At 35.2% G+C, this 72,089-nt stretch overlaps 4 protein-coding genes across 4 annotated transcripts; all 4 read right to left on the reverse strand.

The window, feature by feature from the left end:
* Positions 1–22,127: 22,127 nt before the first annotated feature.
* Positions 22,128–22,757, reverse strand: LOC141665207 (putative mitochondrial protein AtMg00860). Its single transcript, XM_074471187.1, has one exon. The coding sequence runs from the start codon at positions 22,755–22,757 to the stop codon at positions 22,128–22,130; it is 630 nt and encodes a 209-aa protein (XP_074327288.1).
* A 7,202-nt stretch (positions 22,758–29,959) lies between these two features.
* Positions 29,960–32,726, reverse strand: LOC141668749 (uncharacterized). Its single transcript, XM_074475747.1, has 3 exons — positions 32,356–32,726; positions 30,792–30,891; positions 29,960–30,350 (listed from the first exon to the last, which is right to left on the reverse strand). The coding sequence occupies exons 1-3, from the start codon at positions 32,648–32,650 to the stop codon at positions 30,278–30,280; spliced, it is 468 nt and encodes a 155-aa protein (XP_074331848.1). The 5' UTR covers positions 32,651–32,726; the 3' UTR covers positions 29,960–30,277.
* A 15,776-nt stretch (positions 32,727–48,502) lies between these two features.
* LOC141668172 (uncharacterized) lies at positions 48,503–53,823 on the reverse strand. The gene is made up of 10 exons (XM_074474898.1): positions 53,218–53,823; positions 52,803–52,897; positions 52,586–52,653; positions 52,448–52,491; positions 52,217–52,294; positions 51,970–52,123; positions 49,994–50,146; positions 49,800–49,907; positions 49,320–49,385; positions 48,503–48,842 (listed from the first exon to the last, which is right to left on the reverse strand). Exons 1-10 carry the CDS (start codon positions 53,457–53,459, stop codon positions 48,744–48,746), a joined length of 1,107 nt encoding a protein of 368 aa, XP_074330999.1. The 5' UTR covers positions 53,460–53,823; the 3' UTR covers positions 48,503–48,743.
* A 1,912-nt stretch (positions 53,824–55,735) lies between these two features.
* Positions 55,736–59,820, reverse strand: LOC141667325 (glyoxylate/succinic semialdehyde reductase 2, chloroplastic). Its single transcript, XM_074473767.1, has 12 exons — positions 59,559–59,820; positions 58,962–59,040; positions 58,534–58,599; positions 57,825–57,900; positions 57,695–57,750; positions 57,309–57,393; positions 57,100–57,160; positions 56,802–56,854; positions 56,649–56,719; positions 56,477–56,549; positions 56,197–56,301; positions 55,736–56,125 (listed from the first exon to the last, which is right to left on the reverse strand). The coding sequence occupies exons 1-12, from the start codon at positions 59,752–59,754 to the stop codon at positions 55,961–55,963; spliced, it is 1,086 nt and encodes a 361-aa protein (XP_074329868.1). The 5' UTR covers positions 59,755–59,820; the 3' UTR covers positions 55,736–55,960.
* Between the last annotated feature and the right edge of the window lie 12,269 nt (positions 59,821–72,089).

Below are 72,089 nucleotides of genomic sequence, written 5' to 3' on the forward strand. Positions count from 1 at the left end.
ACAACCCCAACCAATTCAATTTTAACATTCATACTAATGCCTAAGCTTAACTTTAACCATTCTTAAGTTCTTTTAATCAAAACAACAACATTTACCTTTCCATTTCACTACCATTTCAAATCCCAAACTCTAATCACAACAACAAGCTACAATATCACCCTACTAATCAAAATCATCTTATAATACATAGGAATCTAGGGTTTGGAGATGATATACCTTCCTTGAAGTGGTGGGAGGAGCTAGGAAGCCTTAAGAAACTTTGAGAAGTCTTAGGAATGCTTGGATCTTCAAGGAAAACAAGAAAAATTTCAAGTTAAAAACTTGAAAACACTATTCATAGTCTTCTTCTTCGATTAAATGAAGAAGATGGAGAAGGAATTGATGGCTTAAACTCATGATATAGCCCTAACTAAGCATGAAGATGATTAGGGAATTAACTCACCAATTTAGGAAGCTTGGATCTTTGATTTTTGAATTTCCTTGCCTTTTGAATAGTAAAAAGCCGAGAGCTCTCAAGAACAAAGCCTTGGTTCTTTTTGATTTTGATGAAAAATGATTTTGCTTGGCTTGGTTGACTTGTTTTTGTGTTTGATTTAGTTAATTACCTTGTTGCCCTTGAATTTGTGTGGTTCTCATTCAACCACACCTCCTTCCTTCCCATGTCATGCCTATGTCATGTTGTGATGTCATCTTTCCCTCCTTGTCCTCCTCTCATTGGTTGGGTGACATCACTCCCTCTAATCCCTTTGCTTAACTTCCTAATCGTTTGCCTAATGGTCGCTGATATGTTATACGGTTCGCTTAACTTTCGTTCTCGTTTATCGTTTGAAGGATCATACCCGGGATCTTATTACTTAGGTTCCCTTAACCTTTCTCAATACATTATATTCCTTTTTATGATCCTCTATTATAATCCTTTAATTTAAATCCTTTTTATCCTGTTACCTTATACTCAATCCTTTCCGTTTCTAGTGGATTTCCGGGAAAAATCCAAGTGTTCGGAAATTGGATTCTGACGATCTTTACATACACTTATATACCACATAGGGTACTAATAATATCCCAGAAGATCAATAACAGAACCCCTACATAGTGTGGCATGAAAAGTTTTCTCATTCAGCAAAAACACTATTCACAAGGGTTACAAAAAGTTGAAAATTTTGGGGGTTATTACAGTCTCCCCTCCTTAAAAGGATTCCGTCCCGGAATCAAACAGAAAACAAATGGGGGTACTTTTCTAGCATTGCGCTCTCTAGTTCCCAAGTTGATTCTTCCACATTATGATTCTGCCATAGTACTCTGACTAGCTTGATCACTTTGTTCCGAAGCACCTGCTCCTTCTTATCTATAATCCTTACTGGCTTCTCCACGTAAGTTAGATCTGGCTGCATATCCACCTGCTCGTACTCCACTATATGTCTGGCATCCCGATGATACTTCCTTAGCATTGACACATGGAACACATTATGAACTTGTTGCAAATTAGTGGGTAAGGCTAGCTCGTAAGCTAACTTTCCAATCCGTCTTAATATCTCAAAAGGTCTAATGTATCTTGGGCTTAGTTTTCCTTTCCTTCCGAACCTCATTAATCCCTTCCAAGGGGATACCTTTAGCAGTACTAAGTCCCCTACTTCATATTCCTTGTCCTTTCGGGCTAGGTCTGCATATTTCTTCTGTCTGTCTTGGGCTGCTACAAGTCGCCCTCTGATAAGATCCACTATATCTTTGGTCCTTTGGACCATTTCGGGTCTGAGCATCTTCCGCTCTCCTACTTCATCCCAGTATAAGGGAGATCGACACCTTCCGTACAGGGCCTCATAAGGCGGCATTCCGATGCTAGCATGAAAGCTATTGTTATAAGAAAACTCGATCAACGGCAAGTGATCATCCCAACTCCCTTTAAAGTCTATTGCACAGACTCTCAACATATCCTCTAGTGTCTGGATGGTCCTTTCACTCTGCCCATCCATCTGGGGATGATACGCGGTACTCATATTTAACTTGGTCCCCGCACATTCCTGAAAGCTCCTCCAAAATCTGGAGTTGAACCTGGGGTCTCGGTCTGAGACAATGGACGCTGGGACTCCATGTCGCGTCACTATTTCCTTAAGGTAAATGTCCACCAGTCTATCGACTGTGTATCTCTCATTGATAGGAATGAAATGAGCTGACTTTGTCAGTCGGTCTATAATTACCCATATGGCGTCGTGATTGGCTTTCGTCCTTGGCAAGCCTACAACAAAATCCATCGCTATCTGTTCCCATTTCCATTCGGGAATCTCCAGGGGTCGTAAGAGTCCACTGGGTCTCTGGTGCTCTGCTTTTACCCTTTGGCAAGTCAAACATTTGTTTACCCATTCTGCTACGTCCCTCTTCATATTGGGCCACCAGTAATACTCCTTCAAATCCCTATACATCTTGGTACTTCCCGGGTGAATGGAATACCTTGAACTATGGCTTTCATCCAATATCTCATCTTTAAGCTCTTGAACATTCGGAACCCAAATCCGGTAGGAGTACCTCATTATCCCTTTATCATCTTTCTCAGTATGGATCTCCTCTCCAGTCACTGACTCTCTGCCTTCATTCATTATTTTCTCCTGGCACAATCTGATCTTTTCCAATAACTCTGGCTGCATTGAGATCTCAAAAAGCTTTTCAGTTCCGGTTCCGGTTACCTTTACTTCTATTTCCATTTTCTCAAAATCCCTTATCAATTCTTCCGAAGTCGTTATCATTTTGAGTCTTTCCTTTCTACTAAGGGCATCAGCCACCACATTGGCTTTCCCTGGATGATAGAGAATCTCACAATCATAGTCCTTGATTAGTTCTAACCATCTCCTCTGGCGCATGTTGAGCTCTTTCTGCGTAAATATGTACTTGAGGCTCTTATGGTCTGTGAAAATCTCGCACTTCTCTCCATACAAGTAGTTCCTCCAAATTTTTAAGGCAAATACTATTGCCGTGAGCTCAAGGTCATGAGTAGGATATCTAACCTCGTATTCCTTCAGTTGTCTCGACGCATACGCAATCACTTTACCGTGCTGCATAAGCACACACCCTAGTCCTTTGTGCGACGCGTCACTATATATCACAAAATCTCCTTTTCCGTCCGGCAATGCCAATACCGGAGCCATTATCAACCTTTTCTTTAATTCCTGAAAACTGTTCTCGCATTTCTCCGTCCATTCAAACTTCTCTGTCTTACGAGTAAGTCGTGTCAAAGGGGCTGCGATCTTCGCAAAGTCCTGTACAAATCTACGATAGTAGCCGGCCAATCCTATGAAACTCCTTACCTCTGTGGGTGTGGTTGGCCTTTCCCAATTTGAGACCGCCTCTATCTTGGAGGGGTCGACCAATACTCCTTCTTTATTGATCACATGTCCTAAAAACTGTACTTTATTCCGCCAGAATTCACACTTCGAGAATTTGGCATATAACTGTTCCTCTCTGAGTATTCCTAGAGCTATCCTCAAATGCTCTGCATGTTCTGTCTCAGTCCTTGAGTAGATCAAAATATCATCGATAAAAACTATCACACATTTGTCCAAGTACTTCTTAAATACTCTATTCATTAAATCCATGAAAGCCGCTGGGGCGTTGGTTAATCCAAAGGACATTACCAAGAACTCATAATGCCCATACCTAGTACGGAACGCTGTCTTGGAAATATCTTCGGGTTTAATCTTTAGTTGGTGATATCCAGTTCTCAGGTCGATCTTGGAAAAATAAACAGCATCCTTTAGCTGGTCGAACAGATCGTCTATTCTAAGTAATGGGTACCTGTTCTTTATGGTTAGCTTGTTCAACTCTCGATAGTCTATGCACAGCCTCATGCTCCCATCTTTCTTCTTAACAAATAAAACTGGTGCTCCCCATGGAGACACACTGGGTCTTATCATACCCTTATCCAAGAGTTCCTCCAATTGGATAGCTAATTCCTTCATTTCTAACGGGGCTAACCGGTAAGGTGCTTTTGAAACTGGCGCCGTCCCTGGGGCCAACTCAATAGCAAATTCAATCACTCTATCGGGTGGTAATCCCGGAAGGTCTTGTGGGAATACATCTTCAAATTCGTTGACTACTGGAATATCTTGTAAGTTGGGCACCTCCTTCTGCGTGTCCACCACATAGGCTAGGTAGGCCTCATTTCCTTTTCGTAGCATCCTTTTAGCCTGGGCCATGGTCAAAAATTTCTGCGTCTGCCTCTTTCCTCTAAATATAACTTCTTTCTTCCCTGGGACATTTAGCTTAACTTTCTTCCCTTTACAGTCTATCTGAGCATCATTGCTAGATAGCCAGTTCATTCCCAAAATTACATCAAACTCCCCTAATTTAAAAGGAATCAGATTAACACTAAAGGATTGCTCCCCTATGCCTATCTCACAGGCGGGGTGAATCTGGTTAACAGGAATAATTTCATGATTGGCTATTTCTACTTGCAAGGGTTCTATCAAGGGTTCAGCCTTAAGTCTTAACTTACGCGCAAAGTCCTTTGATATAAAAGATTTAGTTGCTCCCGAATCAAATAAAACATTTGCACTGACTGAATTTAGAGAAAGGGTACCTGCTATCACATCTGAATTTTTCATAGCATCCTGGACTGTCATGTTGAAAGTCCTCGCAGTAGGTGGCTTATTAGAAGCAGCCCTGCTTGCTCCCGAAGCTGCTGGTTTGTTCATTGGGCATTCCCTCTTCCAATGACCCGGGCGTCCACACTGATGACAAGTGGTGGTTGGAATGACGGCAGGGGTTGATGATGGGCACTTAGTTGAATAGTGGGCTTCCCGACCGCACTTAAAGCAGGTTACTGGCTTTCTTTTACACTCTCCAGTGTGATTCCTTCCACATATGTTACAGGCTGGCAATGGGGGTCGAGACTGGTTGGAATAGGACATTCTTGATTTCTGGCCGCCCTGGCTCACACTCACACTCATTGGCCGCTTAAACCCAGTGTTCCTTCCTGGTAGGGACATTGCTCCTCGATTAAATCTAGTTGGGAAGCTCCTTCCTGTGGAACCTCCACCCATGCTCATACTTTTCCTCTTTATTCCTTTCTTCTCTCTTTCCTTCTGCATCTGTTCACTTCCGACTTCTACAATCGTTGCCTTTTGCACCAGAGTGGCATAGTCCGTAAGCTCAAGGATTGCCACCCTATTCTGAATCCACGGTTTCAGTCCCTGCTGAAACCTCCTAGCTTTCTTTTCCTCGGTGCTCATAAACTCCGGCATAAACCTTGATAACTCAGTAAATTCTCTTCGTACTCTGCTACAGACAAGTTATTCTGCTTTAGCTCCAAGAACTTGAGCTCCATCTGGTTTTCCATAAACCTCGGGAAATACTTTCCCAGAAACAACTGACTAAATCTCTCCCAGGTTATAATAGCATCTGTCTCCATGTTTTTCTTGGCCTCCCACCAGTAGTTAGCTTCTCCTTTCAGAAGGTAGGTAGCAAATACAGTAATCTGTGCCTCATCGGTACTCAAAATCTCAAAGGATTTCTCCATTTCCTTTAACCATGCCCTTGCCTCAACTGGGTCGGCTGATCCGTGGAACTCAGGGGGCTTAAGGGACTTAAAAGCCCTGAAAGAGTTTGCCACAGTATTGTTATTTCCTTGAGGGGGTGGGTTGGGTTGACGTTCCAAATTCTGCCTTAGGAGTTGCATGAACTGGCCCATGGGATCCATGCCTGGGTTTGGTACTGGTTGCTCAACCTCGATTTCTCCTTCTTCAGCCTCTATCTCAAATCCCTCAACATCATATGTTTCCTCTTCCTCTTCATACAGGGAGTCATCCTGTTCCACATAATCCTCATCTTCATCTTCACTGTGTTCCTGGTTCCTATCATCCTGGTTATGGCTTCCCTGGTCCTCAGATCCAGGGTTCTCCCTAGTTCCAATCTTTCTTGGCGGCATGATTCTGATAATAATAAAAAAATTATTGGGAAAATTCAACGTTAGGTCACAATCATATACAACATTGTGCCTTGCACAGCTCTTATAATGGGGAGAACGTATATCGCAATTCTATTATTTTAAGAAAGTTCTAATATGAAGTGCAGTAATAATAATGATAAAAACAGTGATCCCGTCACTAATGAACTGAACCAAAGGAAACAAATATATACATAATGCGAGAAATACATAGTTTGATCTGGTCAAAAGTACAACAGTGCTATAGTCATCTGTCCCAAAAGTGATACCCAAGAGTCTATCTGTCTAGTCAGAAAAAGGGATGCTATATACAAGTCAACTATCCCGGAAAATTGGCTCTTACTAAGGCCTCGGCTAACTAGACAACTAGACTATTCCATCATCAATCCTGAATCACAAACCGGAGCGGGTCAGCTCCCATACCCTTTCCATCGCACGACGGAAGATATAGTCGGCCTGCCGCCTGGAGATCCTACCATGCCTGTCCCCCTGGAGCGATCTGAGCCTCGCTCGGGATGTGAGCTCTATCCCCGTAAGCTCCCTCCTCAAGGATCGGGGTATAGAAGCCCTAGTCTCATAAGCTCGGGTACGCCTACACGCCCTCTCTGCATCCAACTCCCTCCTGGCCTCATCCAGTCGGCCCTCGGCAACAGCCACTCGGGTCCTCAGAACATCCTGAACATATCCATGAGCTAACGAAGACTGCCTGTGGGCAGGGTCAAGAGGTGGTGAATCCGGAGCCGCTGAGGGTGCCTCCTCGGTCTGCCTAGGCTCGGAAGTATGGGTCTCTGAGCTGTCATCATCGGGAATCCAAGATAGTGGTGGAGGGGTAGGGGCTCTGACCACCGGAAGTGTGGGTAATGGGGTACCAGCATACACTACCATAGGTCCAACATGCTCCTCAGCTACTGGGACCTCATCCGGGTCCTCCTCATCTGGAATAGCAATAACCTCTATCTCTAACTCCTCTGAGGGGTCCTCCTCATCTGAAATAGCAATGACCTCCGTCTCTGACTCCTCTGAGGGGTCCTCCTCATCCTCCTCCATCTCAGGCTCCTCCTGATCCTCAACATCTAGCAATGCCTCATCATGCTCACGCTCGAACATCTCAGGGTCCTCTATCTCAGGCGCCTACACATTAAACGAGCTAAGTTACTATCATGATACTTATAAGGGTTCCCGTAAGGGTTTTAACTGTCAGCACTACTTTAAGTAGTCCGACCATGAACTTGGCAAGAGTTCTTATTATCTTTGTGGGTTTATTATTATATCGTCGCATCATCTCTGAGGTTTATAACGCTTGGCTCTGATACCATTTCTGTAACACCCCCAGATCCGGGGTCGGGGATCCGGGTCGTCACGGTCTTTCTTTCCACAATATCACTTCACTTAATTAATAATAATAACCTTATGCTGTGACCCCACACTAACACACACCACAACCCGTTATAGTCTCAGAGATGAAATAGAAATAAGTACAAGTCTTTGAATCCACAATTTAAAAGTTATTACAACCCAAAATGATTACTTGATAAATTTACAGTTAATTTCCATTATCTGCCACAAGTTATAATTATACATAATTTGATTCTCAAAATAGAATGCCTGATCTACCAATAGATCTACCTCTGCAGCTATAGCAGCTACAACATCATCGGGAAGACGCGGGACGTTTCCCACGCGCTTGCGCTGGGTCTGCTGGAGTCTGGCCATCTTTCCTAACTGTTGTTGTGTGATGAAGAAATAAAGCAAGAGTGAGCCTTACAGCTCGCAAGATAATATATAGTGATAACAATAATATAAGTATCTAAATGGATACTTACTAGAATCTTTTACCAAGTGTAAGATAATTACTTACTAGATATAAGTAAAAACAAGGGATGAAGTTACCAAATACTTCACTATACTTATATCATTTATAAAGCTACTTGAACTACCACTGTTCAAAGTATAAAGAGTTTTCAACAGTTCATCACATAGATGAGACTACAAGACAAGATTTGAATAGATTAAATCTTTGAAATTTTATTAAAGGAAATGAAGTCATGATATACTTCATTAAGTTCTAATATATATATATATCCACATATACATCTTCTTTATACAATTTCCTGAAAACCTCTGTCATGTAAAGTATGAACAGAATTGCAATATCCAATAAATTTGGAAAGGAAAAGAATTTGGCATAAACCAGATATCTTGCTGATCAGGCGAAGATACCCATAAGTAACCTTTTCTACTAGTAGATGGACGAATTCCCCACTGGTCATCACCCTGGTCGTAATAGGACCTTATGCTGGACTGCCACTCAGCCACTTATGCATTTGATGGACTCCCACTGAGCCACTTACACTATCATGGATGCCCACTGAGCCCATGTTGCTTATGCCGACTCAATAGATGGACTTACTTCCCGAACGTTGGGTAAGTAATCAATTCATTTACCAAAACTGCAACCGTGTTGCGAATATAAAATACACCACAGAGCCGGATCCCTCAGGTTTTGAGCGAGTATTTAAATCCCCTTAAAAAGGAAGATCTTAAATATAAAAATGAGTTTTGGGATCCGCTCTAACTTTTAAAAATCATTTTGAAGACTCGAAAACACTTTATAGAGTGTTTGGAGTAAAACTGATTTAATGAAGTAAATCAGTCCCCAGAATATTTAGAAAATGACTGAATATTATTATTTAAATAATATTCCCATAAAGAATAATCTTTATAAAAATAATTGAAGTAGAAGTATTAAAACTTATACTTGAAACGAGTATTAAATAACCAAAGATATACTTATATGAAAGTACTATCTTTATTTGAATAATCGAAAATAAGTTTGATTATTGACACCTTATTCTTTAATAAAATAAAGAATATATCTCAGCAAATAATTGGAGTCATAGATCCTCAAATGAATATTCAAATAATATTCATTAAATAATATAAACTGAGTCATAAGCCCTCGAATGAATATTCAAATAATATTCAGATAATAAAATAAAAGGAGTCATAAGTCCTCGGAGGAATATTCAAGTAATATTCATTAAATAAAATAAAGTGAGTCATACATCCTCAATTGAATATTCAAATAATATTCATTTAATATAAAGGAGTCATACGCCTTCGAATAATATTCGAAATAATATTCAATAATAAAATAAAGTTAAAGTTATCGAATAAACCTTATTCGATACTATTACTCATAACCTCTACATGAAGTTATGAATATTTCTAACCCGAACAGCATCCTATATGCATACTCTAGTCCACCTGAGCAAAGTTGTAATTAGTTTGTGGGCAATCTACGTATTCTCCACGCAATTGCCTTCTCTCCAGCATACTGGCTATCTGTTGTGATATAACATATAAAAGCAAGAGTGAGCACTATGGCTCAGCAAGGTACATATATATTTATATGTATACATATATATATATAACAATAAATGTACTTCATATTTTTCAAAGATTTCTGAAAACATATATGTTTGTCAAGCTTGTAATATTCTCAAAATCAACTGTAACATTATATCCACTTTATACTTGTATCCGTCTCTTTTTCAAACTTCAAGATTTTACTTGAACCAGAATTATAAACTGGATTTGATATTCACATCATGTATCTCATGATTTAAAACAAAGCCTTATCGGCCTTCTGTTATAGATTGCACAACAATTTTCCAAAATGGAAGAAAGGGACTATACTAGAATAAACCACGTACCGGTGATCAGCCGAATACGAAATTTTCTCTACTAGTAGAAGGAATACAAACCTAGCCGCCTTTGGGCTTATCAAGACATTACACGATGGTTGCCCATTTCCGTGCAAGTCCGAAAGTCAATGGTCACAGAGACCATATAACTGTATACTGCGCCACTCCGCGCTAGGTCACTACCCGATACCTCTCCGTGCCGGGCAGGCCACATTCCAGTCCCAAAACAATTATATTATTTATACAAAATCCTTTATCGAAGGAATATATCGTTCTGAGTTGATCTTTAAATAAGATGATTTATTCATCACTTTTAATTCAATTGATCCTTGGGAGTTGTCGGAGTTTTGAATTTAAAATCATTTTCAAACCCTTAACTGTAGTAAAGTTTTACATATATTGTTCACTTGTTTTTCATTGAGCGAGGAAGCAAAACCCTTATGCTCCTAGACTAAGTTTCCTAAGGTTTTGATAAGTTTCAGATGATTGATCTCTTCCGAGAAATTTTGAATAATTTAGAAAGTATCCTTGGGAACTATGTCTATTTTTAAATAATTTTTAGAGGTACGGAATATTAAATATTTACGGTCTCATAATATTTTTAAGAAGGGTTCAATGAATTGATAAAACCTTAAGCACAAAATGTTTTTCAATTAGGTTCAATGAATTGATAAAAATCTTAATTAAATACTTAAGACAGGATTTGACATCTTATAATTATCCTTTGAATGGTTACATACATTTTAGATAGAGTGAATTGATTTAAAAACTTTTCAATATCTCTTTAAATATTTCCCGGATATTTTAGTAACTCTTTAGATATTACTTATATATAAATAATCAAATAGGATATCCCTTGAGTGAATATTCGATTATCTCGTATAGTTATAAATTAATCTCAATCGTTCACTTAATATGTATGTTACGCGAAAGTACTTTGTTTATTGAAATAGAATTCTTTTGCGTCCGGCTCGTTCCGGAATTAAATCGATTTAAAATATCTCTGACTCCCACTATCTTGTATTATATTAAAAATTACACTTCAATTTCTCATACTCGTATAAAACGAAGTTTGTTTTCGTAAACAATCGCATAATTTGAATGTATTGATATCACAGACAAACATATATTTTCAAACTGTAAATCATGGCATCAATATCACAATAGTATATATATCATGGATAATTTGTGATAGGGTTTCATAAACTTGCCTGATGTCTAAGCTCTACCTTGATGTATCCCTCTCGGTCCTGGAACCTCTACCAAGACATAATATAACCTCGGTTAGTCGGGTTAACCAATGATCGACTTATTCTAAGTAGACTCACTCTACCCGATCTTCACTCTCTCGGGTTCATTTAACTTACGACATCTCACACCTCGTCACTGTCCATTTAAAAACTCGTTCGACACACCTATGTGTTCTTCTTACAATCCTTAACAACTCTCATGTTTTGATTATCTCCAAATTATATTATTAACTTGGCCAAAACGGGCGGTCAAAGTAGTACTTCCATAGTTGACTTTTCATTGAATTACTATTACGCGACTTGCACGCTAGCATTTTTAATAAATCGAAAAAATTAAGATCTAAATGCGAAAACACCTCAAGGGCTTTTTGAGTGTTTTTTGATAATTATCACAAAAGTTTCGATTTGAAAATATGAATTTAAATAGGTGAAAACATTTCCAAAGTTCGGTCGACTATGGAGTTCTACTATTCGCGCTAGTTTTACTAAAACGCTCATAACACACAAACCGTTAAATCAATCGACACGCCGTCTTCGCGTGCATGATATAGATAACTTCTAATTTTTAATCAAAAACAAACTATGTTCTTTTTAGAAAACAAATTTATTCAGATTTAATCAAAACAGTGCAGTAGCTAGGCAGTGGCTACGCGTCGTGTAGCATTACCGCGCGACTTTGCTTTCAACATTTTTATAAAATTGGAAAATTAATATTTTAATTAAATTCTTTTTGGTTCTTCTTCCTTACTGTAATATCCAGTTACCATGATTTTTCCATAGTCAAATTATAAATTTTAGGGTTCCAAAATCATCACACAACTCCACAATCCGTAAATGTGTTCTCACATAAATACTTTTCACTAAATCGGCCATAACTCCTAAACCGTAAATCGCCTCGTGATGTTATTTATATGTACCAAAACTACAAAACAATATCTATATTTTCATATCTATTGGTTCATACTTTACATATTATTTCATGGCCGAATTATCTGCACAAACCAGAACATGGGCAACAAGTCCACTACTTAACAACCACAACAAGATCTTGCCATTTCCACTACTTGTAACCAACATCAACACATACAATCTTCAAGATTCACTCATCTACTCATTCTTTACATCATCTAGTATAACATCCAAGAACCACATCTCATAACCTTTAAAACTTAACAAGATTTAAACATATAAACCTTAAGCATTCACAATCTTTTAAATCTTGAAACCATATAAAAATAATCCTTAAAATCCATCTATAAAATCTTTAAGGGTGAAGAGTTATAACTTCTTGGATCCTTAGAACACCTAGGAGGAGTGTATTAAACTTGTAGAAGATTGATCTATCCCTAACAAGTCTTAGACTAACAAGAGAAATCAAGAAAACGAGTTAGTAAAATTCGGAGTTACTATTCAGCATCTCCTTCAAACATTTTTATATAATTGAAAAATATTTATTTGAGTCTGAAATTTGGTATGAAGCTTAATTATGATATGTAGCATCTAAGTTTAAAATTTAATGACATTTGAGTGGTTAGATGTTAAGTTATGAATTTTTATTTCTTGGGGGTTCTTTGAAATTCGGAAATGGAGAAGGATGGAGAGAATAGCTTTCTTTTGCTTGGCTCTTGAAAGTGTGTTAGGTTATAAGTATACATATGTGGATATATGTATAAGAGCTGCACTTGGACAAGAAATAATAGAAGTATGGCTTGTGATTGTGTGTTAAATGAGAGAAATATGGAGGTATGGTGCATGTACTCGTTGTCTCCCCCTTTACTATTCACAACATTATTCTAGTTTGATTGACTAACTACTAGTTACACTTCAAACTACTAGTTGGGTGTAGGATTGTGCATGGCCAACTTGCATGGCTTCCAATTACTTCCTCATTTAATTATCGTTCATGCACTTGTCATTTTATTCCAATAGTTTTCCCGTAGAACGTTTCATTTCGCAAGGATTTCGTTTATCGTCTATAATCCTTTAATCACTTCCATTCCTTTCTCTTGAACTTAATAACATCTTGATGAGATTTTTATTTAACGTAGTATTCCCGGTTTTACACCATTCTTTACGAATTCTAAAACACGTAGTATGGGTGGGAATCTTCGAATTTCGACGGCTTTTGCATTCACTTATTTCGCTCATTAAACCAGAATACGTTCTCGGATTATCAAGATTCCACTATTCATTTATGGTGAACACAAATTTTTTGCATAATCACATCCAATTATTATTCACTGAAGTTTTAAAATATTACAAAATTTAGGGTTCTTACATAGATGGTATTGTGGTGAATACTATAGTTGAATTTCATGATGCAACTTTCTTTGAGAAAGTGTTTCTAATGATGATCTCACTCGCACATTGAGTTCCATTCTTGATCATGTGGAAAGGATAACAAATGTGGGGTGGATCCTGCCAGTAGCTCTACTCCAGCGAAGTAGAGGAACCTGGAAGGAGTAAGCACACAAAGGTTGTTAAGGACCTTGGCAGTGATTTTATCACTCACAATGTCGAGAACGTACCTTTAACTTTCCGTCCGGCCATGGATTCTTCAGAGTCAAGGTGCTATAAAAAGTGAGATGGACTATATTATTTCTAACGAAACATATGAGTTAGTTGATCTTCTTCCTGGGTGTTCTACTATAGGATATAAGTGAATCTTCAAGAGAAAGTTGAACCCGGATGGATCAATAGATTAGTATAAGGCTAGGCTTGTAGCTAAGGAATTTAGGCAAAGAGAAGGCATTGACTACTTTGATACATACTTTCATGTTTCTAGAATGACTACTATCTGAATTCTTATTGCATTGGCATCCATATATGGTCTTATCATTCATCAGATGGATATAAAGACTGATTTTCTTCATGGTGACCTTAAAGAAGAGATTTGTATGGATCAGTTTTAGGGATTTATCACTTATGGTAATGAAAGGAAAGTACGTAAGTTAGTCAAGTCCATGCATGGCCTAAAACAAGCTCCTGTAGACTGGAACAAAAACTTTGATGAAACTGCTTTATCTTTGGAATATTTAATTAATGAAAGTGACAAGTGTGTCTAATATAAAGTTAGAGGTAGTGAAAGTATTGTGTTATGCTTGTATGCGGATGATATTTTGTTGTTTGGAACCAATATTGAGATTGTTAATGAGACAAAAACTTTCTTGAAAAGGCACTTTAAAATGAAGGACATGGGTGAAGCTAGTGTGATTCTTGGGATCAAGTTGACACAATCAAATGATGGAATAACATTGTCACAATCTCATTAAAAAGAGAAATCTATACTTGAGAAGTACAGTTATTTAAATTGTAGAATCGCTAGTACGCCGTTCGATCCTAAAGTTGTCCTTGTTAAGAATGGTTCAGGGGTTCATGTGTCTTAGTTAAGGTATTCTCAAATTATTGGAAGTTTCTTGCTAATGTGACCAAACCAGATATCTATTATTCTGTGCCTAAGTTGGCAAGATACATGAGCTGTCCAAACAAGACTCATTGGGAGGCTTTAGATTCTTAGATATCTTAAGGGAACTATTTCCCTTGGTTTGTATTACCGGAGATTTTCGGGTGTACTTTAGGGTACAGTGATGCAAGTTGGATAGCTAAGAAATCTGATACTAATGGAGTGACTGGATATTTGTTTACCCTAGCGGGTGGTGTAGTATCCTGGAAGTCTTCTAGACAAATATTGATTACTCGGTCTAATTTTGAGACTGAGTTGTGTGCATTAGATGCCACGGGGACGGAGACTGATTGGTTACATGGACTTATGCAGTGTTACCTATAGTAAGAAGACCTTTTCCTGCTATTTTTGTTCATTATGATAGCCATACAACTATCGACACAATCAGAAGTGTTAAGTATAACGCGAAAACAAAGAGAAACATCCAAGTTTGACTGAAGTCTATAAGGCGTGTAATGTCTGATAGGGTCTTTGCTATTGAGTTCATTGGTACTCAAGATAATACGTTGATCCTTTGACTAAAGAACTTGATCATGTTGTAGTCCTTAAGTCTAGGTTGGGGATGTGACTCTTAGCCAAACATGATTCATCTATGGTGGGAACCCAATACACCTGAGAGGAGATCCCATGTGGTAATAATAAGTCGTAAAGGTGAGTCAGATGTACCTTAACAATAGATTTATACTTATGTATTTGGAGTCTATCCCATGTAAACCTTTAAGGTACTATCATTGTAAGTATAGGATGAGTTAAAGAACTCTGAATAAGGTCAAGTCTTTATGATGAGATGTAGTAGTTCATCTCTAGAGATGCCTAGCTAAGTGAATATAATTGTGAGGTCATAATTAGAGGAAATGGTTATTCCTTGAAGCATTCAATGAACAAGATCGAGACATGACCATTAATGTCTCAAAGTCGTAGATTATCACCATAGCCTTTGACATGTCATCGTCTATGGAGTGTGGTTACACTAAATGGATAGAGATTCAAAGTGAATTACTCCATTTATATTCGGTGACCATCGAAGTAGAGGACTTAAGGTTCAAACTCGAAAGAGTAGCAACTCCGAAAAAATGTGTCATGTCAAAATTCGATATGTATTTATTTATGAATTTGTGGGGGCAATGTTAGGAAATTGAAAGTTTGGAGATTTAATATGGTAGGTTCCTTACGTAATTTTTGGAAATTTCAGATATAGATGTAAGTAATTTTCTTAGTGTGATTCATTGAGAAATAAGTACAAAGATATGTCTTTATACGGAGTAATGTGTTATATATTGTCTAAGTCAGGATCAAGGGCTTGAGATTATGCCTCAAGACCTTGATGCAAACAGAAGCGTTCTAAAGGCCTTGACTTTCAGTATCAAGGCCTTGACAGGAACGATCCAAAGGCCTTGAGCATCCCGAGTCAAGGCCTTAACCTGAATAGACATATACATATATTTATATTAATATATAAATAAGAGTAAGGATTATTATTATGTAAATAATAATAATAATAATAATAATAATAAATTAGTCTCTAAAATATATATTTTATATATGATAATATATATACTACTTGATAGAAAAAGAAAAGGATTGAAGGGAAAAGATAAGAACCCTAACTACCCTCTCTCTTTCTCTCTCCCAAATATACATATGTATACATTGATTTTCCGGGCAAATTGAGGTGTGGTTGTTGTTGAGCTTTGTCGGCTTGTGACGGATTGCTCTGTTGTTATTTTATCCTGGAAGTGAATTTGCGGCATCCCAACACAGCATATGTCGGGAGAATATCTCTTGAAGAATAGTTATGTCTTTTACAAGATTCGGCAACTCGGCTGTTATATAATATAAGAGATACAATATAGATAAGTTTTCTTTCTCGTTATTGTTTAATATTTTTGTTTCTGATTATCAAATTCGTTTGAACATCGTGATTTTTTTGTTAATTGGTTTTGATTGCCTCTTCTTGAATTATGATTTGAATTGAATATAATTGCCCTATTGTTGCTTGTTATAGAATTTTTCCAATACTTATTCTTTATTATCGATGTTTTACATTATACATGATTTGAGTTTCACTAAAAAAGAAAACTAATCTAATGAGTAGTTATCTGAAGGTGAGGAACTTGTTGATGATGGATACTCATAATAATTTCCATCCATAAAAATATTTCCTATTGTTGTAACATTTTGTCGAACTTCAACCTGCATCTACTTTGTAAAACTCTTCATATATTTCTTATTCATCTGACTAGTACATCTACCCCTTGGCGAAGTGTTACGAAACCTTTGACATTCATCCATCTATAAGTAGAAATAGCATCGATAGTAATGTTACCTGATACGACTGTGTTGCTAGCATCTACATCCGCCTGGGTTATCGTAAAAATTCTGGCATTAGTCTTTGGAGGCTCTTCTTTCTTTTGCTCATTTCCCCATATAGGACAATCCTTAATTTGATGATCTTCCTTTCCAAACTTGTAACACTTTCTATTTGGCGATTTACATACCCGGAAATGACGCTTTCCGCACCTCTGACATTGTGGCCAAGGTTGTTACCCCGCCTATTTGTTTTGTTGGTCACCTTTGAACCTTTTACTTGGATCAAATCTATTTCGAAGTCCTTTACCACCTCTTTTATTTGAAAATCAATTTTGATCTCTTTTAAATTGAACATCTCCTCGAGGCATTGTAGTAGAACCCTTCACATTTATAATTTTTTGCTCCTTATGCTCAGCCCTCAAAGCTTTTTCAACTGTCTGAGAATAAGTGAGAAGCCCAGTACGTCCCATGTCAACATCCCTAGCTAACTCCGGTTGTAATCCCTCAAGAAACTGATTCATCCTACTAGCCTCAATGGCAACTAAATCTGGTGCAAATTTAGCTAATTGATCAAACTTTCAAGCATACTCTGCAATTGACAAACTTCCCTGGTATAGCCGACTAAACTCGTTTACTTTAGCACTAAGCATAGCTTCACTGTAAAACTTTTCATTAAAGAGAGTCTCAAATTCTGCCCAAGCCATCTGAGTAACATCGCGTGTAAGAAACAATATCCCACCATATCTTAGTATCTTTCTTTAATGTATGTACTGTACAAAACACTTTCTCCCTATCATTTAATTGCATAAACTCAAAGATATCTTCTAGAGAACTCTTCTAGTCTAGTATCTCTAGTGGATCACTGTTACCCTAAAAAATAAGTGGATGTTGCTTTTAAATCTCTCATATAAAGGTTCCATATAATGTTGTGGAGGTGGCGGAGGGGTGGAATATCTTCAACATTACGTCTTTGTCGTAATTCATGAGCTAGCTTCTCTATCTGTTCACCTTGCCTTCAAATAGTTTCGTGTAGCTAATCTAATTCCCTAACATGTCTTTCTCGAGTGGAACTATCATTGGCCCTGGATCTTTGTTCTTCATCCATCTATCTCTTGTAAAAATTAAATTCATATAATTTATTTATTTACCGGTGCCACATAGTGTGTCAATAAATAGGAAAACAAAGAAAACATATAAAAATATATATATATAAAGACTTACTACCGAGTGAATCCTTCCTTCCCTTGATGTGTACATATGGATGGTCTACAGAACCGCTTTAAATCTAAGCTCGGATGCCAAACTTGTAACATTTCGAACCCTAATTTTTTTAGAAAAAGAGTTATTATAATATCGCACCTTCATACATATCATAACCTCTTGAGGCATTCAAATATGATTACACACATGAAATGTTTGCTTGCATTTCTCAACACAACCATACCATATATAACTTAATAACACAACTTTACTAGAAAATATGTTACAAATTATATAGTTGGGCCATTCCACAGGTCAGCTTATCCATATGTACATCATCTAGTCCAGGATCTGCTTCAGCACGGTCCCACTTCTACTGCTCATATATTTTTATTCTTACCTGCAACACAAGGAAACTATGAGCTACATCGCTTAGTAATTAAAGTAGCAGAACTTGCGTAATACACCCATGAACCTCAACATGTAATCGAATTCATTTCCTTTTCTCTTTATTCTTTATTAGTCTCAAAAACATTTCTTGATTGCACACTGTTCGATTAGACATTGCCTATAGGGATTGCTTATCACATCATACAATATCCCATGGGAAACCTCCTCTGGCGCCGTAACCAACAGAGTGGCTCGTTGCATACCTTATTCCATCGTCAACCCGTCGAGCTCAAGACCTAAGACGGCCTTGCTATGTGGTATCTTATCTCTTAGATCTTAACAATATGGAGGAGGCAAACTCAACTCATATTCGATAATCGAACCTGGCCTGCCCATATCGGGCTACCCTTACGAGCCTACAAAAAGCTTGAGCCTACACAAGGCTTGTTATAATTCATCTTCTCGAAACAGTGGCACAATCCAACATCAGCCTACACCTTTAATTGTAACTTATTCAATTTTATATTTACCAACACATGCTAACTGGATATAACAACACATGATATCAAAATTAACGTAATATCCACATAATCATAACAGCGCAACTCATATCGACTATCACTAAGTGGAGCAAATAGAAATTCAAAACACGTTCACATAACACTTCACATAACTTAATTAATCTTGTGTTGCAGTAGAGTACTTTACTTACCTTGTATCCAGGACTTTCATATTTCAACTGCAAGAAACTTTCATTCAATATCCTTTATGATTACCTCAAAGTACTAACTTAGATCTTAACTTTAATATCCTCCTTGTCACGAGCTTCGATCCGACTACTTGACGCCAAAATTGGAGTTCGATAACGCCTTCGCATCCTCGTTTGATTATGAAGAACACTATGAATATACGTATTATTCTGGGTAATTATAAGATTTTATAGTTTATTTATGTTTTTCTCCCTAAAACAAAGTACTGTAAGGGCTATTTATACATACAGAAAGATAAGATAGGATTGCACGTACTATGAAAAGATAAGATATGATTGCATGTACTACGAAAAGATAAGATAGGATTGCAGTGCTGCGAAAAGATAAGATAGGATTGCAGTACTACGAAAAGATAAGATAGGATTGCACGTACTACGAAAAAATAAGATAGGATTGCACGTACTACGAAAAGATAAGATAGGATTTTAATACCTATCGAGATTACATCTGTATCGAGATGATAAAATAATATTTTAATACCTAAAAAACCGACCCGGAATCTTTGCAGCTAAATCCGTATTCCAGATCGAAAAATTCCAAACATGAAAAGTGCTCGAAATTACCAAATTAGTCTAGAAATCATTTTTCAGAAATATTTCGGTTTGTAGATTCCCCACACCGCTGAAGTTGCGGGTTTTCGAATAATCAAAAATAATTAATAAAAAATTAGAAAAATTATTAAATAATTCCGTAAATCATTTATAAAATTGTATAACAATCAATATTTCACTTATAAAATATCTAAATAATATAAGACCCATTTCGAGAATATTAATAATTAAACTCACTATTTTGGCAGATATAAACCGCAATTACAGAAAATCATTCACATATATTTCAAAAAAATTTCGCATATACTTACATAATATTTATAAATTATCCCAGCTAATCATATGATCGAAACCATACGTACCACTTAATCTCATAACACTTATACTCGCATAACCAATAAATCCAGATTTTAGAAATAATATATGAACTTTATTTTAGAAAGAAATTTATACATCGACAATAAAATAACCCGGAATTTAAATATAAAATTTTGAAAACTATTTAAACTGGAATAAAATATTAAATTTTATTTTTTTCCTTTTTAAGAAAAATACTTTTATAATAATAAACAAATTTTTCAAAAGTTCGGGTCATTATATCTTTGCTCACATTCTCACCAATGTGGGAAGTAAGCCAAAGCTCCCAGCACACCAGTAATAAACATTGAACTCAATACAATATATATATGGGAAGAAGATATCATCCCCTTTATTTTACTCAATATGGGACACCTAGATAATATAATTAACAACAATACACACCATCATCCTACAAATCATACAAGGTCAATCAATACAATCACACATATCTCAACTTCTAAAGTAAATTATCGTAAAAAAATTATCATATTTTGAACCTGGATATTACAAGTCTCCCCGCCTTATTAAAATTTTGTCCTCAAAATTTGCTATAGAATTAAATCTGGGTATTTGGATCTCATTTCATCCTCTCGCTCCCATGTACTTTCTTCTATTTTAGAGTTCATCCACAGAACTCTAACAAGTGAAATTTTCTTATTTCTAAGCTCTTTTTCTTTTCTATCAAGAATTTGTATGGGCTTTTCCGTGTAAGTCAGGTATGGGCTTAATTCCAATGTTTCATAGTTAAGCAGATGAGACGGGTCGGCAACATATTTCTTAATAAAGAGACGTGGAACACATCATGAACCTTTTCTAATGATGGAGGCAAGGCTAATTATAGGCCATTTTCCCAACTTTTTCGAGTATCTCAAAGGGACCAACAAACCTTGGGTTTAACTTCCCCTTCTTCCCAAATCTTAGTATACCCATTACTGCTGCTATTTTAAGAAAAACCTTATCACCAATTGAGAACTCAACGTCTCTTCATTTTGAATCCGCATAGCTCTTTTTCCAACTCTGCGTGGCTAACATTCGTTCTTTAATTCTTTTCACCGCCTCTGTTGTATCTCTTATAAGTTCCGGGCCTAGATAATTACTCCCCCCATTTCATCCCAGTGGATATGAGATCAACACTTTCTTTCATAAAGAATTTCTTATGGAGCTGCATCAATTGACGCTTGGAAACTATTATTATACGAAAACTCTATAAGTGGAAGGTACTTACTCCATGAATTTCAAAAATCAAGAACACACGCCCTAAGCATATCTTCTAGCGTTTGAATCGTCCTTTCACTCTGACCATATGATTATGGATGAAAAGCAGTACTAAACTTTAATTGAGTACTCATGGCCCTGTGCAAAATTTCCCAAAACTTAGAAGTAAATCGAGTATCCCTATCAGAAATTATCGATAGTGGTACCCCATGCAATCTAATTATCTCGTGAACATACAATTCAGCCAACTGATCCATGTTATATGTCAAGCGTACGGGAAGAAAGTGTGCCGATTTTTAAAATTTATCAATAATAACCCAAATGGCATCATGTTGTTTAGAAGTCTTTAGTGGTCCAACTACAAAATCCATGGTGATCTCTTCCCTTTTCCATTCTGGGATCTGTATAGGTTGTAGTAATCCGGTTGCCCTTTGATGTTCAGCCTTAACTTGTTAACATGTTAGACACTTCACAACGAATTCCACCACATCTTTCTTCATCCCCGGCCACCAGTAATGCATTTTTAAATCGTTATACATATTAGTTGTTCCTGGATGTACTGAATATGGAGTTATATGAGCTTATGTAAGGATTCTTTTCTTTATCTCTTCATTATCAGGAACACATATTCTATCCTTAAACTTCAAACTTCCATTCGTCGATATCTTGAAGTTTGTGGCCTATTAGCTTTCCACATCACCGTTACGTTTATTCAACTCAGTATCTTCAAGCTGACCTTGCCTAATTCTTTCAAGAAGTGTTGACTCAATACTCATTTTATCTAATCTATTGGTAATCAACTCTATTTATGATCTACTAATTTCTTCTTGAAGAGGTTTGGACAACGTCCTTAAAACTGACAGGTTACCCTGAACCTTTCTACTAAGCGCATCAACAACCACATTTTCCTTGCCTAGATGATACATAATCTCACAATCATAATCCTTGACTAATTCCAACCATCGTCTCTGTCTCATATTCAACTCTTTTTTAGTAAAGAAATAATGCCTCCAAATCTAAAAGCAAATACAACTGATGCCAACTCCAAGTCATGTGTAGGATATATCTTTTCATAATCTTTTAGTTGCCTAGAAGCATAAGCAATAACCTTACTATTTTGCATCAGTACGCATCCCAGACCCTGCTTAGAAGCATCACTAGAAATCACAAATCCTCCTAATCCTGATGGGATGGTAAGGATTGGAGCAGACACTAATTGATTCTTCAATTCTTGAAAACTTCTTTCACAAGCATTTGTCCACTCAAACTTATGACTCTTTCTCGTCAATTGTGTTAATGGGGGAGCAATCTTAGAAAAACCTTCAACAAATCTTCTGTAATATCCTGCCAATCCAAGAAAACTTCTCACTTTTGACGCATTCGCTGGTCTATTCCAGTTGCTCAGTGCATCAACTTTTTCGGGGTCCACTAAAATGCCCTCTCTTGATATTATATGCCCTGGGAATGCTACTTTCTCCAGCCAAAACTCACATTTCTTGAACTTGGCATATAATTTATCTTCCTTTAGCCTTTGTAAGGTCAGTCTCAAATGCTCCTCATGTTCTTCCTTAGATCGAGAATACACTAAACTATCATCTATAAACACCATCACAAACTTAATCAAGGTAATCCTTAAATACTCTGTTCATAAGATCCATAAACGCTGCTGGAGCATTTGTTAAACCAAATGCCATCACTAAGAACTTGTAATGACCGTACCTCGTTCGAAAAGAGGTTTTGGGTATCTCTTCTTCTCTTATCTTCGATTGATGATACCCAGATCTCAAATCAATCTTTGAAAATACTACGGACCCTTGTAATTGATCAAAAAGGTCATCAATTCTTGGAAGGGGATTTTTATTATTTATAGTAAACTTATTTAGCTCCCTATAATCGATGCACATCCTCATGGTTCCATCTTTCTTCTTCACAAACAACATTGGGGCTCCCCATGGCAAGAAACTAGGTCTAACAAATTTGTTTTCTAATAGCTCGTGTAATTGAATTTTTAATTCTCTCAATTCTGCGGGGGCCATCCTATAGGGTGCTTTGGATATTGGAGTCGTACCAGGTATTAAATCTATTTCAAATTATATTTCTCTATCGGGAGGTAATCCTGTTAACTCCTCTGGAAATACTTCTAAAAATTCTTTAACTATTGGTACCTCTTCAAGCTTATTTTATACTACTATGTTAGTGCCTATCGCATTTCCAAAATATCCAACACAACCATCTTATAACATTCTCCTAGTTTATATAGCTGAGATAGTCGATATCATATTATTGGAGAAATTAGCTATAAACTCAAATCGGTCTCCCTTAGAAGGGTTAAACATTACCTTTTTGTTTATGCAATCAATGGTAGCATTGTACTTGGACAACCAATCCATACCTAATATTACCTCATAGTCATGCATTTCTAAAATCACTAAGTCAACATACGGTTCATGGTTATCAATATATACAGGAACCGCTCTTAACCACTTATTCGAATATAATATCTCCCCAGATGGTAAAATCGCACTAAATTCAATTGGTAGTCTTTCAAAGGGTCTACTAATTCTTTTCAAATAATTGACAGATGCAAATTAATGAGTAGCTCTAGAATCTATCAACACATAAGTAGAAATACCATCGATATTAATGTTACCTAATACGACTGTGTTGATAGCATCTGCATTCGCTTGGGTTACCGTAAAAATTATGGCATTAGTCTTTGGAGGCTCTTCTTTCTTTTGCTCATTTCCACACATAGGACAAACCTTGATTAGATGATCCTCCTCTCCATACTTGTAACACTTTCTATTTGCTGATTTACATACCCCGAAATAACACTTTCCACACTACTAACATTGTGGTCAAGGTTGTTGCCCCACCTGTTCGTTTCGTTGGTCACCTTTGAACCTTTTATTTTGATCAAATCTATTTTGAAGTCCTTGCCCACCTCTTTTATTTGAAAATCAATTTTGAACTCATTAAATTGAACATCTCCTCGAGGCATTTTAGTAGAACCCTTCACATATATTATCCTTTGCTCCTTATGCTCAGCCCTCAAAGCTTTTTCAATTGCCTGAGAATAAGTGAGAGGCCCAGTACATCCCATGTCAACATCCCTCGATAACTCCGGTTGTAATCCCTCAAGAAACCGATTCACCCTACTAGCCTCAGTGGCAACCAAATCTGACGCAAATTTAGCTAATTGATCAAAATTTCGAGCATACCTTAGCAACTGACAGACTTCCTTGGTATAGCCGACTAAACTCGTTTACTTTAGCACTAAGCATAGCTTCACTGTAAAAATTTTCATTAAAGAAAGTCTCAAATTATGCCCAAGTCATCTGAGTAACATCGCGTGTAAGCTTAACAACATCCCACCATATTTTAGCATCTTTCTTTAATGTATGTACTGTACAAGACACTTTCTCCCTATCATTCAATTGCATAAACTCAAAGATATCTTCTAGAGAACTCTTTCAGTCTAGTGCCTCTAGTGGATCACTGCTACCCTAAAAAATAGGTGTATGTTGCTTTCTAAATCTCTCATATAAAGGATCCATATAATGTTGTAGAGGTGGCAGAGGGGGTGGAATAACTTCAACATTACGTCTTTGTCGTAATTCCTGAGCTAGCTTCTCTATCTGTTCACCTTGCCTCCGAATAATTTTGTGTGGCTCATCTAATTCCCTAACATATTTCTCTCAAGTGGGACTATCATTGGCCCTGGATCTTTTTCCTTCAGTCATCTATCTCTTGTCAAAATTAAATTCATATAATTTAATTATTCACTGGTGCCACATAGCGGGTCAACAAATAGGCAAACAAAGAAAACATAAAACAACATATATATATATAAACACTTACTACCGAGTGAAGCCATCCTTCCCTTGATGAGTACATATGGATAGCCTACAGAACTGCTTTAAACCTAAGATCTAATGCCAAACTTGTAACATGTCGAACCCCAAATTTCAAAAAAAAAAAGTTATTATAATATCGCACATTCATACATATCATAACCTCTTGAGGCAATCAATATATGATTACACACATGAAATGCTTGCTTGCATTTCTTAACACAAACCATACCATATATAACTTAATAACATAACTTTACTAGATAATATGTTACAAATTATATAGTTGGGTCATTCCATAGGTCAGGTTAACCATATGTACATCATCTAGTCCAGGATCTGCTTTAGCTCGGTCCCACTTCTATTACTCATATATTTTTATTCTTACCTGCAACACAAGGAAACTACAAGCTACATCGCTCAGTAAGTAAAGTAGCAGAAATTACGTAATACACACATACAACTCAACATGTACTTAAATGCATTTCCTTTTCTCTTTATTCTTTATTAGTCTTAAAGACATTTCTTGAGTGCACATTGTACGATTAGTCATTGCATGTAGGCTTACTTATCACATCATACAATATCTCATGGGAAACCTCATTTGGCACCGTAACCAACAGAATGGCTCATTGCATAACTTATTCCATCATCGCCCCGTATAGCTCAAGACCTAGGCGGCATTGCTCTGTGGTATCTTATCTCTTAGATCTTAACAATATGGAGGAGGCAAATTTAACTCATATTCAATAATCGAATATGGCCTGCCCATATCGGGCTACCCTTACGAGCCTACAAAAGGCGTGAGCCTACACAAGGCTTGTTATAACTTATCTTCTCGAAACAGTAGCACAATCCAACATCAGCCTACACATTTAATTGTAACTTGTTCAATTCTATATTTAGCAACACATGCTAAGTCAATGTAACAACACATGATATCCAAATTAACGTAACAGCCACATAAACACAACAGCGCAACTCATATCGACTATCACTAAGTGGAGCAAATAGAAATTCAAAACACGTTCACATAACACTTCACATAACTTAATTAATCTTGTGTTGCAGTAGAGTACTTTACTTACCTTGTATCCAAGACTTTCATATTTCAACCGCAAGAAACTTTCGTTCAATATCCTTTATGATTACCTCAAAGTACTAGCTTAGAGCTTAACTTTGATTTTCTACTTGTCACGAGCTTCAATTCGACTACTTGCACGTCAAAATCGGAGTTCGATAACACCTTCGAATCCTCATTTGATTATGAAGAACACTATAAATATACGTATTTCTCTGGGTAATTATAAGATTTTACTGTTTGTTTATGTTTTTCTCCCTAAAATAAAATACTGTAAGGGCTATTTATACTTACGGAAAGATATGATAGGATTGCACTACTACGAAAAGATAAGATAGGATTGCACGTGTTACAAAAAGATAAGATAAGATTGCACGTTTTACGAAAAGATAAGATAGGATTGCAGGTACTACGAAAAGATAAGATAGGCTTGCATGTACTACGAAAAGATAAGAGAGGATTGCACTTACTAAGAAAAGATAAGATAGGATTTTACTAAAAATATCTCGTATAATGATACTATCCAGATTACATGTATATCGAGATGATTAAATAATATTTTAATACGCATAAAACCGACCCGGAATCTTTACAGCTAAATCTGTACTCCGGATCGAAGAAGTCAAAATACGAAAAATGCTCGGAATTACCAAATTAGTCTAGAAATTATTTTTCGTAAATATTTCGGTATGTAGATTCCCCACACCGTTGAAGTTGCGGGTTTCCGAAAAATCACAAATTATTAATAAATATTTAGAAAAATCATTAAATAATTCCGCAAATCATTTATAAAATCATATCACAATCAATATTTTACTTATAAAATATCTAAATAATATATGACCCATTCCGAGAATATTAATAATTAAACTCACTATTTTGGCAAATATAAATCGCAATTACAGAAAATCATTCACATATAATTTCACAGAAATTTCGCATATACTTACATAAATCCCGGCTAATCATATGATCGAAACCACACGTACCACTTAATCGCATAACACCTATATTCGCATAACCAATAAATCCAGATTTTAGAAATAATATATGAATTTTAGTTTAGAAAGAAATTTATACATCAACAATACAATAACTCGAAATTTAAATATAAAATTTTGAAAACTATTTAAACTGGAATTAAATATTAAATTTTATTTGTTTCTTTTTAAGAAAAATACTTTTATAATAATAAACAAAATTTTACTCAATGTGGGACAACTAGATAATATAATTAACAACACACACCATCACCCTACAAATCATACAAGGTCAATCAATACAATCACACATATCTCAACTTCTAAAGTAAAATATCGTAAAAAATTATCATATTTTGAACCTGGATATTACACCTGACTTTTAGGTGGAGGGACTAAATACTTATATTAATTATTGATCAACCAATGTTGATGACATATGCTGATGACGTCACCTTCTGCTAAACTCTGATATCAAATGCTGATAATAAATTCTGATATTTTATTAGCTGATATCATCAATTTCTTCTAACATCGTCTATATCAGACATCTCAGCTTCAACGTATTCATCTGCCATCTACAAATGCCACAAGAAAAAATTAATATTTTTGAAACTCTCAACTATCAACACACAATAATAACAAGTGATAATTATGTATAAAAAATATGGAACTTATAACTGAGAAAGTTTTAAGAGAACGTATCTTTCTGCAGTGAAAATAATATATAATATTTGTGTTTATATAAATAAATAATTGTCCTTCTTATCCACGTTTAATTTCTAAAATGACTAACATGTATCTACTTTCACTCAACATGTTTTAACACCTAATAAGCCTACAATTTAGTCACTACTGTGAACAAAATAGAATTTCAAAAAATATTAGACATGTGTAGGAACGTGCTACTTTGAAATGTTAAAGTAATTATAAAATTATATCTATAAGTTATATAAGAAAAAACGTTATTAATTAATACATATATACAAAACTATATAATAGAAAAAATACGGGTATTGTAGCGGGAGCAAGGAGAGAACTAGGCATGAAAGACTAACCTTAAAAGAAGAACGAATAGTTGCAACCACCAGACCCTGACTGGATCTCCGGTCAATGCTTCGATGATCTTTTTTCTCTCATCATTTTCTATCTCCCTGTGCCTTTTTATCTCATTGATAATAAGATAAAATGACAAGGTAAGGGTTATTTATATATAAAAAACAAATGAACCACCAGGTCATGTTGCAGCTCGTCGGTGGCTGCCATGAAACTCACCAATGACGGTTTGGCTTTCCACGCCCCTAATTTCTAGCATAGCATCTCAATGTCTCCACCACGTGCATTGATGACGTATCATTGATAGCCATCAATGCACATTCCCCGAATTTTCGGCGCTCAGCTCCCCAAACCCCTCCTTTTTCAAATCATTTTTCAAAAAAATCTTCTTTTCACCTTTAAATTTCAAAAGACATACACATTTTCACCCATGAATAGAGTCATCAAACCTCAACTTCAAATCAAAATTCGACTACGCCCTCTATATGAAAGACAATGTCAACCGCCCTCCAAAGGGGGACACCATCTCAACTTCAACTCGACCATGCCCTCCATATGAAAGACGGTATCAACCTCCTTCAAGAGGGGGGCACCATCTCAACTTCGACTCGATTACGCCCTTCATATGAAAGATGGTCTCAACCGCCTTCCAGAGAGGGGAACCATCTCAATTTCGACTCAATTACGCCCTCCATATGAAAGACGATCTCAACTGCCTTCCAGAGGGGACACCATCTCAACTTCGACTCAATTACGCCCTTCATATGAAACACGGTCTCAACCGCCTTCCAGAGGAGGGCACCATCTCAACTTTACCTCAACTCTATCAAATATAATCAACTCCCTCGAAATAATCAACTCCCGCCATAACAACTTTTACGCTTACTCCCTCATGCAACTAAAAATTACAAAAGGGAGTGGGGCCAAATGATAGGCCCGACCCAGCTAGCCAGGCCCAAGCATGACATCGGGCCCGTTTGGCCGACTCTGGCACCTGACAAAGCCGGATACCAACCGACAAACCCAACTAACACCTCACACGGGAGGAGACTGACACACCCACGTGGGACTCGTGACACACCATCAGCCATCAATATTGTACCACTAACGGCACTCCTATTGACGTCACCAGGCATGATAGCTCCTGCAAATTCCCGCACGTGCATGTGCCACTCACATTCCCTTAAATCCTGTAAATACCCAACGAAACAAGGGGAAGGGTTCACAAATTTCAGACACTTAAGTAAACTCTACGTTCTCTCTAACTTTTACCCTCTAGAATTTAACCGGAATATTTACCCTTAAACCGGAGGTGTCCCCGGAGATTCAATCTCCACAGGACATTCCATCTCAAGTATCTCAACACCCGAACCCGGCCCAGAATATTATATTTCAGTTACCTCAACACCCGAGCCCGGCCCGGTTCTAAGAAAGGAAAGGCACACGAGGATTTAGAGGCTTGTCAATAGGCACCATTGTTACCATAATGCATTCCAACTATTTACGCTAATCTTTTCTCCTGCAACAACTGCTTCGAAGCTAATACCTGTTCCTGACTGCCTGATCTGTAGTTGAAACTTAGCATTACAAATGTTAGATATACCTTTTAAAAGAAATGCTAACCTTGTGTATATGTCATCTACCTGAACGTGGGTTTGTAGTTATAGTTTTGTACGCTCCTGTTTCTTGATTCTGAACTTCGATAGAAGTTGAAACAGAGAAAGAGAATTAAACATGTAGCCCTACTTTTTTTCTTTCAAATAATATAATTCATAACAATTATTTTTGACAATCTAGGTAATCCGAAAACATCAAAACTTGTAGTTTTTGCACACAAGACTTAATGGATCAAATCCCATAAAAGCGATCACTAAAAAATACTTCTACATGAAAGTACAAAAACTTGTAAGAGTTTGTCCAGCACACCAATAATTGTGTAAAAACAATAAATGCACAAGCTAGTCTTGGGGACCCTAATAAAAAGGCATCATATGCAAAACATTGCTCGGAACCCCTCGAATTATTAGAGTAATGTCGCGAGCCACTAATATATAGAAAAAAAGAGCTAGTGTCTGATATTGTCAGAAAGAGCAGGATCTCTCTAAAACTGAAAGTTCGTGTGCTTCGACTTGGCAGTTGGCAATTGACAGTAGACTCCCTACGCTGTGACTCTGGCCCGGCCCTTGGCAATTCGTCGAGCAATCACTCTACGGCCACCCTTTGTTGCTTTGCTGCTCATTTATTAATAGGAAAATCAATAAGGAGATATGTAACAACAAACTGATAAATTCTAGATCTTTTAATTGTTCGCATTTGGCAAATCTTATCTCTAGAGTAAGATTTGCCAAGCACTCCCAATCAACTTAATCCTGTTATTCAAATTAAAACTATGGTAAATTTTGTTTAAAAATAGGGTATGCAAAAAACTGCATTTGTAGCTTCTAATCAGAACCCACAACAAATGTTCTAAAGGCTCTCTCCACAATAGAAAAAAATGGTGGGAAGTTTAGAAAATTAATTCAAAAAAAATCGTCATCAACATCCAGACTTAACCAAATTAGTTATAACATACTGTTGGCCGGAAAACAAACTAATATAAAAAAAAATTCATGTGGTTATGTATATCTAAATATGTAACACATCACATATACCAAAGAAGAAGAGAGACGTACCGAGCTAAAAATCCATGATTCCTTTTGCGCCTAAGGGTGCTGGGTTGATATGTTCGTTTGGGAAATAAAAGCAACGGTTCAGTTGAAGAAGATCCATCAACTACGAAAAAGAATAAGTGAAGGCTATATAAGAATCAAGAGGGGGAAAAGAAAGTGTGAAGAGCCAACGGAGAAATGGATGTGATTATCTCTGATTAAACCTTCCACAGTGTACTAAAAGGGAAAGTAAAAGCTTAAATAACAAGATGACCTAGACTCATATTATAAAGGGAAGAAAAGACTAAACCTAGACTCTCTCTTCAAGCCAAACATAGTAAGTCCAAGGATAGACTTGCTGACAGATCCACTGTGAAGGCAATATCTTTATCAGACCCAAAGCAAGAAACCATTTAGTCACTTGACACTCAGGATTTATACATGAGACCGTTTTGCTATACCATTCCTTTAGAGAGAGGGGGATCGGATGTTACACAGTAATGCATATATGATAGAAACATGAGCAATAATTAGCGCATTGATTAAAAAAACAAAAAAAAATTGAAATTTAAGTGTAGTGGAAGTCAACATTGAACTTTCAACCTGTGATTAAATTGGGGTGCATTATTATCACTACAGCTGCCTATCAGGTTGCAATATTAGATGACGATTTGGAACTACTACAAAGCACGATAGATATTTGATCACAGATTTGGGTTTCTGCTTGGTACACTAAGTCAAAAGCAGATTAAAATCCCTAAAACCAAAATCAAATTTAAGAAATAAACAAAATGAAGCTACTACAACACATCTAAGTTAACTATCGCTCCACAAATATCTAAAAAAGAAAAAAAAATCAAACATATAAACTGACGGTACAAATGATAAACAACATCATAGGAAACAATCAATAACAGACAGACCATCACACAACCAAACACAGGGAACCGCGTAAAACTCCAGATATGAAATGACAATGGAGAGAGAGAGAGAGAGAGAGAGAGAGTGATCGAGAGGGGGAGGGGGAGGGCGAGAGAGAGAGTGGGAGGGCGGAAGGGAGAGAGAGAGAGAGAGAGGGAGGGAGAGAGAGAGAGAGAGAGAGAGAGAGAGAGAGAGAGAGAGAGAGAGAGAGAGAGAGAGAGAGAGTACACTAAGTCAAAAGCAGATTAAAATCCCTAAAACCAAAATCAAATTTAAGAAATAAACAAAATGAAGCTACTACAACACATCTAAGTTAACTATCGCTCCACAAATATCTAAAAAAGAAAAAAAAATCAAACATATAAACTGACGGTACAAATGATAAACAACATCATAGGAAACAATCAATAACAGACAGACCATCACACAACCAAACACAGGGAACCGCGTAAAACTCCAGATATGAAATGACAATGGAGAGAGAGAGAGAGAGTGATCGAGAGGGGGAGGGGGAGGGCGGGAGAGAGAGAGAGTGGGAGGGCGGAAGGGAGAGAGGGAGAGAGAGGGAGGGGGGGAGTGAGAGAGAGAGAGAGAGAGAGAGAGAGCGGGAGAGAGAGAGAGCGGGAGAGAGAGAGAGAGCGGGAGAGAGAGAGAGAGAGAGTCATACCATCAGGGAGAAAGAAGGGAAGATAAGGAAGGCCACAGGGGTGGAGGAATTGTTGGGAAGACAATGAATTGAGTGATTGGACGTTGTTTAGGGGGAAATTAGCAGGCAAACTGTTGATGTTGGTAATGAAATGGGATTGTGATGGGAAGACCTTTGAAGCTGAATCAATGCTGCTACTGCTACCAGTCTGTAGAAATCGACGGTTGAGCATGGCAGGAAGAAGAAGACGGGTCTTGTTACTGGACAAATGGTTCATCAACGCAGCACCAGATTGAACTAAGGTTTTACTCGCCATTTTTTACACTTCTAGGGTTCTACCAGTTGCCCCACTTCTCTAAGTTCCACCTCAGACTAATTGTAACCCCCAAAAATCGAACGAATAAATCATTAATTACCCATTCATTTTATTATATTTTTAATTTTTTGCAATGTATTTTTTAATATATATTGTGAACATGACGATTTGGATAATTTGATCGGTTCTGGATCGGATCAATTTCGGATTGGATCCATTTTCGAATTATGATATGATATATATAAAGACCATTTGAATCAGATATGATTCGGTTCGGGTCTAATTCGAATTTAAATTGGATAAAATTCGGATTAAATTATCATAAAATCTGGTTCAGATTAAATTCGGTTCGGATATTTTCGGATCATAACTAATTCATTATTTTAATTTGTGAGACTTAAAATAATATCTTAATATTAAAAATAGTATTTTTAATATATAAAATATACTTTTACAAAAAAAAATATGATTAATAATTATGTTATCATAAACATAATTGTTTTAAGTATGAATTTTGCTTAATTTGCGTCATATTTGGTTCGAATAATATATTATTCGGTTTTGTTTGATTCCAAGTAATAATTAAATCTATTATTTCGGATCAGTTTCAGTTAAATTTTCGGTTCAGGTAAATATCAGATTGGTTTAAATTAATTTTTGGATATATTGAATTATCTGATTCAGATCTCAGATGAGATCTCAGTTTCATAAATTTTGGTTCGATTTTTTGGATCGAGGACCATATATTCATACTAGACACTAGATAGTAGAGTCTAATAATAGTAAAAGAATTGATAGATTCCCCAAATTTTTTCTCCCAAAACTTCCCCAAATACTGATGTGGCGTATAATAAATAGCAACTTTTCTAAATATAATATAAGACCTTGCGTGCATTAATATGCGCCAACAAATTAAAATATGCCATGTGTTTACCACATCATTTGGTAAAAATTTTGGAGAAGAATTTTGGGGAACCTAAACTACTAGATAAAAGACCTTAGACATCGGTTAATGTAAAAAATGTATGATGTCTTCGCGACTGATGTTAAATGTATTTTCTCATACACATCGGTTAAAAACCGATGTCTATGTAATATTACACATCGTTTCTGGAAAATTTCTGATGTCTAATTCACATTGATGTTATATAATTGTTTAATGTCAAGTTCAGAAATGTAATATTAGGACGATTAGGCCTATTTAAAACTATAACACACAAGCAATATTTATAAAATAACATCGATTACAAATAAAAAACCGATATTTATATCTTATTAGACATCGGTTAAAAATAAAAAACCGATGTCTATATCTTATTAGACATCGATTATTTTCTAAGTACCCGATGTCAATGTTGATAATAGACATCGGTTGTTTTCTAAAAAACTGATGTTAATATGATAAATAGACATCGGGTGTTTATTTTTAAATCGATGTTATTACCCTATTTTCATGTGCTAATATTCCTTTATTAACATCGAATATTTTGTTTTTCTGATGTCTTTGTGATTTTAAGACATTGCTTTTATATGTGTAAATCTCAACCGGTACATAATATTACCCAATTGTCAACAAACAAAATAGCCTAGTTTGTACAATCAATCCAAAAAAACATTATAATCAAAATACATCTATCATTATAAAAAAATACAAGTACAACTAATCTCATCAATTATTGCAGAGACAAGCTCACGATCTGTAGATGCTTTCATCGATTCATTCTCTCTCTGTGTTGCCTCAGGCATGTGACCAAATAAGTTCATAGACATCTTGGCAGTGCGAATAAGGAAACAACATAACAAAAGGAAAAAAGCATTGACCTGCAAAAGGATGATGCTAATAAGTCAGGGTTTATAAACAATAGTCAACTTTTCTAGTAGAAAAAATGAAGGCAGTTTTGTACCATTTGACCTGTAGTTTGAAGTACATGTCATGGAGAGCTTAATACCCAACCTTCAGTTGATTTTCCCTGCAGGCTGCAGATTAACATTATTATATACAGTTCTATACCCCGGTGTTTTCTTTTTATCAGAAACTTAACAATAATATTTAACCCTTACAAGCTCTAACATAAATTACCATCATATAGTAATTCTCAAAAGTTAATAGCTAACTAATAACCTGTACAGGTATATAATCTGAACTAAAACATAAGAAAAGAAAGTTGTGAACTAGACTAAAATTGCTATTTGCTATCTGAACCATATCTGGCTTTGACTGCCCTTGTAACGATTCTTACTGGAAAGGTTCTGAATTTAGGGCTTAACCTAAGGTTTTGAGAATAAGTATGGTCTAAATCCTTAAGTTTTTGGTTTCCATCATACTTGATCCTCGCTTTGATGATTTGGAACTTCACCTTGGCTGTCTAGAGGCATGTATTGTGCCATGATAGCTCTGATCTCCGAGTCCATATATGACTAAAGATTCAAAGTCCAGAAAGAAAATTGTCAGAATAGCAATGATACATGCTTTTTAGGTTACTAGATAACCTGCACATCATGTGGTAGTGCTAACTGCAACTAGTATATATACTATCTACTAGGTTTATAATGTCTAAGTAGACGATATGAAAGCCACACAAAATGTCTAACCTTCACAACTCTCCACACCATCACCTTTAAATCCCGGAGGGCAAACACATTTGATGTCTGCGTTATCCTGTCATCATCATGAAAGAATGTTCAAGTGGCCGGTAACAGTGGAAACTTAATACTAAGGCTATGTATTCACACTAACCGGACAAGCAGAAAAGGTGTGTCCATCACGAGTTCATGCCAACAGCCTCCATTATTCACCTTACAGCGGCCAGGTCCACTTGCTAAATTGACATTATCCAGTAACCACATAGTAATTGATGTTTTGGTGAAGGAGTTAGCTTACTTTGCACAAGAAATGATCAATGTAATTTACTTTACCTATACAGGGCGTGTAACCATCTCCTTTATAAAGCACATCATCAGTGAAGGGGCATTCACATACTCTTCCACGAAATATATCCTGAGACCATGAATGCAACTATTAGTAACATGAGCAACTAAAGGCATAATCCTGCGTAGCCTGCTAGATACCTTGCAGGCACTGATGTTGGCTGCTTTATCTTTCCAGCATCCACCATTGTCATTCAAGCACTCATTTGTCTCTACGTCTGAGAAAAGAAGCATGAATGAGAAGCAGTTTATCCTTGAAAGGTCTAACAATGAAATATAAATATGGCATCCAATTATAAGCCTACCTCCGCTTAAACACACAGCTGGCTCAGTAGTTTCCTCAAAACCAGAACATATAGCATTTAAGACAACACCTTTTTCCAGCTTCCCTAGACGTAGAAATGTCAGGAACTTCAGTTCTTTAAATTTTCCAATCCAAATTCAACAAACTTACCTTGATACTGTCTATTATTGACAATGAGAGTTGGCAATATGGTAACATCCCCTCGTGTCCCTTGACCGATCTACATAGTTAGGAACTTTATAATATTAAAAAAGGTACGCTGAATCGGAAAGATTTTCAACCACAGTAGGGCCTAACAAAAAATTAAAAATTAAATCAGAGACATATACCTGAGCATCTTGCTCTTCTTTGAGAACAGGATGGTCAGAATCAGCATTTGAAATTGCTAAGGATATATCAGATAGCATTGTATGAATTGCATCAGAAGTGTATTGCTGCAAAACAAATGGAGCAACTGCTTGAACTTGATGTTGCAAAGATGAAGTATCTCCATTGGTCAACTCGGTCAATCTTTGATGCAGAAATGCCTTGATCTGAAAATAGTATAGCAATCATATAACAAATGGTTAGGTATTTCAGCAGATGAAAATTTTAACCTGAACATATTGAAATTAATTAAGTTTTTTTTTGAAATTATTATTATTATATAGGAGCTGAAACTATAAACATCAAGATAATTCTCCAGAAATTTAAGAAATTTGTGGACGAGTTTTACCTCAAATACATCATCAAGGACCTTACTCCTGTACTCTGTCTCCAGAAACTGGCTTCTCTCATGAGTCTCATTTGTAGCATTGTAAACATCTCCCAAACTCGAGTTAAAGCCCATAACAACAACCAAGAACCAAAACGAAAAACACCCATCAATTAAACTGAGTAACCAAGTAATAAACTGAAGCCAATATCATGATTAAATATTTAAGCAATACATCAGAAACCCACACACCAAATTTCAATATTAGTCAACAAGGTATCAAAATCAAAACCCGTTACATACTTTAAGAACTAAAACAAAAAAACACCCATTAATCACCAAAAAACACAGAAAATGCCTTTGCTACTGCATCTTCAATCGCCTGTTAACCCGAACATAATAGAATGAAATCATAAAATCCAAAAATATCATAACATTTATGCATATATATAAATCGTGAAACCGCTCATTGGCCATTGTTGAAGGATAAAAACAGATTTTCAATTCAATTATCTTAAACCTAATTGAACCTAATTGAACAAACAAACCTGTTCAGAAATTAGGGTTTCTCGTAGATGGAGTTTGAGTAATTGAAGGTGTTCTTCAATTCGGGGTTTAATTGAAACCATATATACTTGCAATCAACTGACATGGTGTGTGTGTGAGAGAGAACCAGAGAGATGGAAGAGAAAGAGAACCAGAGAGATGGAAGAGAGAGAGACCAGAGTGAACTGAGAGAGAGAGAGAGAGGAAAATATTTTGGTAATGGGGAAACGGGTTTTTTTTAAGGGCGAATATTTGGGGAATAAAGGGGGGAAGTTTCCGCGTGTTTTTTTTAATTTTTTTAAGCTAACCATCGACAACGGTTGTAAAATACAACCGATGTCTATAAGACAAAGATATCGGTTATATAAAAAACCGATGTCTAACTAACGTTTCTCATTTTTGAAAAATAACTATAGACAACGGTTATTTTCTCGACCGATGTCTAATATAAGCATTAACATCGGTTTTAAAATAACTGATGTCTAAAAGAACTTTAACATCGGTCGTTTGAGCAACCGATGTCTAAGGACCGATGTTTATTGACAGAATTCTAGTAGTGCTAACACTACCCTAATACACTACCCTAATAGTAATGCTTATAGTAATGTTTCATTAATATTCACCGGTACTAATAAAGTTATTACAATTTGCAAGTCTAGTGCGAAAAATCTATATAATATGTAGATGTTATAACATGCATCAAGTTCCCCCATATATAGACTATAGTTACCCAGGCACTTGAATAAATGCTAGTATGTTTTAATCCTGAACATCTCCAATTTTTCATGTATTAAAAACTTATCAAGTTATTTTGTTTAATAAAATATATAGATCTGGATAATCCATTTCCCGATCCGGTTAAAACGGATATCTAATATTCGGATATTAGATTAAATTAGAACCGGACTAGAATTTTAGTGATCCGAAAAACCGGATATTCGGTTCCATATTTACTAACCGGAACGGATATCCAATTTTGCTCGCCCCTAACTATATGCATAACTACTATAGGTGTATGTGGAGTTCCAAGTGTGGAGTGGCACTATAACATAACACTAGTTCACATCTTAGACTAAGTTTAATATTTAGAATGATCTCAAATTAGTATTTCTCTATCAAGGTGTGCACTACAATATACATTGTCTAATTTATAAATTTTATTTTAAAAAATTTACTACTCGTCCTCGATATATATAATGTATTATACATATAATTTATTTATTTTATTAGAAATAAAGCCGGATCGGATCCGGATATCCTAATTCTCGTAAAAATATGATCCAGATCCGTATCCAAATTTATGAAAAAAAACGGACTAGGTATCCGGTCTGGTTATTTCGGATCGGATATCCAAATTTTCGGATTTTTTAATTGAATACCGTACCGGAAATTGGGATAATCTGGTTTTCGGATTTTTATGCTCACCCCTACAGTAGACAGGTTTGGACTGGAGTAAAAATAAAATTAGTTTAAACTTGATTTGAATTCAAAAAATTGTTCAAAATTACATTACAAAAAATTTACAAATTACTCATTAACAATTGAGAACCTGAGATAATTTCAATTTCAAACAAATAATAATTAAAAACCTCAGGTTCGACCTATCTCCAATCATTTTTAAATTTATTTATAGTTTCTACGTAAATATGGTGTAAAAAAGGTGCCAATCTAAGAAATAATAAATAAACTTCAATATAAAATTTGTTGTAAAATACTGGATATAGTAACATAAAAAATACCTACTAAAATAACTACTATATTTTATTGGAGAGAGAGGAAGATGAGGTGAAGAAAGAGCAGAGAAGATAGAATGCTCGGTGCAATCTTTATTCACAAATTCAAAGTATATTTATAGCAAGTGAAAAGGGACATATAATTAATTTACATGATAACAATTTTACACCTAAAGTTTAGCCCTACTATTACAATGTTTGACCACGTGAAAAATCCATTCACAACACTCCCCTTTGATTGTTATTGTGGTAGGGATCATAAACTGCTTTGTTAAAACCTTGTCAAAGAAAAATCTAGTATGATAAAAACTTTGACGAATGAAAAAAAGTACAGTCTCCCCTTAGAAAAACTAATTAGTTTCTGAATTTTATTGTAACAAATCCTTGAGTCGATGCATTCCAATGTTATGTCCTAATTTCCCAAATGTTGAATTAGGTAATGATTTCGTGAATAAATCGGCAAAGTTGTCACATGACCGAATTTGTTATACATCAATTTCACCCTTCTTTTGAAGCTCGTGAGTGTAAAAGAATTTTGGTAAAATCTGTTTAGTCATGTCTCCTTTGATATATCCTTCCTTGAGTTGATCAATGCATGTAGTATTGTCGTCAAATATGACAGTAGGCCTTATTGTGATGTCCGGTAGTCCACATGATTCTTGAATATTCTTGATGATATAACGCAACCAAACACATTCTCTACTGGCTTCATGAATCACAATGAGTTCCGAGTGATTTGTTGAGGTTGTCACTGTAGTTTGCTTCGTGGATTTTCATTAAATGGTTGTACCGCAATATGTAAATACATATCCAGTTTTTGATTTGTCAAAATGAGGATCTGATAAATATCCAGCGTCTGCATATCCGATCAACTGAGATGTTGAGTTTTTCAGGAAGAATAACCCAAAATCAATAACTCCACGAAGATAACGAAATATATGCTTGATCTCATTCCAATATCCGTCTATAGGCGCAGAGCTAAATCTAGCCAATAATGTAGCGTTGACTATATTATATTTTTGTGATATAATTTTGGGTTATGTGAGTAAATAAAAGGTTAAATAATTTTGTGGTTTAATTGTCATTGTTGTATAATAGTAACTGAGAACGTAAAGTAACTCGTTCTAGTTTGATGAGTCAGCTAAGGGTTTAAGCTGTGTTGTCGGCCCGTCAAGTTGAACAGAACCCATATTAAAAAGGGATTAAAGTGCTTAAGAATGCGAATGTGAAATGTATTAGATGATCTTGCGTATTTGCATGTTATTTGATGTGTGCATGTTCAAATTTCAGATCTGTGGAATTTTAAATATTTTTAAAAGGATTTATAAGGATTTTATTAATTTTTAAATATTTTTATAAAATTATAGAAATATGATTAAAGTGTGAGATTTTATTTATTACTCTTAAATTAGTCCAAGTGACTTTTTAAAATTGATAGTTGGATTTATTTGGGTGATTTGATATTTTAGAAAGATTTTATGAAGTGTATTCTATTATTAGAGTTTTATTGTAAAATCCATAATAAATAATCTAGTTGTTCAAAAATATATTTAAAAATACGAGCGAAGAGCTAATTTTACATCCTTTATTTTATAAGTAAGAGTTGTTTCATTTCCGGATTTTGTAAGATAATTTTATATTATCATAATTGCTTAATGCATTAGACAATTTAAAAAGGGAAAAGAAAATTCAGAATTTTTAATTGCTAATTACCAAATTTCCCTTTTGGTAATTATATATACACCCCCACCCTCTCTTTCTTTCTTCTTCTTCACCGGTTGTCTCTCTCTCTCTCGAACTCTCTCTTTTCTCTCTCACTCTCGGTAATCTCTCTCTTCCTTGTTCTCTCTCGGTTTTTGCTCAATTATTGATCTAAGACCATGGACGAGTCTCTCTTTACTTCTAGATTCTTGTTCTTGTGTTGTATGCTGATTCCGTGTTGATAAAATTCGAAACCCTTAAAGTCTTATTCGAGTTTTAAGGTAGGGTTTGATGGTGTGTTCGTTTTTGATGAAAGAAAGTGAAAGAGTGTTGGTTATTAGCAAGAAATCGGTGGTTTTCGCATAAGGAAACCCTCGAGTTTGAGGGAACCACCGGAAACCTCCGCCACTGGCGATGAACTCCGGTGAGCCGGTGGTGAACAGTGATGCCATGCCTGAGTTCTATAATCCCTGCAAAAATATCTGTTTTTAAATTGTGCATGTCATTTTATTTAGAAAATTATAATGCAACTTTCGGTTTTACAAGATTTTTGGTTCGATTTATGTGATAAACTTGATTGATAAGAACTTGTTCCTTAAGCTTGGTATGGATTTGGATTTGGTTCTTGATTAAGAGCATGCATGTTGATTCCGAATGATTGCATGCTGATTTTATAAGTTGGTTCGATGTTTTATTGGATTATCGGTTCATTTAGAAATCAAATTTTGATTCGAATGTATGTGAACTTATATGTGATTAGTTGATTATGAATAAGTTAGGATTTTTTATTTTTAAAAGCATGGATTTTATTCGGTTTTAAAGAAATCATGAATTAATCTTATGTATGTTAGTTCATTTGATTATATTGGCAAATCAGATATGATTAAGTAAAGATTTCAAGATTTGACTTAGGATTCTTGGTTGATTAAACTCGGTTATGTATGATTATAAGAAGTAGAGTTAAGATTGAATATGGATTTTGTGATTTGCTAGTGGATTATATGTTGAGATGGAATTGCATGTTAAGTGCTAAAATGTAATTGCATAGATTCGATTAATTAAGGGTAAGCGTAGATACGATTTGATAGAATTGAGTTATCAAAATCGTGGGGTTACGTGATTACTTGTTATATGTGAAGTGTAGGGATAACCAGTGATATAAGAGTATAAAAGTATGTATTATTATATGCTACGTGTGATGCATGAGTTTATCAGTTAAGTGTTATTGCGATTTGGGGTAAACATTAGACGTCCTGAGAAACGTCGAGAGTGATCGAATATCTAATTAGGGTTTTATGTTGAATTGTAGATTCGGATAGCGGAGGCATTCAGGCTAGTAAAGGGAACGATTTCTTAGGTGGCAATAGCTCGATAACCGTAAAGCAGGAAAGTTATTTGAGGCAAGTAACTCCGCCTTCTCTTATGAATTGATTATAGAGAGGATATTGTCAATGACATGATAAAGTAGTGATTCTTTATAACACTTGTGATAAACCTGTTATTGATTTTTGAGAAACCTTGATATTGGCCCTTGTAACAACTTGTTATCAATCCCTGTTCGATCCTTTATAGTAACTCTATTGATCCTGACACTTACTACCTTACTCTTTTACTTTGTTATCTTATGATCTCGTGAACCTAAGAGAACCTTTATGAAGCTCATTATGTAATGTTTTGATTAACCTAGCTTCTTCGATAACCCCTATACCTTGTTATGTACTGATCTTTGGAACTATTCTGATTCTGAACTAGTATACCCTATTTATCATTTGATCAAGATCCTTAGTATTGACCCCTGTTTATTTTCGATTCATTCGCTTTTCTTGAAATCTTGAATTGAACTTAAGAATGATTTTCGAGTTGAATGAGTCCAAATGATTTCATATTCTTGGCAATGATAAAATGAACTTAGTCAACTTTTCCTACTTCCAACACAAAGGTTTTCCAAACGTATTCCTGATGGATTGGATAGAGACGTAAAAGACTAGTGGGACTAGTCCAGTCACATAAGAGGCTAGCGGGGCTAGTCCAATATAAGGCTGAAATAATGCCACAGGCACCATAATGACCAGATGGAGGTTGGTACGGGCTGATCACCAATATTATATTTAATAGATGGATATTCCAATCAAGGGTTCCCTTATATTTTATAAAAGATAAAATGAATATAATCTTTAAAGCAGTTTGCTTATTTTAAATAAAATAAAATGAAATGATTTGTATCTTCGTTAAAGATGTGAAACTTGTGAACCCTGTCACTTTAATTACTTGTTGAATCTCGAAGCTTGAATAATTGCGTCTTTTAATTGAGAAACTATTTCGAAGTCCTGCTAATGATTTGTGATGAATGTCGGCTTTCTCCCAATATTGAGCCTTGAATCCTAAAAACTCGAAACCTTCTTCATGATCTTTACTTACCCAATAAACTGCCACCTAGAGAATGAAATTAGAATGCCTCAGATATTGTTATTGATATTGCATTATAGAACTGTCTATATAGTTACTTGATGAGCTTCTTTGCTCATTTATTTTCTTTGATCTAACCATGACAGTTAAGCAAGAAAATGGACAAACTTAGGCGTACCGCTCACAAGAGCGTTCCTGGAGGTCCCTACCGGGTTGTAGGTTTCCATATGCCAGAGCAGGTAGTTGATGTGTGTGTGAGCAAGCATGTTAATTGGAAGACTTGTATAAGCTGGTTCAGATACTTTGGGTTATCTGTCGATTCCATGTCGGAATCGAATAAATTTGACTTTAAGTATATTTTGGGTTGTAATATATTTATTCTGGTTGGTAGTTATAATCTTGTCTCATACTTAATCATGTTTAGATCCTGTTATTATTATCGGGGTTTATTATATCTGCTGTTATGATATTAGTTTAATGATGTGTGGGTCCTCATTTCCTAACCTCGAGATTGAGGGCGTCACAAATAAATTCGCAAAAAATGCAATATTTGGCCTTGTATTATTCGCAAGATAAATATGCACCAATTACTCCAAGATATGGGATTTCAGGACCAAGAACCTCTTCACCATCTTCTCGTGATCGAAATAGATCTTTATTAGGTTCTAAAGATCTAACTACCATTGGAATAGTCAATGGATGAGATTTATCCATGTAAAATTTGTTCAAGACCTTTTATGTATATGTGGATTGGTGGAGGAAAATTCATGTTGACAAGTGCTCGACTTGTATCCCAAGATAATATTTTGTCCTTCCAAGATCTTTCATTTCAAACTCTGTCTTTATGTATATGACAACATCATTAACCTCCGTAACTGTTCCTACGAGATTTAAATCATCCACATATACATCAATAATCACGAAACCAGATTGTGATTTTTTGATAAAAATATATGGAAAATTTTGGTTACTAATATACCCGTTCTTTTGTAAATAACGACTAAGTCTATTATACCACATACGACCAGATTATTTCAGTCCATACAATAATCGTTGAAGTTTAATGGAGTATATATGACGAGGTTTCTTGAACTCATCCACTTTTAACCCTTCTGAGATTTTCATAAAAATTTTACTATCAAGTGAACCATAAAGGTCTGCAGTAACGACGTCCATAAGACGTGTTTCCAATTTTTCTTTAGATGCCATACTCACTATAAAATGAAAGGTAATTCCATCCATCATTGGCGAGTATGTATGTTGATAATCAATGTCAGGCCTTTGAGAAAATCCCTGTGCTACAAATCGGGCTTTATATCTCATAATTTTATTATTTTCATTTCATTTTGTTATGAATACTCATTTATTTTCAACAGGGTTCACACCGATTGGTGTTTGGATAACAGGTCCAAATACTTCTCTTTTACGCAATGAATTTAATTCTGTTTGGATTGTGTCTTTCCATATTAGCCAGTCTTTTCTTCGACGGCGTACATCCACACTTTGTGGTTCAAGATCAGAATATATGTCGACATCCAATTTCGCATTATACACAAATACATCGTCGATTATGGCTTTACTTCGATCCCATAATTTCATATCATGCACATAATTTATTAAAATTTCATGATCATTTAATCTTGTATCTTCGGGGACTGAAATCTCTCTAGGAGATAATACCACTTCAGGGGGATTTGCTTCTTCTAGAACATTTGCCACTTCAGGGGAAATTTTCTTTATTTTTCATTTTCGTGGTGCAATATCTTTTGCACCGACCGGTCTACCACGCTTCAGGCGTGGCTTTGATTCTGTAACCAATTCTTTTGTATCTGATTTTTTTAATGGGTATATCTATTCTGAATGGAGTGTTTACTACAGGTATATGAGATTTAGTTAAATTTCTAGAATCGTTAAATGCGTCAGGCATTTGGTTTATGATATTTTGCATATGGACAATTCTTTTAACTTTAAGTTCGCATTAACCGGTACGTGGATCTAGAAAATATAATCTTGATGCATTCCATGTTATGTCAAGATTAACTTTATTCGAATGTTTATCTCCCCCTAAAGAAGGAAACATAGACTCGTCAAAATGACAATCTGCATATCTTGCGATAAATAAATCTCCAGTTAGAGGCTTCAGATATCTAATTATATATGTGAAATCAAAACCAACGTAGATACCTATTCTTCTTTGAGCTCCCATCTTCGATCTTTGTGATGGAGCAATCGGTAAATATACAGCACTTCCGAAAATTTTAAAGTGAGAAATATTAGGAATTTGACCAAGTACCAGTTGTAGCAGAGAATGTTGGTCGTAGGAAGTTGGTCTAATCCTAATGATATTAGCAGCATTAAGTATTGAGTGACCCCAAATAGATGTAAATAATTTTGCTTTCAACAACAGCGGTTTTGCAATAAGTTGGAGTCTTTTGATAAAGGACTCGGCTAACTCATTTCGTGTATGTACATGAGGAACTGGGTGTTCAACTAAGATTTCTACAGACATACAATAGTCGACAAAGGTTGCGGATGTGAATTCACTGGAATTATCTAAACGAATTGACTTAACGCAATGATCTGGGAATTGAGCTCGTAATTTAATTATTTGGGCAATTAATTTTGCAAAAGCATCATTATGAGTTGAGAGAAGACAAACATGACACCATCTAGCTGAGGCATCGATTAATATCATGTCGCCTTGGATCCTTCCTAGAAAAATTGAGCTTTCAAGCTGAACTTTAGTAGGAGATGGTCGAGTAATCAATTTTCCTAAATAATATACTGAACATGGAAGGTCATTGTTGGAAAGAACTTTAAAATCTTTAAGCAGATGACCAGTAGAATTCTCTATTATACGACACATCATAGAGACGCCAGGATGACCTAATCTTTCATGCAAAAGTGTAAAAAAAATTGGATCTATGAGTTTGGAAGCAATGACATTGTGTGACACAATAGTCCTAATTTTTATCATATATAATCATGAGGAAAGTGAGTGAATTTTTTTTAAGATTTTCTTGTTGCTAGAATTAGCGAAAGTAATAAGAACATATTCTCTATCAGCCTCAGAGATAGTTTCGATGTGAAAATTGTTGAGTCGGATATCCTTAAAATTAAGAAGATTTCTAGTATACTTACTAGAATATAATGTATTTGGAATGTGTATGTGGGTACCATTAGGTAGGACAAAACTAGCTTTTCCAAAACCTTCAATTATATTAGATACGCCAGAAATTTTTCCAACTTAAGCTTCAGTTTTGGTTATATGGATAATATATTTTTGGTTTTGTAGAATCGTATGAGTTGTACCACAATCAACAATGCATATATCTTCAGAATCCATTCTGTATAAAATTAAGAAACATAATTTATTTGATAGGAACATATCACACTACATAGTTTAAACAAAATAAAGCACATAGTACACACTACTATAGTAATTATATGAAACTAATCTTCAGCCTCCCACATGGGAGTTTCGTTAGGTTTATTCGGACCATTAATACTTATTCCTCCAATTGTGATTCCCGGAAAATCATCTATGTTATTGTTGGCAAAATTTGTTTCCACCATTTTCTCTTTTGATTTTTGAGAAGATTGGTATAAATTAACAAGATGATCTAGGCATGACAATTACGTGTACAGTGCCCATCCATGCCGCATTTATAGCAAGCATTTTCATTTTTCCCTTCTCGTGATGCATTTCTTTTACTCTATGATACAGATTGCCACTTCCGGTGGCCAGAGTTGTTATAAGGACGAAAATGCCCGTGGCTCCGACCTCGTCCACAATATCGACATTGGCCCCGTCCACCTTTATACCCTTTTCCACGCACATTCTGCTGGAATGACATGTTATTTACTTCAGGTAATGGGTTAGACCCTGTTGTAAGGTATTGATGATTCTTAATCACCAATTCATGATTCTGTTCAGAAACAAGGAGAGTTGATAGAAGATCTCTGAACTTAGTGAATTTGCGCTCCCTATACATCTATGCTTAGTTGATATTGTTGGGGTGAGAAGTTGAAGTGTTTTATCTGTTTTTCTTTTTCTCCCTAATTTTTTCACTACACATAATAAGCCTAGAACTTATTTTGAACAAAGCAGAGCCATATGCTCAAACAATCTTAAAATCCTGAAATCTTATATTAGCCCAATCATTTTCAGCTGCAGGTAGATAAACTAGTTTCTGGTGATCGAACCTATCCCTTAGATTTTTTCATTAAATAAAGGGATCCCCGACTTCTAAGTACTCAGATTTTAAATCTTCATGCATGTGATGTCGGAGAAAATTTATAGAGGTGAAGTTTTCTTCGTCCGTGAATTTATTTTCTGCCTTTATTGTATCGCTTAATTTATTTGAACCCAAATGCAACTTTACATCTTGCGCCCATTATAAATAAGTATCGCCGAAAATGTCCAAGATAACGAATGACAAGTTTGTAATATTTGTCATACTAAATCTGAATTAACACGAAAATTATTAAATTTTAATTCATCAATGTAAATATTATATAAAATCCTAGTTAATCGGGTGCGTTAAAAAATACACAATAATCAATGTATATATCATTATTATCATTCATATTATGAACAACTCTATATATAGAATGACAAATGGATTTTCACCCGTCATACAGACGTCTGCGTATTCAGGTTATTTCCGAAAAATAATAAATTTAGGTGAAAAATTATGCATAAGTTAATTAGGGCCCAAAAGTTATTTTCCAATAATTATGCAATTTATAAATTAAGGTTTTCACTATAATTCGGTATTACCCAAAATTAAATGGTACCGTAAAAATAATTTTAACAGGCGGTACTCCGACCATATATATTTAAATTATTAGCAGAGGGTGTAAATACGTCTACTTCAATCATATATATTAAAATTATATGTAAAGGGTGTAACCATATATACTTATATATGTATATTTAAATAAAATTATAATTTATCAGTTTCGGTAGGGTTTCATGTTGTAAAATGTTGGCTATAAGAACTCTTATATTTTATCGAGGAGAGAGAAAGATGAGGAGAAAAAGCAGAGAAGATAGAATGCTCGGTGCAATTTTCATTCATGGGTTCAAGCTATATTTATAGTAAGGACATGTAATTAATTTACATGATAACAATTTTACACCTCAAATGTAATTAATTTACATGATAACAATTTTATACCTAAATTTTAGCCCTACTATCACAATGTTCTAAGTGACAAATCAATTCACAACAAAATTAAATTTTAATGAGTACGAGATAGCTATACAAATTTTTAGCTATAAATTATTTACAAGGCCAACAAACGGTATCAGTGAACATCTAAATTTAAATTTAAGAATCATTTTAAGGACCTTGTAAATAAATAAAAATATCAACTTGGGCAATATTATCTGGCAAACATGATATGCATGGACCAACATAGCCAGTTTAGTTCAATGGTCAATAAGAAGAATTCCAATAACACTGATGACAATTGAAGGCAAAATAACTGGAGAAAAGATCAAACCAAAATGAGAAAGAAAACCACCATGTCAGTGAACAAACACAACAATCAATTTGACATTTTATACACCATGCCAAGCTGCAACACTCGAATCAATGAGTGGAAAGCCTCGTTTAAAGAAAATAACTAAACTGTAGGAGAGACGTTCCGTTCCACATAAATAACAACAAAACTCAGAACCAACTTCCATGTTGGCTTAGCAACTGTATATCTGATGTAGCTGCATCTTTACATGTAAAAATACGTGCTAATTCTATCAAAGCCTAGGAGATTCTATTGAGGTTCTTGAATAGCATTAGCGATCCAATTAGAAACAGCTCTTTGGGTGTCTGCATCAGTAGATGGAGAAAGGGATATTGGAGTGACTGCAACCTGTTCCAAAAGGATTAAGTCAGACAATATCGTTTCATGTTTTCTTGTAACAAAAGAGTGAAATTCATCTCATGAAATCCAGAGTATTTAAGCGACTTTATTTCATATTTATATGTTTAAGAGGTGAAGTGATTGTACATAACCTCTGGTGTAAAAAATATATATAACAAATATATAATAGAGATTACTCATAATAGTATGAACTACATAGATTATTATATATAGGCATGTAACTAGATATAACCTAACCACACAGTCCATACTAATACATATTCCAAAGATACTGACAATCATTCAAATATTATCTAGCAATAAAAGAAGAACTGAATCATTACAAATGAACAATTCAAATGGCAAATCGGACCTGATGGTACCATCTGATTCTGATTAAATTTTTTAATGCACTGAATCTCAAAGCAGGGTCATCTAGTGAAATACTACAAGTTACTATTTTCAAGGAGGGCGTAATGTACTTACATATCCATTTTCAAGCGCTCTGAAATCCAGCTCCTCATTTGCATCTTCAAGATCCTTGCCCGCAAGCTGCAATTACAAACCCAGGCGTTGGATGCAAAATTTTAATAAAATTGAATGATTTAGACTGAAATATCAATTTGTGGAAAATTGCTAACAGAAAGAACTTCTGCGATTATTATTTCCTTTTACTTTAATTAAATATGGCACATAAGCAAGTATTAAGATCTACGATTTGTTATGCAATTACTAGAGTTAATGTTACATGCATCATCAATTCATCATTACTAAGATAGAGAACAATTGCAATTTTTATCGAACACTGCTACGAGTCTTTGATATATATTAGTACGACCTTAATGATGCTGAACAAGGACCCATATGAAATAAATCTTTTTCAACAATATGATTTTTAAATATTTAATTTGGTCGCTAAATTAGATATCAATGCTTCAAAGTGCAAACTAAGCAGAATTTTCTTACTTCTTGTATGAAGTACTTCACAGTCCGGTTAGAGTCAGATTTCTTTGAAACTCCGACAGAATCAACCTCCACATTCTTTTGCTGACTGGTCGAGCGCCGAGCTGCACCCTGTAAAACAACACATTTAACAGAATTAGAACCACAGGATGAAAAAACAATAGAATACAATAACACACTGTATGATAGCTTCTTACAGCAGCAGAGGCATCTCGGCTGAGCTGTGCAAGCTGCATGCCAAGACTTTGTTGGTTAGACATGAAGCGTGCAGCAGACGGCTGCCTGCTAGCTGATACAGCTAGCCAGGTAGGTGCAGACCTCCACAGACTTTTGATGGTCGATTTGAATCCCTACAAGGAAAAAGCACGGAAAACATAGGTGTTTGAGGTAAAGGAGTGGAAATGTTTACATGCGCATTTGAAAATTAAAAAATGAAACAGTTTACAGTGCCAATATAGTCTTCTGCGTATTTGGATACTTTGAAGTGTAAATTAGAATGGGTTGGATCCTGAAGTAGACAAGGGGGATAAGATTTGAACAGAGTGCTCCACAAAATTCTGTCCCCCTCAGAAAAAAAACACTCAATATTCCAACTGATGAGCTGAGACCAACTTTTGTACATCTTAATTATAGGTTACTGATTATGGATAATATTCTAGAGCCTGGCTAATAATTTAATCATTACAATTGCAAGTGGAACTTGAATAATGTACATCTCTTTTACAATATTTCAATTCTACTAAAACTTTTATAACTTGAGGTACAGTAACCATGCTATCTAACACATGTCCTGATTCCTAACAATCACTAACACAGGATAAGTTATCTAACAATCTGTTCTTTCACCGATTAAACATTTAAAGGTCAGGATTAAAAAAAAAATCTACCTATCCCCTCAGCTGAAAGGAGAATACAGTTGATTAGGTTAGCTGTAAATTTCACCCCTAAAGAAGATGACACATGAGACGCATGAAGTTAACCTAATTCTGCCCTTTTCAATACACATAAAAAAATACTTTATAAAATATATAAACAACTTTCAAGATTTATGAATTTGTTAAAAATAAAAAAAATTAAAATTATGTACTAAAGAAATACAAAAATTAAAATTTCCTGTTAATTTTAAAAACACCATTTAAAAAAATTAAGATAACATATTATAAATAAAATAATATATCAATCCTACTAAAAAATCAAATTACTAACCTATAAAAAATAACTATATGTCTTACAAGAAAATATATATAAATAAAAACATCCCAAAAATATTAAAAAAACTCGAATATTATAAAAGCTCAACTAAAATATATTAAAATATGCAAAAAAGATCCAAAATAAAAATATACAACTTTCTAACTCTAACAGACTTGTACAACTCAAAAATAAATTTTCTATAAATATAAATTTTAAATAAAAATATATTAGTAAAAATACAAATTACTAAATTAAATAGATTAAATTTTATATAACAAAGTATTTTTGAAACAATGTCACACATAAAACACAAATATGAAAATTTAATTATTAAATAAATAAGTAAAATTAATAATCATATTTTACTTGTTTCAGATTAAAGAAGCAGTGTTTGTAGTGATAAATGATGAAACTAACAAAACAAAGGTAGATGTGTGAAGGGACTTAGGTGTCTCGGGTGTCATCTACTTGCTGCTAAAATTTACAGCAGACCTGATCAACTGTATTTTTCTTTCTGCTGAAATTTATAGTGGATAAGTAGAATTTTTTTTAACCCCACACTTGAATAGTTGATCCAACTGTGAGGGAACAGATTGTAAGATAAATGATTCCTGACAAGTGATTGTTAGGGACCAGGACCCTTCTTCTAATAGAGAATAGCCTGAAAGAAGATGAAGTCACAGACTGCCTGTTGTGAGTATGCAGCCAGGAATCCACCTTTTATAATTGAACAACTGATAACTAAAGTACAATGCTCAAGTCATTCACTAAATTCCACATAGAAGGTCAGTACTTAAGTTAAATGCTTGCGAATTTGCAAATCAAAAATGGATCTCATCTTGGGGATCAGCAATCATGTAATTACCCAATGCATGAACAGTGTACCAAATCAATCAACAATGTGATCACAAAGTGATATTTCATGTAAGAAACGTTTCCCAATTCTAGTGTGAGTGAACTAGCAAAAGATTTGAGTTACCTTGTTTTTTAAAGGTGAAGTGGGAACATCTATGTTCAGCAAGCAACATTTTGGGAAATCTCCTTTCTCTATGTCACTTATAGCTGTAGTTATTAGTGGCAAACAGACAGACACTGCATCCTTAAGATCACTTTCTTGGCTTTCACCTCTTTTCCTGAATTAGACAAGTATAGTGCTATTACACAATGTAACCATCAAACAGGACATATAGCAATGCAGCATAAGATTAACATAAAATTCAACTCACCAGTTCAGTGAAATAGACATAGATGGTACACCACTAATTAATGCTTCCCTGGCACTAGCTACTGCCCCTGAATGAAAACTGTGATAATAAAAACATTGTTAAATTTGATTAAGATTCAGTTACAAAGTCCTGGAATCGAATTTTTATCAAGATTGAGAGAATGAGTCTCTCATAATCTAATGTTTCAATATTCAGCAAACAGGAATCAGGCAAAGAGCAATAACCGCTTACATATCATGCCCGCAACTTGAACCCATATGGACTCCGCTAATTACCTGAAAAAGTACACGGAAATAATAACTACTCAAAAAATATTAAATATTAAAAAATAGATAGTATTCCTTCTGCCTTGAACACTATAATATATACCAGAAGGGGCTTAGACCAAGAAAACAGTGCGCCAGAAAATGCTAGTGAGACACAATCCCCAGGAGTCCCTGAAGAAGTGGCAACCAAAATTTAAACCTTCCCTTAAAATAACAGTTGTTCCTAATTCCAGCGTGTAATAAGAGAAAAAGATTATTTCTATCATAACAAAACATATAGCTCTCTAAATTTCTTCAACAGCAAGAGTCAAATTTAATACCAGAAACTTCATAAGCAGTTGCACCCTCAATTTCAGATGAATAAACAGCAACCGATTCTCCCACCGTCAACGAATGTCCAGAGTGAGATTTGTCCCTAATCCAAATCAATAACAAATAAACATACCACCAAAACAAATCTCAAAAATGTAAACCAAAAACAAGCAATCAACAATTAAATGATAATCCTTTTAAGTCCTACCGATACTACAAATCAAGAAATCAATAAACAACAAATTATCAAATAACTCCCATCCATTCTTGAATGACCAACATTGCAAGCAACACAAACTAGCAAAAACAAGTCATAGTGAAACTAAAAACACAAGAGAATCTACAAAAGAAGATAAACAAGTACAAAACAAGTCATAGTCAAACTAAAAACACAGTAAAAAGTAAACAAGTTAAGAGAGTTACGAGTGAGGGGCGCAAACGCAGACATTATAAAGGCCTTGTTGAAGCAGGGCCTGAACAAGAAATCTAAGACCAGGGGAATCAATACCATCAGCATTAGTAACAAACACAATGGGCTTTCCTGAACCATCATCCTCGTTGGTTTCAACATTAGATTCTTGTGGTTCAGTTTCAGTTCCTTTTCTGTTTGAAAGAACTTGTTGGAGATTTGACACTAGCCCAGGTGGCAATTTGTTGTTTTTCATCTTTTGTGTATTCAAGAAAATCAAGAACACTAGTGTAAGAAAACGTGGGTGTTTTAAGACAAGATAAAAGAAAGATGGACCGATTCAAACGCCGAAATAAATGATTGTATAAAAGGGTTTGTAAGAGGAGAGTGAAGAGGAGGAGGATGCAAGAGCGCGTTTTGAGAGCGTGGAGTGAGAAATGGGGAAGTTGAGAGCGGTAGAGAGGGTGTTTTGTTGGACACGTAGAGGGAAACGCGTGAGGGTGATGTTTGGTTTGTTTGTAATGATTTTATATCTGTAGGATGAATGAAGTGAGCATCTTCTTCTCAAGTGGTCACCCTCCCCTGCTATTCTTTTGTAATCGATATTCTTTCTAGACAGGGAAAAGAAGGTGCATGTATTTGCAGAAGATAATAGTGTGATTAGGTTACCAGATTTTTATTTATACAAGTATTTTGATATGTATAAATGAACCCAGAAGAATATTTTGTAATTAAAAATGTAAATTGGAATTTGGAGACATGGTTTTTCAATATTATTCAAGTTACAATTTTTTTTAATACGATGTAATCTTATATATAATATGAAATATAATTTTTGTAATTTATATGCAATTTCGAGCAACATTCATGCAATCACATATGTAATTTTTTCCGTTTTTTGAAAATAAGTTTAAAAACGTGGCTATTTTTAAATAAATTACCTAAATTGATTTATTAAAAATGTTGCTAGGTCCGCACACTGTAATCAAAAGATAACATTATTAGAAAATAAGGAAATGATTTCGGGAGTGCAAGCGCGTAGTGTGGTGATATGAAAATTGGATAAATATAATAATATGGAGATACGGGGGCGGCGACATATATGAAGAATAAATCAAAAATTTATATATATTACATGTTAAATATAATAAAACCGGCTAACAAAACCAAAATTTGCAAGAAAAAATGAATCAAAATACATTATTTATTAATCTAAATCAAATGCATCATTTATTTATTACCCGGCGGAAAAAAATTGTTGGGAGTTATCCCGCACTATTTGTGGGAGTCGCAAATTGCTAGTATATAAGCACTCCATAACTTTATTAGAATGGGGACTTTTTACGATGTGCCCAAAAATAAACTCATACGGGTTCGGTTCAGAGCGGAAAATATCATACCAATGTGGAGTTAGGTTTGCTTATGATCCAACAAGTCAAAGTTTTAGGTTATAATGATACATTACAATTCAAATTTGTTCCCATAACGGGTGGGGAAGCAGCATATAAGTTATCCCGTAATAGACTTAAGAGAGAGATACACGGGCATGGCCTAAGGGAGACAAATATAGTTAGACGGACTTCCAATATGAATCAAGAGGAAGCCAGATCATACAGAATGAGGCAGATTCTAGGGGCTCGGGCTCGGCTAGAAAAGTGGCAAATGTGTTACCCCAGAATGGGTTTAAAGGCGAGGTGGACGAGACTTCCGGTATGGGTCTAAAGGAGGCAAAGGTAGTCTGATGCACTTCTTGTATGGGGTCAAAGGGGGAGTCAGATCACACACTGAATGATGCAGATTCGACAAATGTTGAGTTTGATGTGCGAAGATGGATTGTTGATAATTGTTCCACATCGTTTGTGGCGGGTCAAATTACTATTATATAAGTAATTATATAACTCCATTATTAATTTGGAGTTAGGTTTGCTCGAGACCCAACAAAAAAAAAAGTATCATTTATTAATTTAAATCACAAATATACGAGTAACTTTTAGTTTATATAAAAATAAATATGATAATCAATATTTTTATTAATATAATTTGTTAAAATAAATATTAAATACATTTTTTGAAGATAAAATTTTATATTAATTTCATAATCTAAAGGAACTAGATATGCGAACCAAGTGCACCCGCGTCCTTGCTTCTGCCAGCAGGACTGCCAGGACTTTGAGCGACTAGTTTGTCTGGTTGTTTGTAGAACAGGAGACTTCTGCAAATTGCAAACTTAATTAGAATCAAATAATGGATTAGTATATGTCATTGATTAGCAAGCTCTTTATAGTATCATTATTTTCTAGTTGAGGAATTCAAATCATCACACCACTTCGTCACGTTTAACCATTATAAGGATTATTACTCTTATTCGATGACTTTTAGTTTAAAAATAGTATTAAAATGCAATTACAGGATTCATAAGCATGCAAAGATACCTAAGACCAATTATGACCTCTTTTAAATACAAGACATGGCCCGAGATGTTCCTTTGCGCTGCCCATGATATTTAGTAAACTGTTTTACCAAAACAGTGAATGCACCTCAAATCATTTCTCAGTTCTTACAATTGTAACTTGAAGATACATTTTGCGTCTTTCCCCCCTAAAGTAAGGGTCATCGTCTTTCCATTGTTCAAAATTTATTTAAAAACAAAATAAGTACAATTGTTGAAGATACAAGGATCTGCCATATGGAATCCGAATCAACAGCTGAACAACTATGTATATGAATTAGAACAGATAATGATGCTGAGTTTTGTTCTTATGTTTGAGTCTGCAATTTGGCCTTCAGTGCTTCTATTACTGCAGAAAAATCATGGTCGCTTAGGCCGTGTGATTTCGCTACCTTGTAAAGTTCATTTGTGGCTGCTGCAATGGGAGTAGGTTGCGAAACTGACTCAGCTAAACCTAGAGCAAGCCTTAGATCCTGCCAAAAAAAAAACTTGTTAGATGTAACAATGATTGACGACACACCAGCAACACTGTGAAAGTTACAACCTTCTGCTGATGCTTTAAGGGAAATGCTGTGGGATACTTGGATTGGACCATAGAAGGACCTTTCATGGAGAACATTGGGGCACTGATTGCACCCTGTGATACTACCTGCAAATCGTTGCATGGATTTTTAAAAGTGATTTGCGGTCTAGTGCCAGCCGCTAAATTAAAAATATATAAAACAAGATAACAAAGGAAAGCCAAGGCTAATGCAAGATTAAATACTGATTTCGATGGAATACAGTGGAAGTATCCAACAACTTTATCTGTATTAATTTTATACCTCCACCAGAACACTCGGGTCTAGGCCTACTTTCTCGCTGAGAAGCAATCCTTCAGAAAAAGAGGCCATCATACTGCAAGCAGTTCGCAACAAGAATCAAAGATCTAAATACAACTAAATTATTACTTGGTTGATATTAAGAAATATATATAGGATAGAGATCCTGCAGAACCTTCCCATGATCATATTGACAACAAGTTTCATTGCAGCTCCATTTCCAATATCCCCAAGATAAAATCGTGACTGAATCAACAAATATAATAACACGGACCAATAAATAGAGAGAGGCGTTTAGGCTACTTCACTAGAAAAGGCAAAAAAGTACCTTTCCCATGATGTCTAGAAATGGAGAAACTGTGTCGTATAATAATTTATCACCTGAAATATTGCATCCGTGGGTTCAGTCAATAAAATTCTTTTTTCACTTATTAGGACATAGTTTGAATGAAAACAAAGCCAGCAAGAGAAAGCCACAAGAACTGAGATGGACGTAATATATAGAATATATGTATTTGAATACTGTACTTTTTTGTTAAGTACATGCTTGTTAATCAAATAGGAAATTTTTTCCTTAAAGTACAATTTCTTTAGATAAAAATAAGATAGGACCATTGGAAGCTTACCTGCAGTTAAGAATATCAACTGCCCGTCTTCTGCGGGCTTTTTAGAGCCTGAAACAGGGGCCTATATAAGAAGTAAAGCTTTATAATTTCTTTTGATGGAATAACGTTCCTATATGGGTATTGGAGGGAGAAAACACTGAAACTACGACTACTTCATTATTTTGGATATCTAATAGAGTTATATTTGAACCATAACTTGAGTACCTAACCTCCAAAAATAGGGCCCCGGTGGATTTGATATTTCCACAAATCAATTTAGAAGTAGTAACATCAACTGTCGAGACGTCGACGTATCTACAAGCACAACAAATCACTTGCAATATGAATTGTTGTAAAGAATAAGCATATGATGATAGATTTTTTTTTACAAGAATATGAATATCAATAGCAACAAGCCACTGTAATTAAAGCATATAAACTCATAACGGGGCATTGACCAACATATTGTTTAGGAGATTGCTGCAGATCCACTAAGTAAGCAACCAGCAAGCTCTTGAAACTAGGATAATTAATTTACTTATAGATTTTGTTGAATTTTTTTGGTTAAGTTGAATAACACTGAAAACTCATATGTGAGGGGAACAGAAGCAGATACCCTTTTCCTGCACTCATTCCATTTGCAGCCCCATTCTTCCCACAAGCAACATCCACCTGAAAAGGACTACTAGCATATTAACTTGTAGCCAATATATCAAGCTAAATACACTGAATCGTGACATACGCACTGCACTTTCAGGATCAGCAAGCATGGCAAACGTGATATCACAAGACGCAGCCACTTCCTCTGGTGAAGACATATATCTGCGAACAATGGAGTAACCATATATTTATATTTGATATAATGTTTAAGGTTAAACTGATCCACTTCAAAGGTATAGTGATGCAAGTAAAGAATTTGAATTGTATTTGTACCCCAATGCTTCTATATAAAATAACCTTTTATCATCCACGTTTTATAAGATGGATTAGTTTCCAAATTTCAGAGAAATTCAAACCCTACAAGCTTTTATTCACCTCATAATTATATTATTTTTTGAATAAAATAATGTAGTACCCAGTGCACAAACACAAGGCCCCCCCCCATCAGCAGGGTCCAGCATAATTACGTATTATTAATAAAGGTAATTTGAAGGAGTAATTTCTGTATAAACGCAACTGGAAAAGGCGTACTTAAAGTTTCAAACTATTATAACTGCTGTCAACATTCTGGGTACACCATAATTAAATTATAGTATAAACTGTAACTGTAAAGTATATTGCTAGCCTGCATTAGAATATCAGATTGTTGGGGACAAGTCGAGCAGCTAATTATCAAATGCCTGTGCCATGAGCTGAAGCTTTCCAATGCATCATGGAGAATATTAATGTTCTACATATAAAAATATGAAACTGGAGCTGGAAAAGTTATATTAGTTGGAGTATCTAAATACTTACTTGGCACCCAAGGCGATTAGAGGATCACATTTGCTCTTTGTCCTATTCCAAACAGTCACATCGCATCTACGACAAGCCAATTAAAGATAAAAAAATTTGCATACTTATGTGAGAAAAATATTCTTCATAGCAGTTACATGTGTCAGGTAAGACTTAAAAGCCCACGTAATTGCTCTATCTGGAGGCGAATGACATCATAAGCCAAAGAGAATTATCACTTCTATGAGATTTGGAAGTACTGTTAGACGACTTTTCTGTAACAACTAGGCATTGTATAATCTGTCCATGTATCCACTAGGCATTGTATAACTTGTCCATGTAAAAAACCAATTTTAATAAGTTTGCTGACATACATAAATTCGCTGAACAATAACGTTTTAAAATCATAAATGGCACTGCCCAAGCTCAGTATATAAATAGAATCGTACCCCGATTTTATGAGATTTTGTGCCATTGGAGAACCCATGATGCCAAGACCCAAAAACCCAAGACGTGCCGGAATTTCATCTGTCAAATACATGCTAAAACTTGGTTAGAAGTAAAACGACTCAAAATCAGCTTCTAAGTCCAACTGCATCAAACTGTATTTCATAAAAAAGCTGGAAATCCACTCCAGGACCAGGTCTAAAATTATGTAAACATCCAATGCTACGCACATAAAGTAAAAATATAAAATTGAAGCATAAACATTTTTGAATTCAACAACTACCTATTACATTTTCATCATGTCTTTAATCCATTAACAGCTCATCCCAATTTAACATAACATTTTCCATATCAACATTGCACAACAACTAGACCTAGTAAAGTACTAATCACCGCAACTATCAATTTCAGGTCACCATTTATCAGCACCCAAATTATTTGCCATCACATTCGCATATAATCAAGAAACCCAAAAAACCATGATCAGTAAAACACAATACACAAAACCCCGTATTAAAAAGACACATAATTTGCAGCAAGAATCACAAAACAAAGCATAAAAGAGCTCAGTACATAAAATTTAACCAAAAAGATTGTACCTTTGGTAGCAGAAGCTGAAATTAGAGAGGAAAAAGATTGAATTCTGGGGAAAGAAAAGAAGGGTGTGGACTTAAAGTTGGTGGGTAGAGAAGGGCAGAAGCTTGAAGACATTGTAATGGCAGCAGCTGAACAAGTTATTGTGTTTTGTGGTGAACACAACAACTTAGAAGACAAGCTTACCCAGCTTGCAGACATTTTCTTGTCTTTTTTCTTTTTTAATCCTTCAAGTCTACAGGCCCTCCACCACCTCCGTAAAAGGCTCACAATTCTATGTAAAGGTCTGGGACTGGGACCCTTTATAATTTATCTTGCTTATATTTATTTATTTATTATTTATTTAATCCCACCTATATTTTTCAGAAAAAAATTGCAGAATTTACTCTTTTTTTTCCTTTCAAAGTATACTTAGACCTATTTAGTACTTAGACCTATTTAGTACTCCAAGTCCAAACTAGTTACCTAACTTTAATCAAAATATTAAAATAATATTTCATAATTCATATCATAAAGTGAAATTATCATAAATGCTAATTTTATTTTTTAATTTTTAATTTTTATTATTTTATAAAAATATTTATAAAAATATTTTAATCGAAATCAACTAAATATGTAAATATTAATCAGAGGGTCAATTATTGTTAGGTGCAGTGAAGAGAGAAAATGTGGATCGGGAGAGTAAAATAACAGAGGCAGTAACAACTCTTTATAACTGGCAAGAAGGTTTGGACCCAAAATGTGTAATCGGAGGTTGAAGAGCTAAATGTCGTTAAATTGTTGATAAGAACATTTGTGAGTTCTTTTCTTTATTATTTATATATTGTTATAATATGAACATAATTTATGATTGTCAAAGTGAAATTCTAAAACCTGTGGATGACACATATTCTTACATGCGGAGTAATAGTCATGAAAGTCTTAAGTTTGGATGGTAAAGAACTACGCGTCGTTTGGTTGCAGTCATTCCGGATTTCGTTAATTCCAACTTCATACTTGATGTCTGGTTCAGAATTTTTATCCTCCAAACCCATCTATCATACCCCAAGATATGAGTTTTTGATACCCAAGGAGAGATGTGGGTATGAGGAATCAATTATTTACAGTATTTCAACTTTATTTAAGCAATCAAATATAAATGTTCAATACAAAAATAATTTAATGAAATAAAATTTATTAAATTGATAATTAAAATAATATTTAAATTAAATAAAATTAATAAGTTAAAAAATATTTAAAATCTAAAATATTCATTCCAGCACTAAACCAAACACATGATATCATAAATGATACCTCAACTCCATGCCACATTAACCCGATTCCTGATTCCAACCTCATACCACTTCTCGAACCAAACGACCCCTACATGTATTTAATTTTGTACTTATCAATACACGGCTCCTATTATTATAAAATGGAGCAAAGAGGTCACCTTGAACTAACACATAAAATAATCTATTTATAATATTTTCTCCCGATGTGTCCTTAATTATTATGTTATATATATTTACATATAATCTCGTTATAATTATAAAAGATTTACAACACGTTATCAACACCAGTCTCTTTCAGAACTTATACAAGAATACGATCCATTTTATTCACAAAGAATGAGTCTCTACCAGAGTTTACAATAAAAAAGAGAGAGGGTACAACCGGTTTTGCTAAACAAAGGAGTTCGAGTCTTTGTACAAGGTTCGAAAAAGAAGGTACAATTAGTGTACAATATGTTTTACTCGACCAAAAATGTACGATTTTAAGTTTATAAATCATACTCGTTATATGAAATTTATTATTATTTAAATTAAAATTTAAACATGTTAATACAATTTTTTACATCATGCTATAAATTTTATTATATGCTACATAATTAATTGTTCTCTCTTTAATGTGTCATGTTGTTATACTATGTTTTAAATATTTGTTTTACATTAAGAATGTTAGATATATTTGATAATGTCATGGCTAATATGTTTTATATTTAGCTTTCAGATCTTACGTGAACAGGATAAATCAGTACTTAACTGTTGATCAGTACTTATACTGGAAGTCAGGACTTAAGGATATCAGTACTTATATTATCAGGAGATAATCATCAGAAGATAGATATCAGAACTTAAGTGCTGAATGACAATCAGAAAAGGACAGTAGTTGATTAAAGGAAAGAAGATCGAGATAAACATAAGAAGAGATATGCATGAAGAAGGAATTCCGTGAATAATGGAATACTTGGAAGAAAAGATATCTGATTGATATATTTTAGGAAGCAGAATTATATTCCATATCAATTAGCGATTATCTTGTAACTGTGTAGTATATAAACACAGACATAGGGTTTACACTATAAGTGTTATCATTATTAGAAAAGATTATTCATTGTAACTCTTGCAGCTCTCGTGATATTTGTTCATCACTGAGAGGTAACAGTTCCATACTGTAACAGAGTTTATTGTTTCAATAAAGTTTGTTTTCTGTTACTTAAGTTCTTAAAGTTCGATTTGAGTGTACTATACACTGTATTCACCCCCTCTACAGTGTGTGTGTGACCTAACAATTGGTATCAGAGGCTATCTGTTAACTTACATACAGTTAAAGATCCAAACACAATCATGTCGGAAACAGAATATCCAACTAAACCTACCACAACTGAGGAACCATCAAAGACACAAATTCAGAGTCGGTATGAGACCATCAGAGTCCCCATACTGAGACCATCTGAATATCCCATATGGAAGGTAAGGATGACCATGTTCCTGGAAGCAACAGATCCAGAATACCTGGATAGAATCAAGGAAGGTCCTCACAAACCAACCAAACTCCCTGTTGCAGTTGCAGGTGAAGCAGCAAAGACCGTACCAAAGGAGAAGAGTGATTATACTGCTGAGGACATAGCATCAATTGCTAAGGATGCTAAGGTACGACACTTACTGCATAGCGCCATTGATAATGTAATGTCAAACAGGGTAATCAACTGCAAGACTGCTAAGGAAATATGGGATGCTCTGGAAACAAGGTGTCAGGGAACTGACACAATTAAGAAGAACAGGAAGACAATACTCACTCAAGAGTATGAACACTTTGACTCAGAGACTAATGAGTCATTGAATGATTTATATGATAGATTTGTCAAACTTTTGAATGATTTGTCATTGGTTGATAAAGAGTATGATCTTGAAGATTCAAACCTTAAGTTCATGTTAGCTCTTCCTAAATGCTGGGATTTGAAGACAACGACAATAAGAGACAACTACAATCTTGATGAAACAACTCTTGACGAAATCTATGGAATGCTCAAGACTCATGAGCTGGAGATGGAACAAAGAAGCAAGAGGAAAGGAGGAAAGTCAAGGACAGTTGCTCTTAAGGCTGAAGAAGAATTCCCCAAAGCAGCTTCCTCAAAGAAAGATAAGGGTAAAGCTCTTTTCATAAAGTCTGATACTGAGTCATCAAGTTCTGAGAGTGATGATGACTCAGATTCTGAAAGCTTGCCTGAGACTGATGCTGATGAGGAGATGATGAAGCTGTGTGCTCTTATGGTGAAAGGAATCACAAAGATTGCATACAGGAAGTTCAGGAAGGGAAAGAAGTTTTCCAGGAAAAGCATAAGTTCTGATAAGAAGAATTTTAGAAGATCTGAAGGCAGAGGAGGAAAGTCTGACAGAGGAGATTACACCAATGTTAAATGCTATAACTGTGGTGAGAAAGGCCACATATCTCCTGACTGCAAGAAGGTAAAGGGTGACAAAGGCAAGGCTCTTGTCACAAAGCAGAAAAGCTGGACAGACACCTCAGACTCTGAAAGTGAGGAGAACTATTGTAAGTCATATGTCATAGCCTATTTGTATATTCGAGGATTCAACTCAACTCAAATAAGAATGTAATAAGTAAATAGTGGATCGACCGTCAGAGAGATCTCGCAAAGTAATATCTGTCAAAGGATTCAGAGACAATGTTCATCTACAGACTTGAGGAGTTAATTCACTGGAAGAAGTTCAAGAAGTTGATCATGCCTCAGTGATATAAATCAAGATCGTGGATTTAATCAAGTGACAGAGATCTCGTCAGAGTATCATTAATTACAAGGATTTAATCTGAAGAAAATCAAAGTGTCAGAGTCAAGACATGAAGAAACGTCACGGAAGTTAGTCACTCATGAACCAGACAGTACATCGAGTGTCAACGTTGAAGTGGTGGAATTGATTCATAATTTTCAGTGATTTTCGGAAGATTTGCAGAAGAATGGTTGCTGCTCAAGACTAGAATTAATTCTCTATTAATTAATTAATTCATCTAATTTAATTAAGAAAATAAATTATATCTGCGAAGAATAATTTATTTATTAATTGAATTAATTGATTAATTAATTCTGATTTAATTCTAGGAATTTTAGGAATTTTCAGAAGTTTAATTGGATTAAATTCAAGCATTAAATCAGCAAGACAATTGAAAATGAACTAGCATGACAATCAGGATTGTCATACCGATTGTCATGCTAGGCCATATTCAATTGTCACACCGAAAGTTACTCTAGGAGGATGATTGTCTTGCTAGTTCATTCTGATTGTCATGCTAGTTCATTCAGATTGTCTTGCTAGTTCATTCAATTGTCTCACCGAAAGTCTTGCCAGCTATAGGATTGTCATGCCAAGTCAATTCTATTCGTTTGTTGATTTAAAAAGAAGCAGAGAAGCAGCAACTTATTATTAAGAACACAGAAGTCAAGAAACAAGGCAGAAAAGAAAATCAAGAAGAAATATTTCATCTTTTCATCTGCATACTTCAAGATTAAATTTCTAGATTGTAAAGTTAAATCCAATCCACTAGAAATCTTTATCTTGCTCTTGTGTATCAATATAGCGGATCAAAATCCCTAGAACTTAATCTCAAATTGCGTTTAGCATTTGAATCTATTTTATTGCAAAAAATAGAAAAAGTTCATGTCGAATTTATTCTAGATTTGTGATAATTGATTTGAGATTAATACCTTGTAATCGATACAGTTGTTGTAACACCTTTCAAGTTTAATAATATTTTTATTTAACTTGAATTTTGTTTCACATTTTTTATTCCGCATTTAATTCGATTATTCGGTACTGTTTGTATTCAACCCCCCCTTCTACAAACACATTGGGACCCAACAATTGGTATCAGAGCCTTCTGATTAACGAACAAATCAAGATCCTAGACTTTTGTGATTTTTCAACTCCTTGAATTTTTATTTATTCAAAAATTCATAATGACTTCACATAAAGTTGGAACCGTTAAAATTCCACAATTTGATAAAGAGAATTATATCATGTGGAAGAAGAAGATGCTATTATTTTTACAAGTTGCAAATCCCAAATATTCAAACTTGTTAAAGAAGGGTATAAAAACTCCGATGGTTATTGAACCGGAGGTAATAATAGATGGTGTGGTGACTACTGAAGCTAGAACCTATCCAAAAGAGCCTGAAGATTTTACTCCTGCTGAGAAGGAAGAAGCCTCCTTGGATGCCAGCCTTCAATTAATATTAATTGATTCCCTTGATCCCTTGATGAACAGACATGTGATGAACTGTAAAAATTCCAAACACATGTGGGAAACTATTGAGGTGATTAATGAAGGCACAGAGGAAGTTAGGGAGAACAAGTTGGAAATCCTAACCTCTGAATATGAACATTTCAAATCAAATCCAGGAGAAGGAATTACTGAAGTGTTTGAGAGGTACAATGCGTTGATCAACAACCTGAACATCAATGGAAAGTATTATTCAATCAGGGAGGTCAACAAAAAGTTCCTTTTAACACTGCCAGCTCATCTTGAACATAGAATCACTGCCATTAGAGAAGCTAGAGATCTGAGTGAGATTTCTTTGGACAGGCTCTATGGAGTGTTAAAAACCTATGAGTTGGAGCAGATTCAACAGAAGGAAGTCTACGGGAAGGATAGAATGGTCAGCACATCTACTGCACTTGTAGCTGAAGGTCAACAACAACAACAATCTCAACAGTTAGAAAGAATGGTACAGTTTTCCAAGGGTGAGGAAAATGAGTTAGTAGCAGAATATGATCCTCCTACTACAAATCAATCAAGTGATGATTTTTATTCCTTGGAAGAGCTGGAGCAATTGGAAGATGAATCAATGGCCCAAATTGTCAAGAGATTCTCCCATGTCAGATTCAGGAGGAATCCCAAGCTTAAGTACAAGTCCAACTACAACAAATTCCAGAAAGGCGGATCTTCATCCTCTAACACCAGCAGTGGTGGGTACAAAACAGGGATGGTTGATCGAAGCACCATTAGATGCTATAACTGCAATGAGTTGGGACACTTTGCCACAGAATGTAGGAAGCCAAAGCAAGTAAGAAAGAACTCTGAAAGGGCTTATCTGGCAAAGGGAAGAAGCTGGGATGATACTGACAGTGAAGATGAAGATGAAGGAAATCTTGCTCTTATGGCTATTGATGGAAAAGCTTCATCGTCAAGAATAGAGGTAAAACTTTCTGATGCTGAAATGGTTTATCATCTAAGAGGTAACTTAGATTGTGCACGTCGTGATAATGAACTGTTAAGTTTACAGATCACAGACCTTGAGAAAGAGGTCAATGAATTAAGACTTGTGCACATTAATCAAGACAAATTAAAAGAACAGGTATCTTTTCTAGAGAATAGAGTTGACTGTTATAGAAAACTCGAAACTATTCTCAAAGACAAGATCACCGGTCTAGAGACTAAGGTTAGAGCCTACTTCAATTCTTGTTCGAAGGCTAAAGAGTTCTACAGTAAGCAAGCTGTTAATCAAACATCTGGAATAGGTTATGATTACAATGCTGCTATTGGAGAATTAGGCATAAACTCCCCTCCCCATGTCTGTGCTAAAGGGAGGGAAGTACCACATGTGCTTAAGGGTGTTGATGAACCCCTCTATAAAGCATCAATTGCTGAACCATTTGATGTGACCTCTTCTGTTATTCATGAAGAAATACGTGCTGAAGATCATGCTAATGAGAAGATTGTTTCCAAGTCAAGTGAGTTGAAAGTTCCAGTCAAAGTTGTGAAAGCAACTGAGACTAACTCAGACACACATGAGTTGGATAACAATAATTCCCTGTCTACCATGCATAAATTACCTGCTGTTAATCACTCTCATGAAGCATGTGGTGTTGCTAATTGTATGTCTTGTGCTTTTAATATGATGTATGCTTATTTTAATGGTAAGCATGTGTCTAATGATAAGACTACTCCTCGTCAGCATGTGAATAACATGAAGCATGATAGGTCTAAGACTGCTAGTCCTTCTAAGGCTAGAAAGGAGACATTTGTGCCTAAGCTTAAACAGAAATTTGTTAAGGCTGTTTACAAGGTCAAATGTTCAGTCATTGAGAAAGTTGAGACAATTAAAATTAAAAATGTTGTTTTGCCTGATAAAGGACAGTTCTACAAGTATGCCGGGCGCAACCAAGTTTGGGTTCCGAAGAAGGTCTAATCCATTTGAAGTGCAGGGCATTAAACAGGTGTAACCGGTAGTGTGGATTCTTGACAGTGGATCATCAAGACATATGACCGGAGATAGAGCCCTGCTATCAAATGTGGATTGAGAAAGCTGGCCCCCTGGTTACCTTTGGAGATAACAGCAAAGGTTTATCTGAGGGATATGGCTGTTTACAAGCTGGGAATGTTATCATTGTAATTTTGTATATTGTGCTAGGTTATTATCAGGAAGCAGTATCTAACATATAGCACCAGTGACGAGACTTGAGAATATTACGACATATCAGACACCTGCTGCACATTACACTTGGAATTGTACTCTAGTAAGATGTGTACAAGTGTACTCCTGGTTGGTAAGTCAAAAGAGGAAGTCAATGCACCACAGTTCATGGACTTTGCAGCTGCAGATCTATTGGACTATGCAATTTCTTCTTCACAATCTCACTTCAGGTTGGTATGAACTAGTATACTGCTCAAGCAATCGTCAAGGACATGGTATGGCACTCTAACAGAAGTTATAATTTTATATGTATAAGTAGAGTCGTCATATTAATAACTATCTTATCACTAAGCACAATCATATTGTTTTATATGTGCAGTGGTATATTGATTATGCAATATAACAATTAGTATCTAAAGTACTTGACAAGTATCGGTCAATGATATCTTGTTAACATTATGTTGCAGATATTTGTAAGCTTTTGATATGAATGAGAATTACTTAGACTTTACCCTAAGTGATCAATGTTTTATCAAAAACTCATTCATATTGAAAAACAAAATCAAACTTCTTTCTACATTAGTGATTTCTTATGTCATGTAAAATCTTTTGAAATCACTATTGTAAATCATTTTCTCTCTATTACCATATGTTCTATGATACAGGTTCAGTCTCCAATGACTTTCTTTCATTGACAGTCATGAGGTTGAAAACCCACAACGTCTATCCCAGACTGTAAAGACAAACACAAAAACAGAACCAACCAACACTCTTTTACCACTAAAAGTAGTATGAATGAGCGTGAGGGAGATAGTGCCTAGTGCACCACATAAGGAAGGTTCTGTAGTCAACCCAGTAGCTCTGTCTCCTACATAGATGAGTAGTATTTAAACCGAGACAACTGCTAGCCCCCATACATCTTCTCAAAAAGATGTAATGGCTGAAAAGGCACAAAAACAGTTACTAGATTCATTCTCTCAAAAGGGTGAGTCTATTGAATTTTGCCTGTCGGCCAAGGTATCCGATGTAGTGTCACCACTTCAAACATAATCAATTCTTGATGCACAAGGAGAGGTTACACACACAAAGGATGAGTTGACGGAAACAAGAGTTTCGACCATTTTAAGGTCAGATTCGATTGTTCAAGGTTCGTTAGTGGACCAATTGCCTTTACAGGTATTAGGAGAGGATACTGATCCAAAAGCCATATGTCAGTGGTCAGTGTCTACCTCCCCAGGCTTAAATCCCCTGGATGCATCTGCGGATAGTGGATCTGACATAGGTGCAGATCGGCAACTTGTTGACAATGATTCAGATATTACCTGATAAGTCACAAGGAAATGTCTTCACAGACATTAGAAGGGAACTTTGATCCTTATGCTAAATTTGTTGGATCATTGTTTACCTTCCCAGAATTCAAATCTGGAACCCTAAAAGGGAAACTAGCAACTTGTAAATTATGACTCAGATTCATCTGACGAGTTTAACAAGGATGGGGATTTGTGAACTCCCATTGCACCACCTGTGACCTCCTTAAGGATGGCTAAGGTGATTTTCCTTGCAGGTACAGCTGGATTATGGAGCTATGAGAGAAGAGTGATACACTTGTGAGATTGAGTGTAAACACGAGTGGAGAGAAGAGTGAAACACATGTGAGGTACACTAAAACACAATCACACACTCACAGTGAGGAAGAAAGAGAAACTACTTGTTGTTTCTTTTCCATCCAAGTGAAATATGAGAACTCCTTCAGACGACGGCATACATTCCTTCTTTAAGGGGGAGATAAAAGCTTAAGTAATAGTTTGGAGGATTCCTCAACTAAGGGGGAGAAATAGCAGGGAGGAAGAAAAAGATCCTACATGTACACTACACCACACCATTGTTGTTTGTAACTACGGATCCTATTGTACGGGTGAGGTGGTAAACACAAGGTGATTTCCTAGTAAGGGAAGAAGCTGTTAGGGGAGTACCATTGATTTTTATCTGCGGATCCTATTGTACGGGAGAGGTGGTAAAACGAAGGTGATCTTCTTTAATCAGTTGATTCTCATAGGGGGAGAAGCAAGAGATATGGGCTTCTCAACAGGAAATGTGGTTGTACAAATGAAGATGGAACTACTTGAAGATATGTTCAGTCTAGAGGAACATCTACTTGGAATCTGGAAAATGTTAAATCTCATCCAGAACTTTTCTGCTATTTACTTTGCATGTATGTTTATATCTTTTTCTTATTTTTTAGTTGAGTTATCCTCTAGGTATTTGTGTGTTATTGTCTAACAAACAAATAGGGGGAGATTGTAAGTCATATGTCATAGCCTATTTGTATATTCGAGGATTCAACTCAACTCAAATAAGAATGTAATAAGTAAATAGTGGATCGACCGTCAGAGAGATCTCGCAAAGTAATATCTGTCAAAGGATTCAGAGACAATGTTCATCTACAGACTTGAGGAGTTAATTCACTGGAAGAAGTTCAAGAAGTTGATCATGCCTCAGTGATATAAATCAAGATCGTGGATTTAATCAAGTGACAGAGATCTCGTCAGAGTATCATTAATTACAAGGATTTAATCTGAAGAAAATCAAAGTGTCAGAGTCAAGACATGAAGAAACGTCACGGAAGTTAGTCACTCATGAACCAGACAGTACATCGAGTGTCAACGTTGAAGTGGTGGAATTGATTCATAATTTTCAGTGATTTTCGGAAGATTTGCAGAAGAATGGTTGCTGCTCAAGACTAGAATTAATTCTCTATTAATTAATTAATTCATCTAATTTAATTAAGAAAATAAATTATATCTGCGAAGAATAATTTATTTATTAATTGAATTAATTGATTAATTAATTCTGATTTAATTCTAGGAATTTTAGGAATTTTCAGAAGTTTAATTGGATTAAATTCAAGCATTAAATCAGCAAGACAATTGAAAATGAACTAGCATGACAATCAGGATTGTCATACCGATTGTCATGCTAGGCCATATTCAATTGTCACACCGAAAGTTACTCTAGGAGGATGATTGTCTTGCTAGTTCATTCTGATTGTCATGCTAGTTCATTCAGATTGTCTTGCTAGTTCATTCAATTGTCTCACCGAAAGTCTTGCCAGCTATAGGATTGTCATGCCAAGTCAATTCTATTCGTTTGTTGATTTAAAAAGAAGCAGAGAAGCAGCAACTTATTATTAAGAACACAGAAGTCAAGAAACAAGGCAGAAAAGAAAATCAAGAAGAAATATTTCATCTTTTCATCTGCATACTTCAAGATTAAATTTCTAGATTGTAAAGTTAAATCCAATCCACTAGAAATCTTTATCTTGCTCTTGTGTATCAATCTAGCGGATCAAAATCCCTAGAACTTAATCTCAAATTGCGTTTAGCATTTGAATCTATTTTATTGCAAAAAATAGAAAAAGTTCATGTCGAATTTATTCTAGATTTGTGATAATTGATTTGAGATTAATACCTTGTAATCGATACAGTTGTTGTAACACCTTTCAAGTTTAATAATATTTTTATTTAACTTGAATTTTGTTTCACATTTTTTATTCCGCATTTAATTCGATTATTCGGTACTGTTTGTATTCAACCCCCCCTTCTACAAACACATTGGGACCCAACAATTGGTATCAGAGCCTTCTGATTAACGAACAAATCAAGATCCTAGACTTTTGTGATTTTTCAACTCCTTGAATTTTTATTTATTCAAAAATTCATAATGACTTCACATAAAGTTGGAACCGTTAAAATTCCACAATTTGATAAAGAGAATTATATCATGTGGAAGAAGAAGATGCTATTATTTTTACAAGTTGCAAATCCCAAATATTCAAACTTGTTAAAGAAGGGTATAAAAACTCCGATGGTTATTGAACCGGAGGTAATAATAGATGGTGTGGTGACTACTGAAGCTAGAACCTATCCAAAAGAGCCTGAAGATTTTACTCCTGCTGAGAAGGAAGAAGCCTCCTTGGATGCCAGCCTTCAATTAATATTAATTGATTCCCTTGATCCCTTGATGAACAGACATGTGATGAACTGTAAAAATTCCAAACACATGTGGGAAACTATTGAGGTGATTAATGAAGGCACAGAGGAAGTTAGGGAGAACAAGTTGGAAATCCTAACCTCTGAATATGAACATTTCAAATCAAATCTGGCAACTCTGGCAAAGGAATCTCTAAAAACTGAGTTAGAAAAGGAAAGAGAGATTATCAGGACTTGGACTAACTCTGGCAAAACAACTCAAAATTTGCTAAGTAGTGGAAACTGGAAAGAGGGCTTAGGTTATGGAGAAGATAAGAATGATAAAGGAACTGAAGAAATTAAGCATGTTGTTAAGCAAAAGCCAAGGTTTATACCTGTTAAGTTTGTAACTGTAAAGTCTGAAAATGAGAAATCAAAAGTTAAAGAGGAATTAACTTCTGACAAACTAAAACAGGAAAAGACAGCTGAAGTGAACATAGGCTTAATGACAAAGAAGCAGCTTAAGCATAAGCTGAAAGATGTCAAGAATGCAAACAAGGTAAAATCACCTAGGAAAAATAGGAATGGAAAGGAAGGTGTAAATAAAAGCAATGATTATAAACTTGTTCCTGATGCTCCTAGGAAAACATGTCATAACTGTGGAAGTTCTAACCATCTGGCTTCTTTTTGCAGGAAGAATAAGAATATTAACTCCTTACCTTCAAAATCAGGAGTTAAGAGTCAGTCTGTTAGATACAAACCACAAAATCCTTGTTTTCATTGTGGTAGTTTATGGCATTCCATTTATACTTGTAAGGAATATCATAGTTTGTACTATGATTATTATCAAATAAAACCTTCTTTGAAGAAAGTTT

Source organism: Apium graveolens, chromosome 6 (genome assembly GCF_009905375.1).
Source record: "Apium graveolens cultivar Ventura chromosome 6, ASM990537v1, whole genome shotgun sequence".
NCBI lineage: Eukaryota > Viridiplantae > Streptophyta > Magnoliopsida > Apiales > Apiaceae > Apium > Apium graveolens.

Coding starts and splice junctions, on each gene's coding strand:
- LOC141668172 (XM_074474898.1), bottom strand. CDS start 53,459: ATGAAAAACAACAAATTGCCACCTGGGCTAGTGTCAAATCTCCAACAA. Junction 52,295..52,447: donor TCAAGTTGCGGGCATGATAT/GTAAGCGGTTAT, acceptor TTATTATCACAG/TTTTCATTCAGGGGCAGTAG. Junction 48,843..49,319: donor GAGCGCTTGAAAATGGATAT/GTAAGTACATTA, acceptor CTTTTGGAACAG/GTTGCAGTCACTCCAATATC.
- LOC141667325 (XM_074473767.1), bottom strand. CDS start 59,754: ATGTCTGCAAGCTGGGTAAGCTTGTCTTCTAAGTTGTTGTGTTCACCA. Junction 58,600..58,961: donor CAAAATCTCATAAAATCGGG/GTACGATTCTAT, acceptor GGCTTGTCGTAG/ATGCGATGTGACTGTTTGGA. Junction 57,161..57,308: donor CCGGGGCCCTATTTTTGGAG/GTTAGGTACTCA, acceptor CTTCTTATATAG/GCCCCTGTTTCAGGCTCTAA.
- LOC141668749 (XM_074475747.1), bottom strand. CDS start 32,650: ATGGCGAGTAAAACCTTAGTTCAATCTGGTGCTGCGTTGATGAACCAT. Junction 30,892..32,355: donor TCCCTTCTTTCTCCCTGATG/GTATGACTCTCT, acceptor TCTTTTTCGTAG/TTGATGGATCTTCTTCAACT. Junction 30,351..30,791: donor AATCATGGATTTTTAGCTCG/GTACGTCTCTCT, acceptor ATAAATGAGCAG/CAAAGCAACAAAGGGTGGCC.
- LOC141665207 (XM_074471187.1), bottom strand. CDS start 22,757: ATGGTGTTTATAGATGATAGTTTAGTGTATTCTCGATCTAAGGAAGAA.